The sequence below is a fragment of the Podarcis erhardii genome, assembly GCF_964252035.2.
Source record: "Podarcis erhardii genome assembly, chromosome: 10".
Lineage (NCBI taxonomy): Eukaryota > Metazoa > Chordata > Lepidosauria > Squamata > Lacertidae > Podarcis > Podarcis erhardii.
The window spans coordinates 30,239,941-30,312,029 of NC_138500.1; the positions used below are offsets into that span (position 1 = coordinate 30,239,941).

Consider the following 72,089-nt stretch of genomic DNA (forward strand, 5'->3'; position numbering starts at 1 on the left):
TCAAATTTAATGACTAAGAAAGAATTCAAAACTCCCTATTTCCACATACACACAAAAACAGCATATTAGCAAGCATGCCCCATTCTTATAAATTAACAGAAAATTATTTCTTTAGGATATCATAAGGTGTAAAGAAATAATTAAACTTACCTGTTGTCACTAATCTTTTTTTTTTTTAAAAAAAAACGTTGCTTACAATAATTGAATTTGTATGAAGTTAACCCAAGCTGAAAGCAAAAGGTTGTCGAAAATGCATCAACAAGAGATGATTCAATCTCAATACAAATGACATATTCTCAATAAATCTGCAATTGCCTGGCTAGTTTTGGTTTAAAAATGTGCATCCAGATTCAGCTGAAGAGTCTAGCAGCATTAGCTTAAAAATCACACGCTTACTATGGCTGAACCGAAATTACTAGTGCTCAATGACATTTTTGCTCTTTAACTTGTGACAATTATGCTATTTAAATTCTAATGGAGTTCACGGCTGCAGGCTTGGAAGTGTCGTTTTGAGTTTGTTGGTATTTGTGGTACTGGCTTGAACATCTGGAACTCTAAAAGAATAGAAAGTGAAGGGCCCCTGAACCAAATTGGAGATTTCTAGTTCTGCACACTATTCTTCCTTCAAGCCCAAAACGCAGGCAGCATTTCTTCAGGAGAATCACATTTCAGATGACTCTTCTGCTATCAGACCAATATCAATTATGAACCTGAAGGCCAGATCAGCTTTATTTTTAGGTGTACAAATGGTGTACATTCTCTTCCCTGCCAATCTTTTTCCTGGAACTTGGAAACAGAGCAGGAGGGAGGCTATATGTAAGATGAAACTTCCTGCCGACATGACATTATCACAGCCAGGTTGGAAGGGGAAGAGGAGAAGAAAGAAATAGGCAGATGCTTCCATCACTTTATCATTTTCTACTTTATTACTTCAAATTAACAACCACGATAAAGCTCAAAAAAGTCCAATATTTACACAGGAAAAAAGTACAAAATCCCCCCCAAAGTTCTTCAAGGTTTTTTGTTTTTGTTTTTTTTAAAAGTAATAAAAAGTTTTGTTTTTTTTACTTTAATTAAAAAAAGGAGAGAGAGAGAAAGGAAGAAAGACACAGTAAGCAGGGTAAATAAATTAGGGGGGGAAATAAAAAGAGCTGTGTGTTAAATAGAAAGAATAAAAAGAACCAAATATGCCAAGCCCCACCCCCACTTCCAATGGTTCCACACTGTCCAAAGTAAAAAATAAAATTAAGAAAGTGTGCCAAGCAAGAGGCTGCAGGGCACGGTAACGACTGCAGCGAAGCACATCCCAGGATGGATCGGTTTTCTTAAGGAAAGCCTAAAGTCTTTATTAAAAAAAAAAAAAATAGTAATGGGGGGGTGAATACAGAGGGTGGGAGACACCTTTCCGTGAGGAGAGGTTGTGTGTCTTGAGCTGGGGTTGTCCTTTGGGAAACTGGTGGTACACAAGGCTCAACCCCCTGAAGTAAAAGCAGGGACTCTCCCCCCACTGTTATTTTCACATACCTCTCCCCCTTTGTCCTCAACACCCTCCCCGGCTCCTGAGGAAGTACAAAATAATAATTAAAAAAATATAAACTAAACACACGCAAACAGTTTTGTTTCAATTTTTTTAAAAAAGAAGAGACGCCCACCCACCCCCCACTGCCTGCATATGAGGCAGGCAACAGTTCCACGTCCTTCACATTTGCTCCTGCCTTGTGCAGCACATGCCTCCACCCCATATGCACACCCTTCACACGCAACTGCCGCTGTGCCAGTACTCTTCGCCTCGTTGGTCTGCCCGCGGCATCTCCCAACATGCCCGCGAATGCACAGAGGGGCAGTGGTGTCCCCTAGGGAAAGAATGCCTGAATGCTTCTTCCACCATTGCTCCACCCCGGCCCCTGCCACCCACAAAGGCAGCGCCTGCTACAAACCGCAGTTCACATTTAAATGAATGTTAAAGCCAGCTTTTGACACCACTCTGGCCTGGAATTGTAAAAGTCTGCCGCAAACATCCTCCTCTGCCTTCTCCTCCGCCCCTGACCCTCCCCTCCCCAAAACCCCCCCACAATCCCAACGGAATTTAAAATTATGCTGGAAACAAATTTCATCTTACACGAACCGAACTTTTTAAAAATATGGAAGTCGGGGGTTTGATTTTTTGTGTTGTGTGGTGTTTTTTTTTCCTTTTTCCAATGATACAAACAGATAAAAAAAAAAGGGAACGAGAAGCTGGGGGTGGCTGGCCACAGCCTGCTGGCATGAAATGGGGCAAGGCCTATGGAGATGAAACTGCGCGACAGCAGCAGAGGTGTTTCGGCAAGGCTCCTCCTGCGTCTGTGACTTTGTCCAAGGCAAGTTGGGCTCGGGGACGCAGGCAACGATCTCAGAAAAGACATGGACGCCAGCATACAGCAGCTCCTCTCCTTGTTGCTGGCAGGGGGGGGGGGAATTGGTTTTTTTTTCTTTTTTTCTTTTTTTAAATTTGTTTTTGTTATTTTGTTTTTTAAAAGAAAAATACAGTGAAGACACTAGAAAAAGAAAAGGGGGAAAAAGAAGAGAGCATTGTTAAAAACGTTTCCCCCCATCCAACAGTGGAGACCCTACGACAAATCTTACTAATAACTACTACTAGTACTACACACAGCAGCAACTCTTGTGAAAATGTGTCAGCCGATTGTGCCACTGACCCTCTTTAGAAAGGACATTTGTGAAACAGTATACATGGTACTTCCTGTTCCTTCCCTCAGCTTCACAACGTACCTGCAACGTGGGCGTGCACTGCTTTATCCTGGAAGCAGCCCCAAAACTGAAAAGATGCTCGCTTTAGTTAATGCAGGAAGCATCCAACAAGGAGAGTTAGCCTCTTCCCACCTCCCAAAGAAAAGTCAAAATTCTACACAGCAAGAAAGGCGGGTTAAATCAGAAGGGTGTTGCGATTCCAGGGGCACACTCCACGACCCCTCTCCTTTGATCACAACACCATCAACACTCCTGCAGCTTTGAACAGGTTGGGGGCTGAACTTCTGCAATCGGCAGGCTGCTCCGCTCCAAAAGATGCTCCCGGCACAATTGAGAACCCTGATAGATCAGGGTTCTAGTTACAGGTAGGTAGCCGTGTTGGTCTGCCATAGTCAAAACAAAATAAAAAAAAAATTCCTTCCAGTAGCACCGTAGCAACCAACTAAGTTTGTTATTGGTATGAGCTTTTGTGTGCATGCACACTTCTTCAGATCAGGGTTCATAATCGCAGAGGGAGCCTACAGAAGCAGGGCAGGCTTCCTGATTCAGAAATTCAGCCCCTAAGATGTGGAGGGGAGTGATGGGAAAAGCTACAATGATGTAATTTTGGGGGGTGGGGAGGTGAGGCCAGGGAACATATCTGCACTCTCTCCCCACCACCCACACAATGGTAATTACACAGGGAAGAACACCCAAAGAGCGCTAGAGTGTTAGGACCAAGTCCAGTAAGCTACATAAAGGCCTGCTTTTAAAAACAGCAGTGGCTAATTCCTACATCAACATCTGCTTTTGGGAAGAGGACTCAAGTCACTGCTCTTCCCCCTTAATCTGCTGCCTTCCTTCACCCTCTGCAATAAAGGCAAGTAGCAACCTGCCTCATATTCCTTTCCAACCAAGTAAGGAAGTACAGAGCAAGCTGTTTTTGGAAAAGGCAGTCTAACCAAGTGATTTCAACCAAGGGGACAATAAAGCAAGCTATGGTGTGCTAAAGAATTGTGCACATTGCATCTTTCAAGAGTCTCATGTGAGAGAGACTCAAGGGTGAGGTCTACAACTGTTAGGTAGTAGCTCCTAGCAGTTGAGCTGGTAGAGTGAATGCATTCCTCAACAGTATCTTAATATATGCCGAGGGTTACATGTTTCCACAGCAATGAACTATACGGTTTGCTAACCGTGGCATGTTAGCCAAAGTTTAGCCATGCCCATTAATGTTCAAAAATGGCCTTGTGATACTGGGTGGGCCTGGAACATTTACCAACCAAGAGACACAGAGAGAATGAAGGTTTAGATCTCCGTGTCATAGGTTCTAAACAGCTGGAGCTGTTCAAACATCCCACTTGTTCACAGACTGTGCCATTTCTATAACCATGGGGCATTATGCTGGGGTTACATGCAGAAAGGAAGCATATCAACCCATGAAGATTCACTATCCATGTAGACAAAAGAGAAGGGGTTAGGCAGAGACTCACCTAAGCAAACACTGGTCCGGTGGAATCCTCTCTTCACTTCCCCAGGTGATCAAATGGCACACTTGTCTACAAACAAACAGAGAAGTGAGTAGGCTGCAGAAGAGGACTTTAGCAAGGGTGGGTAAAGAGATGTCATCCAAGTTCTTTCTCCCACCCTTGTCTCAACAAGACCCCACCCCCTCCTTCCAAGGAATACATTCAACAACCTACAAACACAGGATAATTTTCATCAAAGTACTGGTAGATGGCTTGCCACTGAATGCACTTCAACCTTATTTCCCAGTTGACTTCTTTTTCAGCAGATTCAAGAATCATTTAACTGATGATTAGTTAATAAAGCTATAACTAAATCCATAAAAAAGGAGGCAATGATGACTACTGATGGTTCCTAGATTCCAAGGAGACAGTGTCACACATACATAGCTGTCAACGTTTCCCTTTTTTTAAGGGAAATTCCCTTATTCCGAATAGGATTCCTCGCAAGAAAAGGGAAAAGTTGACAGCTATGATACATATCCTTTGGCTGATCCTGTTCCCAGCAGCCATGGGTGCTTTTCTACCAGTTCCAGCTAGTCCAAGGATTTTGTTCTTCTTTCCCTAGTTAAAATCATCCATATTGGTTGTTGACTTGAATAAATCACTGCAATGGGGCTGTGTCTTTGAAAAGAATCGGGAAGTTCAACTAGTATGGAACGCAAGAGTCTCCTATTGACATCAGCAGACAAGAATGCACACAGGCTGCACTGCAACACTGACTCCCAAGCATAATTCAATGAACTATTATTAATCTACAAAATACCCCATGGGTCTGAGCCATATGTATCTTGGCGGGAGAAAAGCAGATTAGCAGCCGTAATGTATTTTTGCTGTACATATTTGGTGGCTCGTGACTATTCTGATAGCACTTCACACAAGAATTCAGACTAAAGATTCTTTTTTTCACTTCAGCGTATGACAAGCCCTGCAACACAGCTAGCTTAGCTGTTCTGCTTCTCACGCTGGGCTGCCAGAATGTTTAAATTCTCAACAGCTGGAAGGTTGGTAATTTCTCCCCTTTCACACAAGGATGTAATTGCCATCGTTTTCAGAGGAGCGGGCCATTTTTAACGCAGTCCCACAAAGAAGCAGAATAAGGATTTGCGCCAACTGGGTAGCTACCAGATTAACATGACCTGGTGAGACTCTTAACTCTACTATTTTCTTAATTCTAGCCACAGCCCACAAGCAGATGGAAGCAGTTCTGGCCCCACTTGGCCGCTGGTAGGAACCCACCTGTGACGCTGAAATCCGTGACACCTCTTGCCGCCCTGTGAGGTCAGACGAGGAGATGTTTGCAGGGGCTCCTCGGTGTAACCTCATGCTGACCTTCCGCTCCCTGTCCACCCGTGAAATTGCCCTGGGGGACGTGTTTCCTGGCAAGGGGCAAATTACTAACTTGTAAAATTGATGCTTTTTGCAGAGCAATGTAAGAAAAAGAGGGGTGAGGAAGAGTCTGTTCCGCCTGGAGCTCAAACTCTAAATTTTGAACAGGATAAAGGCAGGGCGGAGACGGGGCAAGAGTCCCACAACCACCACTGCTGCCGCCGTTAGAGGGGGGGAGGAATGGGAAAGGCAAGAGCAAGCAGCAGTGAAGAAGGTGAGCAGCTGTAGTTACACATACGGAGGCTTTACTTTACTTAGGAACGAGCTCATGGCTGTGCAATTCATTGCTATGCAGAGAACAGGTTTGCATGTGACCTTCCCTCTACTCACCAGATTGCTGGATGCGGGAGGTGGGTGTGGAGGCCATGGGCTCGGCGACATTGCGGAGGCGGTTAGCTGTGGCTCCGGCAGGAGGTCCAGGGGGCAGTGCCCGCGTAGCGGAACCCCGGAGCTGCCCCATCCGCTCCTCTCGCTCGTGTTCTCGCCTCTCCCGATCCATGTCCTCAGGATTCCGGGCTGCTCCCTGGAATATCAAACACCCCAGAACGCATCCAGATTTTAGAAGCAGGTTAAAAAAAGGGGGGGTACAAATCACTTTATTCATATGCAAAATTAGCTGCACATGCAACGAGATAAGAGTTCAGGGGAGGGAGGGAAGGAAAACCGTCATGCTGAATCATACAGGACAGCTTCCATATGCTGGTTTATTTTGCTTTCTTTATTTCTTCTAACCATGACAGGGAGTGTGGGCGGGTGGACAGTGAACCCCCTTAGGCTCCTTCCTTGAATGTTCAGTTTTCCTTTTCTTTCTTTTTTTAAAAAGTGGAATGAGTCTCTACCCTTTTCACGCTGAAAAGAAGTAAAAGTTTAGGCAATGTTCTGCTGCTGCTGCTGCTGCTCCTCAGTAAATGGTAACCTGCCCTGCCTTCCAGTGTTCTGGACATAAGAGTGCAAAGGCGCTTAGATGAGAGACAAATGCTTGGAATTTATGCTGCAACCATAACTCATGGGGGGGGCAGTGGTGCGGCTCAGTGGAGTGACACAGCCAGCGCTGCATCCACAGACCTGATGATCATGCCAGGCAGGACAGAAGGTGGTGGTAAATGCCCGTTCGCTGTGCCAGCTCCCAGGCTGTTTGGGCAGATGCATGAGGTTGCTCCTCAGCAGAAGGGATTTCCTGCTGATGGGTGAAGCTTCCTTTGCAGGAGGCGGCCAGGCAAGGCCAAGCGCAGGTATACAACTGCCCCCTCCAACTTGCTAGATCAGGGGCTTGGTTGCTCTTATATTGTTATCTAATATCTAATCAACTTACATTTGAGGGCAGAGACTCATTTCACTTAAGAAAACAGAAAGCTGAACATTCAGGGAAGGGGAGCAAAAGGGTACACCACCCACCAGCCCACGCTCCCTCTCATGGTTAGCCAAAACTAAGAACACAACAACTAAATATTTAAGTTTTTCCATTAACTTACAGTGCCACCTCAGCATATCTTTAGGCCTCATCACAAAAATATTTGGCTATGGTCCAACAAGGAACAGTGCAGAACAAGAAGCCCCGTCGTGTGTCTTCTGAGATTGTGGTCACATCCTGATGATATGTTTAAAACACACGGCTTCCCCCAAAGAATCCTGGGAAATGTAGTTTATTAAAGGTACTGGGAATTGTAGCTTTGTGAGGGGCAAGCTACAGTTCCCAGGATTTGTTGAAAGAAGCTACGCAGTTTAAATATTATTTAAATGATTTGTGTGGGTGTGATCTTTATGCACTTGTTTCCAAGCTTATTTCTACAGCCATACAGGGTTTTGAACTTGCTTCTAATTTGAAAAACAAACAAACAGCAGTTGAGGTCAGGACACAGAACCCTGCTACTAAAAAGAATTAGTAGTATAATGTGTGAACACAAGAGTCCATCAATAAAAAAGAGACCCTCAAGCATGGCCATCCCTATTGTTCACCTCACTCGCCTCCACTTGCAGCTCACAAGCACACACAGACTCCAGGACACAACAAAAAGGCTCAGAACTGGAATTACTCACAAACTTGAGCATGTTCCAGTCGAACACGTAGTCATAGGAGAAACCCTGGCGGTGGAAGAGGTTGCGGAACAGCTGCCTCAAGTAAGAATAATCTGGTTTGTCATCGAACCGCAGCGAACGGCAGAAGTTGAGGTATGTTGAGAACTCAGCTGGGAGAAAAGCAGGGAGAGATTATTGGTTGCCATAAAGGACAGCAGTCCCCCCAATGAGGCACTGCTCTTCTCTTCTTTGCCTTCATAAAGTCTTCATGTTATAGAGGGGCCTTTTTGAAGGTGCCACTGCAGTTGTGGAATGCCTTCCCTTGAGACCCTCACCCGGCACTAAGTTGTCAACTTTTAGCACGAGGTGAAGCCTTTTTCGTTTCCTCCAGAAATTTCACCAGACTTAATATCTTTTAATGTATTTTATATCTTTAGATACATTATCTGCTGTTAATATTACTCTGTTATGGTTTGTTATTATGTTTCAGTTTTCCTGTTTGTCTTTCTATTTTATGTATGTTTTAATTTTTTCAGGATTTAAATAAACAATGATAAATTCTCCAACTTCAAAGAGCCAGAGGAGCATGAACATGTTATATGGTTGTGTTCATTTCATATTTTGGCTATTTCTCATACCAACTTTAGGCAGCAATGTTGGGAAAGGAAAACAAGCCTAGCTAGCAGTTAAGATTTTTGTTGTCTATCCTCTTGGGGTCATATTATGGACCCAAGAAAAGACCTTTTCAGCTGTGGTGCTTCTTCTGTCATCAAGCCTAAAGCCCACCTGGTGCAAAAACCCTTTTTATTTCGTCCATTTGCAGAGGTAGCTGGTACATGACTATTCCTACCCCTTCTTACTCCAGTTCATTCTCACAGAAAGCTGCCAAATACATGCCCCCAAATTTACCCCCCTTTCCCCAAAACCAGAGAGAAATAACCAACGGGCAGGCTTGCATGCCACCCCTTCCACTTTCCTCCCAGATTTTCAGTCCTTCCTCTCACAAATACAGGTCTGCCCATCGAGGCTCAGGACTTGTATATTGGGAGGGCATGCACCTCTGGTATTGATGCTGTACAGGGAGAGGCCATGCTTTAAGCAGGAAAGACAGACTGCTGTGCATCTGTTCATAGGCAGTGAAATTTGTCCATCACACTCTGCGACTTAACATACTTGAATACACACATTTAAGGCTTCCAATTCCCTCTATAAAGGGGATAGCATATGGACTTAATCCTGCTCTGTGTAAGCCCCAGAGGCCTATATTTGGAGACTCTGAAATGAGCTTGCCCAACATATACCCAGCGGACTGCTTCAGGTACAAGCAAGGCTTTAGGAACATAGGAAGCCTCCTCATACCAAGTCAGACCGCTAAGCCATCTAGTTCAGTAGAGTCTACACTGACTGGCAGCAGCTCTCCAAAGTTTCAGACAGCTCTCTCCTAATCTTAACTGGGGATTGAACCTGGGACCGTCTGTATGCAAAACTGATACTGTGCCACTCAGCTATGACCCTTCCCCAGGCTTGTCCCTTACCTCTTGAGGCAGCCCCTTTAGCTACAGTTTTTAGACTACTGGGGCAGAACTTGTTGAAAGACTCAGATTGTTCACCCAATATTTTGCAATCAGAGGAACAACGTTCACCTCGATCCTACATAGGTAGCAAGGTCACAGAGCACATGCAAAGATGGCAACTAGACAAATTTGAGTATGTTTATGGAGACACGAATCTCTGAGTGTAGGAGATGCAAGGGCACGTGCAACTTGTGCATGCAAAGGAAGAACTTACAAGGGTAGCCTTTGCAGAGCACCTCGATGGGCGTCGACATCTTCTTCTCACTGATGCGCTCATATTTCTGGCGCTTTGTAGCAGCCTTCAGGCCTTGCCAAGGCAGTGAGCCAAGGTTGAAGTACATCAGCACATAGCCCAAGCTCTCCAAGTCATCACGGCGACTTTGTTCTGGAAACAGATGCACACACATGCATGAAGCAGAGCTATTCCAGCAATAGCTTGCATTACGTCAGAAAAGTCAAGGTGATGATCTAGACAAGCTACAGAACAGAGAATTTGGCTTATCCTGCCAAGAAATGAAGATTTGTTTATATTTATATTTTAAAAAGCAGGCCCAGCGCTCATCCCCTCTGACAGAGTCCTGCAAGTATGTGGCAAGACTGAGATCCAGGCAGGGCTATGTGTTGCACAAAACCATGGAAGGGAAAAGAGGTACTGAAACTGGTACACAATTCATGATCTTTGGAGTTTCAGCTATCTTTCTTTCTTTCTTTCTTTCTTTCTTTCTTTCTTTCTTTCTTTTTGAAAAGTAGGCACTCAAGACTGCAAAGAAGAGATTCTGAGGAAACTGCTGTAGGCAAAGATTTCCTATAATCAAGGCTTCAATAGTTACCTTTCCCCATGACCAACAGAAGCCAAAGTTAATAACCCAAAGTAAATGTATAATCAGGCTTGTATTTAAGCACTTGCCTAGTAGCCATGGGTGACAAGGAATAGCATGCAGACAACGGATCAGGTTGGTGGTGCCCAGTAGAAAACAAACAGGCGGCCAGAGGAAGAAACCCATCTCCTCAACTCCCATCAAAGCAAGGCAACAGCCTGCTGGAGGAGGGGGACAGAGTCATCTCTCCTCTGCTAGCCCTTAGCAGGCCCATGTGTCTGTGTGTTTGTGGGGTGTGTGTGTGTGTGTGTAGAAGGCTTGTAACTTTTCTGGGCTTATTTACAAGGCTCTGTACTAACTGATGATACAAATCAATTCTAGATGCTTTTTAGAATTCAACCTCTCTTTTGTATATGATTTGTCCTTCCTCAGATGCTAAGAAGGATGGCACACCCACATTTAGCACTGGTTTCAGGGCGGGGGAAACTGTGTGTTATGTTAACGCATGTGGGTTTGGCCTGTCTTTTTGAAATAGCAGCCGCTGTCTAAATGCAAACTCCCTCCTGATGCAAATAGCAGCTTCAAGGAAGTGATTTTCATCAAGACCACAGTGTGTTGATAAAGGGATAACTTCTGTCTGCCTGCCCTATTTTTTATATAAATATAAATATAAATATAAATATAAATATAAATATAAATATAAATATAAATATAAATATAAATATAAATATAAATATAAATATAAATATAAATATAAATATAAATAGAGAGAGAGAAACACACATGACCAAAACGTATGTGGCACCAAGTGTCTATCCTTCTGCTTTTTCATGTTTCCTGCTCCCTAAAGTTTCAGCTGACCCTGCCTTTTTACCCTACCGTTGACAGAATAGCTGATAAATTATCAGATAGCACTAGTAATGTAAAAAACAAGAACAGAACAGAAACCGTTCATATTTCAGTGTGCAGCTGAGGAGAAGAAAAATAAAATCTAGTACAGAGGTAAGCACTCTTAAGCTCATTGATATCAAATGGGCTTAAGCATGCTTAACTGTGATGGACTGTGGCCCTGACCTTTATTACTTGGCCTCTAGCATGCATTTGGCCGAAATATCTTTCTACTGTGGCTGGATTTCTCTTCCCTGTATCTGTGCCATTTCCTTGTTTGGATCGTATCAGGAATGGGGGGGGGGGGAGGTTACTACAGAAGAAGCTCCGTCTCTGAAAGATTTGTCCATATAGAAAAGAGCTTCCTGTCCAAAAGATCTATTTAGTATACAGACTGAGCAATATTCATCACACTGTCAGTATGAAAAATGATACAGCATTCCCTTTTGCTGTTTTCTTATTGTACTAATTTCTCCAGCATTCCCTAATAACAACTCAGCTAGCTTATAAGGGTTCAAGGCAGGTTACAATGCATCTTGATCCAATTTTATCCTCAGCACCCGTGCTGCGGCTAAGTAGCAGCAACGACCCAAGTGAATTTTTAATCACTGAGAAAGGATTTCATTGTCTCAAACTGAAGTACTGTACAGCCATTCTGGTTCTAATCCACACATAGTCGCAAAGCTCACTGGGTGATTTTGGAACAGACACTCTATCAGCCAATCCTACCTCACAGGGTTACTGTGAGGACAAAATACACAGGGAGGGGAATTGTGTGCACTCCCCTGAGCTTTCTAGAAGAAAGGCAGGTTACAAATAAGTAAGTAATCAAAACCCAATATTCTAAAACAAACGCTACCATACAAAATGATATAAGCCGCCACAAATTAAACTACTAAAGTTTTACAGATACAGGGGGAAATACAGCAGGAGAAAAGCAGCTTGTAGCTTTTTCTTTTTTTAAAAAAACAGACCACACAAACCCCAGAGAAGTACCCATGTTTTGCATTTTACATCTTTTGGAACTCATTTGTGTTTCATATAAGGCAGGCATGTCTTCTCTATCACCCTTTCAGTACCCACCAAAGACCTTTCTCCCCAACTACTGGGTATTTTTAAAAATCCAATGTGTCTCCCTATTGGACTTGAAACTTGTTCTTATATTTGTTTTTATTGCTGAAGTGCTTTGGGATGCTTCATGAGAAGCAATTCACAAATGAAATGAACAAGCTAACAAACAAGTTTATCACTGTTAGCTGCCTTAAGCACTATTTTGGTGGAGAGGCAGAATAAAAAAATTATAAACAAAGAAGTGAAAAAGTTGTTAGGTGCAAAGGGAACAGAAATGTGAATCTTGAAAAGTGGGGTTGCCCCAGTCATATATAAAGCAGAAGTATGTTTGTGTGTTTCTACCTATCTATATGCATATATATCTTCTATGCACCTTCTAACATAACATAATGTTACCTGGTCAGTTTATTCACTGACTCTCACTCTGTGTGTGTTTGTACATAATATAAAGAAAAATGCAACGAACATTTAAACCATACCCCAAGAGGTAAACACAGATAGTCCAGGTTTCATAAGACTTTTTTAAAGGGCTTGGGTGAACACAAAGGCCTTTACTTGGTGCAAAAGGAGACCAGCAGGATAGTGCCTGGGAATGTTGTCCCCTTGCCAGGATGCTACTCCCCCCAAAAAGGTCCTTCTTCATTTGGCAGGGGCACCCTGAGCCTGTGCCTGCCACAGCCTCTCCCCCACTCACCCCAGCACTTTTCTTCCAGCTGAGCTCACAACTAGCACCAGAGCTCTCCTCAGAGAAAAGCAACAGACTTCAGGGAGGTGCCTCAAGGGGAAGTTTCAGCACCTGCGCACCCTTTGGGCTCCTGGGTGGAGACTTTGTGTTATCCTGTATTCTAAACACAAGCTTGCCTCCTTTGGTTTGTTTTTGCTACAGCAGAGGACCAAAGTCCTGAGGCACATTAAAGGAGGCTAATAAATCTGTTGTGGCACAACTCAAGTCATACAGCTCCTTCAGCTGAACAGACGCGTTCAACTGTCTGTGGAATCCTCTCTGTGAGAACAATGTTAAATTAACACATTAACAGGGAGGAGCAGGGTTTTGTTTTTGTTTTTAATGTAACTTCTGAAAAGTTTTATGTTTATTCACATTGACTTGGCCTCAGACACTGTAGGTGGTTTCACCATGGCAGCAGAAAAACCGTGAGAAGCAGGTGTGCATCTACTTTTTCACTGCTTCCCGCAGCACCAGAAGCTATTTTGAATCATAAATCAGAATGGAGCTTCGGAGTGCTTGGGGCCCAGGTTCATGATTAACCATTTTGCCACTTGGGGCATTAACAGGAAGTGCCGCCCTGCCCTGCCACAGCCACCTGTGCCACCCACACCCCACTGGAGAAGCACCGGCAGCATCAGGCAACATCACGCCAATTTGGGGCTTGATCCTGCCTGCTGCTAACTGGCATTAAAAATCAGAGAAATCAGTAAATTTTTATTCCCTGACCTGGAGTATGTGGATAATGCTTTACACTTTGGCATGAAAACAACTATAGATGCTAGAAGGCAGGATCAGCAGGAAGGCTCTGGGGCCCAGCTGGAGCAAGGAGAGGGGAGGAATCACCATTCGGATATTTATGCCCTTCTACTCCAGCTATTTAGACAAAGTCTGCTACAGGCCATCTCCCTGGGCACTTCTGGGTGTCTGTTTCATATATCTCGAGATATAAAGGGTGCAGGATATGCTGGAAGACATATTTTGAGCATGTGAATGTTGACTGGAATGCCCGACTCCATGCTGACTAGAGAGCTGCCTTTTCCAAATTGTTCCTTCTAGTACTATTTCCTGCTAGGTCCAGGTGAAGCGCTCGACTCAGTGTTTGAATAGATACACACCCAGCATGTCCTCTGGACACTGTAATCACTGCACTGCACATTCAAATTTAGAATACTGTAGCCAAATTAAGTTCAACAGAATGCATTTCCCCCCCCCCCTTCCTAAAAAATCAAACACAAGTATACTACAGAATTAAAAATGTACTAGGTTCATTCATTAAAATCGCTGCTAAATCTGGGCAGCCAAAATGAAGTCAACCAGCCACATTTGCCAATTCAGAAGGTGGTATTTTTAAAGCACAGAATTCTAGACTCTGAATAATGGCAAACTTGTCAAAAGTCCATTTAAAAGCTTTGCCGGCTCCAATTATAGCTCCTGCCTAGACTCCTCACAAGACTTCAGACAATCCACTAGGCCTTGCGTACAACAAGTGCCTGAAGCCCATTTTATTTACGAGGTTTCAGTAGTGCAGAGTTTATGTTAACACGGAGGGTCAGCCTGGGGGCGCGACTGTCCAGACCCAGACCGCCAGCAATCTATGACTGGCATGCTGCATTTGGTCCAGGGGCTTCCAAGTTGGTAGGCCTGCCTCAAAATAGATCACAGTACATAGTACTGCACATAATATTGTGTCATAAGCTAACATGAGATTCTGGTCACTAAACGTGTTTTTCTTTAAATGAAGAACTCTGACTGTAATTGTGCATTTAAAGTAAAACACAATTCCTGCTTAGTAAAGTGGCAATAGTGAAGGTGTTTTACACCCTGCCTTTCAGTACCACAATATCCAAACATAAAAGATAATAAAAAATAAAAGATACATTTCCAAAATCTGCATTCTCAATGTAGCTTACAGATTTACAGCTTCCCGAGTTTGGTTTCCCCCACCACAGATTTTTTTTTTTAATTTAGAGCTTCTGATTACTTAGCCTTGCAAGAAGGCTAAGTCACACTAAGTCACTTAGACAAGCCACTCATTTAAATGAAAAACAAAAAAGCAGAATTTCCAGCAGGTTACTATTTAAGGTTGAAATATCTAGATCAGTCAGGTTTATACAGTATGCCTTTCTAAGAGGAATGTCAAAACATTCATTACAATAAGCAAGTCAGACTGCTGAGTCTTAAGGTCCCTCCAATCAACATGCAAACACACACTTTAGCTGCTTATTTGCCAAGTCCAAAAGATCCATTCATGCAAACAGCAGCTGGGACTGATTTATGCATGGCTACTACATACACAGTCTAGCAGTTAGCCTTGCTGAAAGAACCTTGACTAAGGAACCCCTCAGCCATGAAAAAATTCTTACACGAAAAACACCACGCAGGAAGATGTACACAACCTGCATGACAATTGTAAACTTTTTAATCTTGCTGCATGTACACATGGCCTGCACAATAGGCGCAGATAAAGACCAACACACATTTTATCAATCCAGGCAACTTAAAACAGGCAAATCTTGCTTTGCACTAACCATAATTTTGTGGGTGCCCTTCATCCGCAGATCTCAGGGCAGTTCACAACTATGGTTCGGGCTGCTTATCTGATTTCATTTTCTGTCTATTCCACATCCCCATTTGCAGGCATAATGACCTCTGGAGGCAGATCAGAGACCTTAACTATGGTTGGCCAAGGGGGACACGGCATGCCGAAAAACAGCATGAGCCACAATTTCAAACCACGGTTTCAGATTCTAGTTTGCTGACTGATCACAAACCGTGGTCTGTCAGCTCTTTTCATAAACTACCACAGACCACAACTCAAGATTACTATTTGTATTCTGCTTTTCTACAGAAGGTACCCAAAATGGTTTACAATGAGAAGGAAAAATTCCAGTGTGCAAAGCACAGAGCATCTACACAATAAATAAGAGACAAATATATGCAAATAGCAACCATATTCTCCCAATACCCCCAATGATTTTTACAAGCATATACAGCATCCCAAACAATACTAATCTACCAACTGGTCTCTCAAATTCATGCAACTAATTGGATGACTAATTTATTAGGAAAGTTCTTTATCATATTCCTGTTTGAATCAGTAATAAGCACTAGTCCTCACAATATAGTTGTGTAAGACTTGCCATACCATTTTAAAAATAATAATTTGCTTTTTGTTTCATACTGTAAAGGTAAAGGGACCCCTGACCGGTCCAGTCATGACCGACCCTGGGGTTGTGGCGCTCGTTTTATTGGCCAAGGGAGCCGGCGTACAGCTTCCGGGTCATGTGTTTCATACTGTACTGCTATCTAAAAAAAGACCAAGCTGTCTGAAATATCAGCCTTTACAGAGCATGTACACTGCGGTAGCCAACATGGTGCCCTTCAGATGTTGCTAGACTACAACTCCCATCAGCCCCAGCCAGTATAGCCAACAGTCAGTGATGATGCAAGTTAAAGTCTTGCAACATATGAGGGCACCATGTTGGCTACCGCTGATGAAGCTCATCACTGCAAGATTCTTACAGATGCATCTTTATCAAAAGAACACAGCAACCAACCAAATGGCATGAAGACAATTGGCCATGATGACAAAAGCAAATACCTAGTCATGAGATTCCACATTTTAAGAGTCTCCATGAGCTAGAATTTCATACAAGAAGCCAAAACTAATATTTCTCTTAAGGGACCAGGGATGGGGATAATAATACTATTTTAAAGCTCTACTCCTGGGAACCCCATTGTTCCCTAGGAGCTTATTAGGATTATTTAAAGCTGAAGAATGGATTGTCCCCCATTACCAGTGGACACTGGTACTAGACACATTCTGTCCAGAATTGGGTCAGTTTTGCTCAGCTGGTAAATATGTTAACAAACACTATAAACAACAACAACCACTTATTCAAGGAAGAAACAGTGAAGCCCACTCCCCACACTTCCAATCACCCAAAAACAGACCCAACTAAGGGAAATGCAAGTAAATGTCTCTCAAAACACAAAGCATGTGAAACATTTCCCTCTTGTTGATCTCAATGTGATGCAGAACATATTTACAGTACTGGGATCCTCCAATCTTCCACTCAGCAACACTACTGCTTTGTTGTTTTTAACACAATGGGGAGGAAGATATTTTGCAGGTCAATGGATTTCCTGCAGCTATAAAAAAATATTTGCATGCCTAAAAATTATTTGCACGTTCCAAGTTCCGGGGGGGGGGGGGGGACGGGACAACAGCAGGTCTTGAGGCATGTGGTATAAGCTATCTCTCTCTCTCTCTCTTTTAGCAAGGCAGCAAAAGGAAGTCATCATGGCAGATAAATTTTAAGACTGTTTAACATTTGACATTTAATCATGCACTGACCTGGTCACTGGCCAATTGTCCAGAAGCTTAAGCTGCCAAAGGGCCCAAAAAACATGTTCTACTGTTACTTCAGTTCTGCTATGCATTCCGTTCATCTTCAGCAGCACAATTAAAGGCTAGCAGAGGATGGGAATTTCTCACAACAACTTGCCTTTCTGAGTCACGCTACAGATCCAATGTCCAGCAGGATGCCCCTTGTAAGCTTCCAAGCAGAGCATGATGTTAACAGTTATACCTTGTTGGTAGGAAATACCATTTTTAGCTTTCATAGCCGATTGCCATTCAAAGACTCCACACGTTTGTCTAATCCTCCCCCCCCCCCAAAAAAAAAGCCATCTGAGCAATCAATCCAAAGTTAATTATGCATTGCATGAAGATAATTAACCTTAGGTGGATTTTTAGCAACCTGAAGGACCTGAAATATATAAATTATCAGTACTCTGAAAGATATAAATTATCAGATTCTCTTGAAATGATTCATGATTTTATATCCTCCCGTGTCCCCTTAGCCATCCTTTCTCCCTAAACCAAAGGTGAAAAAGTTCTCCAATCCTCCAAGTCCCTGGTCATTTCAGTTGTGCTCTCCTTAAGCCTTCCCCAGCTCTCTTAATTCCATTTTTGAGACAGGGTAACCAGCATAGAACAAAATGTTCTGCCTAACCATTGGACACTGTGACTAAGTTCATAGGATGGGCTGCAAACTGTGATTAATGAGCAGAATCAACTAAAACTTAAGAGATAAAACATTTTCCCTGAATAACTGGGTGTGGCTAGTAAGACCTCTAGAACTCTTGAAGGACCAGCCTACATAGAGTACACAGATCTGCTAGTACATTTCCCCTGTGCCATTTTTGGGGGGAGGGGGAGGGGGGGAGAAAAATGACATTCTTTCCCTGGCTCTATCCAAACACAGGAAGGCATTCAAAATAGTTATTTGGCATTTCAGAAAAGACTGCCTCACATGGCGTATCAAAAAAGCGCATTAGAATTCTTTTCACTGTGTAAAATTTGAGTAATCAATTCCTTGAAATGCTGAATGGTTTACACCATTTGAAGTTTCAAACACAGACCTCATACTGGATACTAATGCCACGGGCTTCCATTGCTAAGTGTTATTAGTTATTAGGTTGCCAGTAGCATCACCAAGGAGTCTGCAAGGAGCAAAGTAAGAGAATGCCCTCGGCCTGCTGTACAAAAAAAGGTGGCCTCATGTGTCTGGCGCAGGGGTTGGCAAGGATTACCTCGCCTGGGCCGGTTCACTCCAGCGGAGATCCCCCCCGTGGGCCCGTGATTTCTGGCATCTGTGCAGATGTGATTTCCGGTGGTGTGGAAGCGAGTCCCTGCGCTGTGCTGGTTTAGAGCAGTGCGCGGAGACTCGCCAAGCGGGCAGCTTGGTTTGGGGGCAGCTCATGGGCCGGTTAAATAACCCCTGGGTCTAGGCCATGTCAGAACTTTGAAAAAGCACACAATTGCAGACCAAGAAAGCTCAGCTTAGTGTTGAGTGGTACCCTGCAGTTATTACACAAGTTTGCAAAATTATAACCACTATGAAATGGACTACTGTTTAACGTAAAGGTGGAGACCATGTGGATTCAAGGTTCTCATTATCCCTGCCCGCTGGCTACGCAGGCTGATGGGAGCCCAGCAACATATAGAAGGCCACAACAACATTTCTCCACCTAACGATGCTCTCCATAGTAACAAGACAAGCTTACCAATTCCAAGGTGAGTATTTATAGAGGCATAGCGGGCTGTGCCAGTCAGGTTTTTGTTTTCCCGATAGGGGATGTGTTGGTGAGTGCGGGCATCACGGTACTTCTTGGCCAGGCCGAAGTCAATGATGTACACAAGGTTGCCCTTTTTGCCGAGCCCCATAAGAAAGTTATCTGGCTTCACATCTCGGTGGATGAAATTCTTGGAATGAATGTATTCGATACGGCTGATCTGAAAATGGGTTGGGAAATGGTGCCAGGAAGGAGAATATACACAGAAATTTGTGAAACCAAGGCCACTAATAGCACTGCAGGCTATACAGCAAACCGCATACACACAAGAGGGTTAACCTGAAGTCTCCTCTAACTTGCAATGTTATCTCAAAGAGAAATCAAGGAACCTCAAGCTTTCTTTTAATTCCAACTTTCTGTCCTTCGGTAGCAGGAAAGTGAAAACGTGGCCCTAATCACAGGACCTCTGGAGCTTAATAAGTTTTCAAAAGGAACATTTCAAATGCATTTACTTGGGAGCCAGAAGCAGGATTTTCTTGCTGCTGCCGCCGCCAAAGAGGGTGTGGAAACATGGTACTCAGAGCACCCAGGTCTAAGTGCATCACAAACTACCAACTCTAGCAACACACACCCCCATTGCCCTCAGCATCTTCTAGCACTGGCCAATAGCATATGCGCTACACATGCCCCATCTCTCCTACATGAGGATTTATGTTTCTCCAGCTCTTGCAGAACAAGACACCCTTTGTGCACATTTTATCCATTCCCCACTCAAGCGTAATAATTTAGGATAATTAAATCTTGAACTACTGCTACAAAGAAGGGAACTGAGAAGAAAGGCACACGTGAGCATAAAGAACAGATTATAAGAACTCACCATCTGATCTGCCAAGAGCAGAACAGTCTTGAGGCTGAACTTGCGAGAGCAGAAGTTGAAGAGGTCCTCCAGGCTGGGTCCCAGAAGTTCCATCACCATCACATTATAGTCGCCCTCTGCTCCACACCACTTAATGGAAGGGATGCCCACTAAGAGGGAAGAGAAACACACACAGCCCTTATGAGAAACCAAGAAGCAGGCACCAAGGTTTAATATCCAAACCCCACTGTACCTCACAGCAACTCGTATTTCATTATTCGCTGAATTTACCTCCTCCCTGCATCATCTTGTAGAATTTGCTTTCGATGTGGAGCTGCGGGTGCTTGGTTTTCACACATTCCAACTTAATGGCTACCTCTTCCCCAGTGGCAATATTGGCACCTGCATGAAAACAAAGAGGGGGGATGACTATTTATTTAGTACATTTCTATCTCATCCATCCTGGGGAAACAGCGCCAAATGGGCGGGGTATAAATATCATCACCATCATCATTATCATCCAAGGAGCTAAGGGAGTTCTTTCCCCTCCCCTGTTTTATGCACACAACAGCCCTGTGAGGTAGATTGGGTGGGTACTATATGACTGGCCCAAGCTATGGCTGGCAAGCGATTTGAACTCCATGTCTCCTTGGTCCTATTGAACACTTCTTAATCTCACTCCACACTGGAACTCCATTGCACATGACCTGGGTGAAAACGCTTATATTATTCACAAAATAAAGGTTATGGTGCTAACCTTTTTAATATTGGGAAGCAGATCCACCTTAAGAATTTGAGGCAAATCTTGTTTTATAATTAGTCAAGCTAGGATGAGATTAAGACTCTCAAGCCAAAGCAAGCATTTGATTAAAAAAAACACATTCAAAACCTCAGGTGATGAAGAACTACTCACCGGATGGAGCCTTCTGAATGTGAAAAGTATAAACAAACAGTTGGCTTTTATTAGCTAAATGTTTGCACTTTTCAGCCTCAAATGGCATGGAAAGCACAGAGGCTGTTTGATGCTGTGAAGGTTTTAGCACATTCATCATAAGCCATGTATCAGCTGCAATAAATATACCACAGGCATAAGAAACATTTAAAGTGTTGGGATACCATCCATGTAAAGAAGCCATTCCTAAAAGGATGCATCAGAGGCCACAGGCAGAGATCTGAATACATGTAAGTGGCTCACTAGTTTGCCCACAATTACTAAAAAAAAACACAGCCCATGGTGCTAAATTTGGTCAAGCAGATAATGCATGAACCTAAATAAATAACTAGGTTACAATCTCAATTTAGCCAGGAATTCTTAGGTCGGCACTGGGCAGGGAAATTATCTAACCCTAGCTACACAGGGTAAAAAAACCTGGAACTTCACACACTGCATTTTATAAGTGTGAAAGAGACACATTCATCATGCCGGGACACTTCTCAGGAAGATGCAACTGGTTGCACACCTTACTGCTGAGTGTCTTATTGAGGGCAAACCTACACTCCCTGTCGTGCAATGTGCAAAATGGCCTTCAGGGATGAGAGCACACACCAAAAAGTGTTTTCACATCAGGAGTGTGGATCAGCATGGGCAGCAATAAGGGCCGAGGACAACATACATAAAAGAGGGAGCCAGCAACATCATGGATCAATGACTGACAAGACTGCAGACACACCATGCTGATGTACCCCAGAAATGTATGGAACACCCCCATTTTTTCCCACTGGCAGCAAAAGCACAGTAGCTTTGCAAGCACTGTAAACACCAGAATTCTCCTAGCACTGAGGTATCCTTCTGGCGGAGTAGCTCTTGTTCACACACCTTGTATCCTAGAACTCTTGCCACTGCCATCAAAACAATGTGCATATTATTATTTCTGCAGTGAAACCATTTACAAGTAAGCAAGCAATCATCTGGCTTCTTTTTGTTAAGTCCCACAATCATTTCCACCTGCTCCCTTTCTTCAGGTGCCCTCCTCTTCAACGAAGCATGCAATTATACTTTTGGAAATATTTTTTAAAATCCCATTTGGTTTATCAATTAACTCATACACTCTGAATGAAGAAAAAAGATTCACTAGCAAATTAAACCACACAGGGACTACGACACACAGGGTACCATTATATTTCTCATTTAATTAAATGTTGACACGGGTGGAGCTAAATTTAGCTGCCACCAAAACAAGAAATTGCTTAAGTGCTGCACACAACCCTATTTTCTTTTTTAAATAAATCATTTCTGTTTTGTTCTTTTGGTTGTGAGAGAAGAGGGTGGAGCATGCCATTTCCCCCCCTTATGGGAACAGAGAGGTTCCACCAGCCAAAAATTACAACAGCAAGATTTGCACTCAGCCTGCCTGCAACGATTACGCCACAATCTCCTTCCCAATCTCAGACTTGTCAAATATGTCGTTAAGAGATGGCTTTTATTTCAGGACACTCCAATTGTGTAGGTCAGAAGCTAACAAAAACGAGAGAGTGTGTGTTGTTAGGCCTCATTGTATGAGGCTCCACAGCATACCTGACTACAGTAGCCTCATATCCTTGGGGAAGTTTTGCTACCCCATTCCAAGTCCACCCATGTCTCTCTGTGTCCTGTCACCTCCCAATCACATGTAGGCATTCTGGGCAGTGTTAATTCACAAATTAGGCAAGCAAGTGGCTGTCTCCCCTGTTCAAGAGAGACCTTGGGCCACTAGTATCTAACCCTATCAACTCAAGTATTTGCTTCAACACCCTCAGGCCATCAACTCCTCCAAAAGCCACTTCCATCTTACTCTCACATAGCCCTCTCAGAGCACATCAACGTTTTTCATCCTCATTATTCCTAATCTGCTCAGCAGCCTACCCAAGTCTTAACCAAATCCAAGGGTGTGCTAAAATACCTGCTTCCATGCAAACATTCCCACAGCCTTCAATCTGCTGCTGTGGCCCTAATTTGGATAGGTGGCTAAACTGTCATCTATAAAGAACAGAACCTTACCAGTGGTCGTGTCTTCCCAATGAGGTCTACCAGACTCACTCTGACCAGGCCTTGAGGGGGCTAATCCAGACCTCAATTTTTCTTAAGAAGGCTTTTTATTCTTTTAGTTTTTAAGCACTGCTACAGAGGCACATTTTTAATCAACTGGTTGGATGGCAGGTTTTAGAATAAAGGTAACATTCAATCCTCTACACTTCTGGTGGAATTTGCAGATCTAGATGCTCTAAACACAAAGCTTTTTATTTTCTATTTCTTTCTCCCTCCAACTCTCAAAAAAATTTTTTTTTGTAATTCATCTCCCATCACTTCTTCTGCCTTTCACATTTTAATTTCACCCTATTCCTTCTCCCTGCTCTTTTTACATCCACTTTTCCCTCCTACAACAGCTTTCCTCTCTTATCCCCTGCCTCTCAATGCACTGTTTATTTTATTTAAAAAAATAATAAATATTAACCGTACCTCTTTCAAAATTCCTTCACTGGCTTTCCTAGCCCTTTTCCCTCCAGAGGCTTTTTTCCCCTCTCCCTGCCTACCCATCCTTTTCACCTACTTCCTTTCCCCACCCTGGCCTGACCACTCGGACTGTTGCCCAGTTCCTGTCTTGCCTCCTCTCCAACTCTGAAGGCTACAGCCTCTCTTGCCTTGATCTCTAACCAATTCTCCTGGCTCTCAGGCGCTCCTAGGCAGTGCTCCTGTAAGGAGCCAGGTGCAGCTGAGGGCCAGAACTGAGGCTTACTTGAATCTGGGCCGAGACTCTCTGCTGCTCTAAAAATAGTTGTTCCAGTGATTTCCCGTGTAACTCCTTACCATTTCCCATCAACAAAATGCAAAATTTGCCCGGGTGGCAGACCTCCTTTTTTTCTTGGTGCCATTTATTTTCAGTTTATATACTAAATTGTGTCCAACTATTTAACAATTAAATGTTAGGACCGTGCTAAATTTGCATTCCCAAAAGTTTGAGGCAAAAGCAGAGCTTTTAGAAGGTGAAAAACATTTTATGAACATTCAGAGGTGGAATTCTAACCCAATAAAGTGGCAAACCCCAGCCAACACATACATCCCGTTGTCTTTCCTTGTGGGCAATCCCTGAGCATAAGGCATCCAAGCTAAGAAATAATGGATGGTATTAAACAAGACTGTACTCAAGAGCAGACCCACTGAAATTAATAAAGTCCATTAATTTAAATGGGTCTAATCTGAGTAAAGCTTAGTCGAATGCTGCCCAAATCAAGCATACATATGACAAAACATCTATAGCATTTTGGAAGCTGTTGCAGTAATGGTGTGTGCATATAATCTTTTGATTACAATAAATTGATGAAAGTTAATTCTCTAAGTATTTCAGCTTCCCCCTCCCCTTAAACAAAAGGTTAAACACAAAGACCCTAAGACCAGGACATCCTTTTGGCATGTACAGTGGTACCTCGGGTAACAAACACCCCAGGTTACAAACACCTTGGGTTACAGACTCCGCTAACATGGAAGTAGTACCTCGGGTTAAGAACTTTACCTCAGGATGAGAACAGAAATCGCATGCTGGGGGTGGCGCAGCAGCAGCGGGAGGCACCATTAGCTAAAGTGGTACCTCAGGTTAAGAACGGTTTCAGGTTAAGAACGGACCTCTGGAATGAATTAAGTTCGTAACCAGAGGTACCACTGTACCAAGACCCCTCACAATCTACTTATTTGGGTGGAGGGAGCCCACCCCATAACGTAACAGGCAGGTTGGGCCTACCTAAGTCCCTGACTGAAATGCATGTATATAGTATCTTTCTTGGTACTGTTGGCAACGATTAACAGCTCTCAATTTATTCCTCTGCTGTGGTGCCACTGCAGCTGGGTGGGGTAGAGGGCTCTGCTTTCTTCTGAGTGATCCCAACCAGTTAGGAATCATGTGGGGAACATAACATCATGAGGCTATGTACCCATGTTTTGGCTCTGTGACATTGAGGGCAAAGGATAGTCAATGCTTTGCGCCCTCAGCACAGGGAGGGAACATGCCAGTTGTCATGGCAACTGCACTATACTAGTAAGGCAGAGCATTGCCCCAGTTGCTTTGGAAACAGGGATGCTTCCCACCTCGCCACACTGTGCTGTAGTGATTTCACTGCAGCATGATGCAGAATATCATCCCATTCATTTTGGCAACAGGCTCGTCATGCTCGTCAGGGAGAGCAAACAGAGAGAAGGTCCCAATGAAAGAGATTCCAAAAGGAATTGATTTGTTACCTTGTGCAAAACTAGCTCAGTTTCAGTTCATCTGTATTTAAACAAGCAAGATTCATAATTAAAATTAGCACAGGTCATGCAAAATTGTAATGAAGAAGCAGATTTCTCTAGGACAGGCTTCCTCAACCTCAGCCCTCCAGATGTTTTGAGACTACAAGTCCCAGCATCCCTGACCACTGGTCCTGCCAGCTAGGGATCATGGGAGTTGTAGACCAAAAACATCTGGAGGGCTGAGGGTGAGGAATCCTGCTCTAGGATGTGTTATTCAGAAGTCATGGGGATGCGTTCCAGCATTCTTGGAACCTCAGTATCTGCATTGTTTTAAACGTGTTTTATGTTTTAATGGTGTATGCTGTCCTGACATTGTATGATATAGTAGTATAGAAACACTTTTGTAAGATATAAACAAACATCTAACCCTGATTTACAGAGAAGCTAGGGAAGCAAGAGGAAGTGAGACTCTGGAATATGCTTTTTATGGCCAGGAAACCATTTTCACTCTGCAGTTTCCACTTTCAGTTCTCCTACCTACCACTTATAAAAATTATAATTAAATCACGTTTCTTCTCCCCTTCTGGTCCTGCTTTATTCTGTAATCAGTATTGGTTTACCTAGCTCAAGCGGTTTGGTGCCAGTTAAGCTGTTAGCCTGTCTGTGAATGCTGAGGACAGTGTTATGTCAAAGAAATCAGTTACTGCAAGATCAGAAGCACCACTTATTTTGCTTATAACAAGCTTACACAATTAGGGCTTCCGGGGTTGCAAAATCTTAACTTTATAGTCTTGCCACAAATGTGTCAGGCTTGTTACACTTAGCAACACTCAGCGACTAAAGAATGCCTATACAAAAGAAGTAGCATTCTAGAAGTTGGATATATTATGCATGTTTTGCATATCTTATTCTGCCCCAAATAAGGCAAGTGAAAGGGGAAGAAGTTCTACAGAGGTCTGAAACTTAGGCTCTCAGCCATAGGAAATTATGCACACAGAGCTTCCTAGACCCCTCTGGTGTCCTATAGCTTTTTTAAAACAAAAACAAAAACAAAACCACTCTTAGAATACTGGAATTTGCTCCATTTCCAAATCCCATGTTGGACATAGTCAAAACAAAATAAAAAAATTCCTTCCAGTAGCACCTTAATTCCTTCCAGTAGCATGTTGGACATAGTCACTGAGAATGCACAGCTCTGACTATTACAATCAAAAGTTACATTTAGATATTGCCAAAGCAAGAGGTTGTGTGACACCTTGAAGACTATACAGTGGTACCTCGGGTTAAGTATTTAATTCGTTCCGGAGGTCCGTACTTAACCTGAAACTGTTCTTAACCTGAAGCACCACTTTAGCTAATGGGGCCTCCTGCTGCTGCTGCGCCGCCGGAGCACGATTTCTGTTCTCATCCTGAAGCAAAGTTCTTAACCTGAAGCACTATTTCTGGATTAGCGGAGTCTGTAACCTGAAGCATATGTAACCCGAGGTACCACTATAACAGGTTTTATGGATTAGCGTCCACTTTAGATGCATGAAGTGTTATCAACAGTCAGCAGAGATAATTACACACAATCAATCAATTCTGGTGGGGTGGCCTGGAGCACTTTTTTTGGTAAAAGATCATTAAATGAGTTTCAGATCCTGCAGCCTGAGGACTTGGGAGAAGGTACATGGTCAGGTTTGTGCAACTACTTGCATTTTGGACCCTTGTCCCTTTTAGCTTACAAAACCTGACTGGGAGGGGGCAGCTGGCTGAGCCAGGAAGGTACCGTATTTTTGGCTCTATAAGACTCACTTTTTCCCTCCTAAAAAGTAAGGGGAAATGTGTGTGCGTCTTATGGAGTGAATGCAGGCTGCACAGCTATCCCAGAAGCCAGAACGGCAAGACGGATTGCTGCTTTCACTGCACAGCGATCCCTCTTGCTATTCTGGCTTTTGAGATTCAGAATATTTTTTTTCTTGTTTTCCTCCTTCAAAAACTAGGTGCGTCTTGTGGTCTGGTGCGTCTTATAGAGCGAAAAGGTAATTAATGCCTGGGCCACCTGAAGAAGGTGGTGGTGGACTACTCCTAAAGAAACCCCTGGGTTCAGAAGTTCAAAATAGTTTCAGAACAGCTGCAGAGGTTCCTTTCTGGGAAAGTTCCTCAAGAGAATGGTTGCCAAGCAGATCCAGGCACTCTTTGTAGAAGACTAATTTTCTACATCCATTTCAATCAGGATTCAGGCCCAGTATGGGCACAGAAATCGTCTCGTCGCTCTGGATTATGACCTGTGTCGAGGGGGAGTGGAAACAGAGGAGTGTGACCCTTTTGATGCTCTAGTCTCTCAGCGGCTTTCAATACCATCAACTATGGTATCCTTCTGGGATGACTTGCTGGGCTGGAGGCACAATGCTGCAGTGCCTCCACTCCTACTTGGATAGTTGGCTCCAGGTGGTGGTGCTTGGAGGATACAGCACGCCCCTGTGGGTTCTCCAGTGAGGGGTCCAACAGGGCTGGTTCTGTCCTCCATGCTATTTAACACATACACAAAAGCAGGAGTCATACAGAGCTCTGAAGCGTGCTGTCACTAGAAACGGCCTCATTTCTACTTTGCCTTTTCATCTTCTGCAGGTGAGGCAGTGATGTGCTGAACTGCTGCCTGGTTGCAATAATCGACTGGATGAGTGTCAATAAAGTGAAGCTGATGAGACTGAGATGCTGCTGGTGGGTGGTTCACCTGTTCAGCTGAGTGGTGTGCAGCATGCTGGAGATGGGGAGCTCTCTTTGAAACAGCAGGTTCACAGTTTTGGATCCACTGCTGTTACTTGAAGAGGTAGCTTCAGTGGTGTCAAGTTCCACCTTCCAGAAGCTTAGGCTGCTGATCAACTACAACCCTATCTGAACAGGTAACCTGGCTGCATTGTGCTTTACATGAGGGTGCTTTGGAAAACTGTTCAGAAACAGCATAGTGCAGAATGCAGATACCCAATTGCAAACAGACTTGAGACAAAATGACCATATAAAGCTGATATTGGCTCAGCTGCACTGGTTGCCTTTACATTCCAAGGCCAATTCAAGAAGTTGGTTTTGATCTTTAAAGCCTTATACGGATCTAGACCCCAGTATTTTTCAGAAATGTCCCAACATGACCCTATAGGGGCTCTTAGATCTGTATCAAGAGGCCCTTACCTGGGTGCTTCCTTGGAGAGAAATTTGAAGAGTGGTAACAAGGAAGAGGTCCTTTTTGGTTCTGGCTTCCTGTCTGTGCAAGGGGTCTCCCTAGTAAGGTCTGCCTGGCCCAGTCATTAATGTCTTTTTGGCACCAGGTAAGAACTTTTGCCCCAGGCATTTGTCTGATTCTGATTATTTTGCTTGATAAGATATTTTGCTACTGAAGTTATTTGCTGCTGCTTTACTGGGTCTATTCTACAAGTTTTTGGATTTTTAAAATTGCAATGTATTGTTGTTATGCTATTAAAACGTTGTAAGGTGCTTAGAGACTATGTAGAAAGCGAAAGGTAAGAATGCTAGGAGAAGGGAAGGCTGCAAAGTGTAAATATATATTGTTTATATTTTTATCAAATTACATATTATGCATGTTTTTATTTTATACACGTATGGGTATAAGAAAAATGATGTAAACAACGGAGCCCAAGGCCATGGAATGCTATCAGGGACATTTCTATGCAAAGCTCAAAAGTGACCTAGACCCTACACTTCACAGTCAAAAGTAGGATACTGAATGTAGTTGAAGCTTGGTACTGTTTCTTTCAAATACAAATTGGAGTGCTTAGTAAAGAATGGCCCACGCAAAAGGGAGGCTTGGCAAATCAACTGGCCATAGGATAAGAGAACAGTGAGAGCAGCAATATTTGATTTAACCTCCCTTCATGAACAGAAAGGTAAGAGGAGGTGCACTGCTTTGAACACAAATTGAGGTTTTTAGGTTTACCATAAACTGGTCAGTTGCCATTCTATATATTATAGTGTCGCTGCTTCTTGAACTTTCAAAGTCTGAGTGATCTTCTATGGGCAGAATCATGATCATGCAAGGGACATGTTGGGGCAACTTTCTGAGAAAACAAATCTAGTTTGAGGCTTCATGAGTGATCCACTTTGCCAGTTAGCCACTCACCCTAAGGTGCAGAAACTCCCACTAGACCTACTAAAAGGAGCAGAGCATAGTAAGCCTTGGGCTCCCCTCACTCCGTATGTGCAGCAGTTCCCACCATTCTTCTCCGGCCTGATCTCTGCCCTTCTACTTTGAGACAAAGCTTCATTTGCTGTTGCATTAGAACCAGAGTTTTCACCAAACTTGCAAATCAGGATTGAAAATCAGCATTTGATCCTGATTCCAGTATTGCAGGGATTTAGAGCCCATGACCTTCCAGATGCTGCTGGACTACAACTCCCATCGCCCCTGAACCTCGGGCCATGCTAGCTGGGGATCATGAGTGTTGAGTCCAACATCTGGATGGCTCCCTGTCATGCAACACAGGGTTGTAGGGAAAGAACACACTAAGTACCCAGTGGGCAAAACAAGCTATGGGAAGTGCCACACGAGAAGCAGCATGAGATTCCAAGCCTTCTTTAACTGCTCTTTCATGTCGGAACAATCCATGGTCTGGCATTATGTGTGAACCACCTCAATGTCATCTCACGACACTTACGTGCACAGGAATGGCAGCACAGAGCAGTTTGGACCAAGGAAAGCCCTTTAACTTGTGTACAGTTCTGGGAAGTTGGTACTGACAATGTAAAGCAATAAAAAGCACCTCTGTGTATGTGCAGAGTGCAATGGCAGCCTGCTCCTATGCATTTGGGAATAGGGGGCAGGATTTTCCAACAGCGTTGAACTCCATTGGCAAGTGACCTAGTAAAAGACTTCTGTCCTTATCTACGCTGCAGGAATAGCCAACAAGCACACAGTTCTGCAATTGTGGGCAAAAATGGCCAAAGCAAAAAAACCCCAGCTCCTATCTTGCTCTATGTTCATCCACAACATTCTCTCTCTAGTGGAAATGAAGAACAAGGCACAACAGACTGGGAATATAATATGTTCTGATATACCAGCCAGAGAAAGGAAGATTTCCATTTTCCACGGGAACATGTGTGTGAAGCAATCATTTGAACAGGTCGGGGGCGGGGAGAAGAGAAGCAAACATCCACAGAGACAAAAGTACTGCCACCACCAACCTGTCAGTGAACTTTGTTTGGCAAAGCAGTTGCACTCCATTTTAGTCATAGCCCTGAGGGCAAGGTGTAAATTCAGGGATGTGATCCACCAACTCAGTTCTTGAATAGGATAGTGCATGGCACTTGCATAACACATATTTCCGCTTTTAAATTCTCAGCCATTATCTTATCATCATGCCCGGCATTACTCATTAGGAAGATACGTTCCCCCTTAGGACCAGAGTTATACAACCTGCGGTGCCTGCCTCTCTCTCTCTCTCTTGCATTTCCTTCTCTGTAGGAACTCCTAGTCCTCTCCCCCCCCCCTTCCCATGGGCTTTATTCTCACTCCATCTGCTAAAATGATCAGCAAACCAAAGTTAATGCTGACATTTAAAGAGTGTTGTCACTAGGCTTTAAAGCTACAACCCCAATGAGATTAGCCGGGAGGAGGGAGGCTGTGGGCACACAGGAGCTGACATCTGAGTCACAGCTTCAGGTCTGTCGTCTGCAGACTCAGGAAAAATGGCATCCATTTATAACATCAGTGGCTACACGCAAGGTATTTTTGTAAGCTGGTCTAGAATCCTACAAGTGTTAAGGCAGTATTGAGAATGCCATGTGAGAAGTTGTATCAAGATGCCTGTCCTTTAGGCTGGAGGCCTCACACACATCTTGAAGCGGGGGGGGGGGGGGGGTACCTGGTTTTTTCCAAGCAGCTATTCAGAATAGTCCTCTACCTCGAAAGAGTCTGTAAGCAGAATGTAGAAAGCTGCTCTACCAGGCCAGCTAATTGGTCCATTTTGCCCAGCTTTGTCTGCTCTGAAATGGTAGGCAGCTCTCTAGAGACTCAGGCTGAGCTATCTTTCCAATCACCTGCTACCCAAACCTCTTTTTTTCCTCCTGGAGATACCAGTGTGAGCAACTGTATCTTTGTGCATACAAAGCATAGTGCTCTGCCCTCATGCCATGGGGGTCCTTCCCCAACACAAGTTGTATGCAAACTGCTTATTTAGCAATCCTCGCCAACATCTTACTACTACTACATAAGCTGCCTACCTTTTCCTAAAAACTGTATTTTAGGCTGTGACTCACTAATTTGATTTTTTTTTTTTAATGGCAGCAGAGCATACGGGGAGGATAATATATTTTAAAAGCCTCACAAGTCAAATCCACAACAGGAGATGGTGTCATTATCTCACTCATACATTCTACACTCATACACTCTACACTCATACATTCTACGTATCTATGGAGCATTCATTCTTTGGAGTGGTTTTCTCTCTGGACTGCTCAGTCAAGGAGCCCAGAGTAGTGTGGACAATACAAAAGGCAGCAGCAGGCATGAGCAAAGACCAAACTTTCTGCCATAGCCAAGTCCAACATCTTCCTGGTCCCATCCAGCTAATAATGACAGAAGCCCCTGCTGCCTACACCAGAGAACAAGGTAAGAAGAAGACTGAATTAAATCCAGCTCAGAGTACAAGAACTCTACCTATTTGGAGTAGTGGTTAATGTGTTGGACAAGAATCTGGGAGATCTGGGTTCAAATCCTGAACCCAGCTACGAAGTTCACTATCACACTTTCTCAGTGTAATTGTGTGTCACTTTGATCTTCCTTGCAATAAAGGTGGGATATAAATGTAATGATAAATAACCTCTTGCCTGCTAAAAGTCAGAAATGCTTTCAAAAACAAAGACTACATTAAAAATGAAAATAGCATACTTCTCCCCATTTCATACCCAGGTCTTTAACCATACTGGTGCTTATACCTAAGGCTCATTTATAAAGCTTATTTCCATTTAGGTTCCTCCTCGAGCCCCAGTTCTTCAGCCAGCCTTTTCCTGAACCCCAACGATCTTACTTTACCTGCAACTCCCTCCATTGCTCTCCTGTCTTTCCCCAGCCCATCCCATAATCCCCACCTCATTGTTCAAACACAGAAGGAAGAGCCAAGTGAACACCATACGAGACAAATCCCCAGGAAACCATATCCAATCATAATCATGCCTTTGCTATTACAAATAAGATTATGAAGCAGCCAAGACAACAAAGGGTAGTTAGAAGCAATCCCGTTCCTTTGCCTCATTCCATATAGATACAAATGCTACCAAGACCTTATGCTTCAGTGATCTGAGAAATCTGGAAATCATCAACAATCCTACGCAGCATCCACCCCCTGTCTCATTCAATCGTGTGGGCCGCGTACTTCAAAATCCATTTGTTTCAAACTGCTCAAATGTGGGGTGGGGGTGGGGGTGGCATAACGGAGAAGGTCTTACAAAAAGATTGATGCCACCAGCCTAAGTGAAAATGACAGTCTTCACGAGGGACCCTTTTGGGAAATTTAGATGCATGGACTTGTTGGGGCACATAAATACACTCAACACACCCCTATTGGCATTCAAGAGCAGAACGACATTTTGCCACCACCTTTCCTCCCTGTCCTTTTTTGTTACCGAGCGGCGAAAGGATGGGAATGGAGCAGATGGGTGAAGTCAGGCAGGGAGAGAGAGAGTTAACTAGCTAGGAAACAAAGGGAATGCACCCCCTCCCTCCGAGGGAGGGGCCTGCCATCAGGAACTGTCCAAGCAGACACCACCAGCTACCCAGCATGCCCTGCTTTGCCAAACAGCCTTCCGTGTCTGATGGAGAAAAATCTCTATTCCAACCTGTAGCAACTCCTGCAGATAAAAGTTCTGCCTCTGGATCCAGTGACAATACACCCCACCCCCAAGCGGCTACTGTGTTCAGGATCACCCACCTCTTCCCCCCCAACACACACACCACTGGTTCACCAGTGTTTCTCAGTTGAGCCTCCCAAACCAAACAGTCTTCACAACAGAAAGCAAAGTCTCCACATTCCAGACGTGTGTTTATAAAAGCCATTGAATTACAGAATCATAGAATGCAAAAGAGGCTTATAGGGTGTCTAGTCCAGAACACCCCAGTCTCTCGGCCTGATCTCCAATGCTCTTTTTTCCAATACCAGGCTTGCCAAGCAACAAGCAACCTCCCTCTGGGGTAAGTCACTCCAGTCTGATTTGCACAACTGAGCTGGCATCCTGAGAGCACAATTTCAATAAATCCACTTGGTGGTTGGCATGTGCAGAAGCAGCCAGCCAATTTTTGATTTACCTACTTCGCTTTCAGTTATTTTGTGGTGGGGTAGGAAATACAAGTGCTTGCATTTAATGAAATACACTTCACTTGGCACTTATTGGACAGAGGAATAAAAAAGGTGGAAAGACCAAGAGAAAGGATGCAAGTGGACAGAAAGAACAGTGGGGGCTGAGCAGACTGAGACGTTTTCAAATTCGCTCATGTTGACATTGAGATGAAACGATAGAATGGCTACTGGATCTTGGGAAGGATCAAATACACCAGCTCACCAGACATCAATTTTTGAAGCTTTCCAAAACTCATGGTTGGCCAGAGAACTGGTGCCCCCCATCACTTGAGCAGCTCCACAAAATTCAAAATAGGAGGAATGAAAAAACAAGCTGCCATCACTTAAGAGTCTGTTACTTAACAGAAAAACTATAATGAAATACAGTGGTGCCCCGCAAGACGAAAAGAATCCGTTCCGCAATTCTCTTCGTCTAGCGGTTTTTTCGTCTTGCGAAGCAAGCCCATTGACGGCTTAGCGCTATTAGCGGCTTTTAGCGGATAAGCGGCTTAGCGGCTTAGAAAAAGGGGGGGAGGAAAAAACCCCGCGGGAACTCGCAAGACATTTTCGTCTTGCGAAGCAAGCCCATAGGGAAATTCGTTTTGCGAAGCGCCTCCAAAACGGAAAACCCTTTCGTCTAGCGGGGTTTCCGTCTTGCGAGGCGTTTGTCTTGCGGGGCACCACTGTACTCCTAATCAAGAATAAGCAGCCTTTATCTTATACTGCAAAATTGCAAAGGCTTCAAGCCAGACATATTCCATCTTTGCCTATGCCCATACTTTCACAAGTGCAAGAAAAAGGGATGGACAGTTCTGCCATCTTTATTCCTAGAGGGCACACAGCACCTTGCTTCATCTTTACGTTCAACATGGCAGTGCCCAAAGTATACTTGATGACCACTATCTTAGAAGCAATCATGCATTTGCAGTACAACCACTATATGTGAAGTGTCAGTGACCACCATCTCTTGCTTGAAGCCTGTAAACCCTGTACCAAATGCTGAACTTAAAATACAGGCAATAAATATTGTAGCTCCCCACCTGTGCGCCAGTTCTGGAATAGCAGAAAAAGCTAAACAATATGTAGCTGCCAGTGAAGTGCTATCAAATTACCATAATCAATTGATAACTACAAATTACATATTACTGAGCACCATAGCAGCAAGTTCCTAGCTGGTGCATAACAGACCATGGAAGTACTTCGTAAGCAAGGGCTTGCAAACAAAAATATACAACCAATACAGGGCTGGGAATAAAAGGGATGGATGAACATTTCAGAGGAAATGAAGGAAATCAGCAGGCATTCAAGGTGCAAGTAGAATAGGGCCCAACAGCTCTTGCTGAAGTAGCCTGTTGGGTGGGGGTCTTCTTTCAGGTTTAAGAAAAAGCTAGTCCAGTTGGATGCAGTTGGAAAAACCTAGGGCTTGGACCAGAGGGACCTGGGTTCAAAGTTGTGTTTGTTTATTTAAACCAGTAGTGGAGAACCTGTGGCCCTCCAGATGTTGAACTTAAGTCACATCATCCAAGACCACTGGCCATGAGGCCTGGCGGGAGTTAGGAACCTGTGGCTCTCCCAACACAGATGGACTCAACACCCAATTTAAATGTTCATATCCTGCTTCATTCAAAGGTATTCTGAAAGCAAATTGCATCAATTATTAGGCACACAAACATATAGGGTGTTGTTGTTGTTGTTGTTGTTGTTGTTGTTGTTGTTGTTGTTGTTGTTGTTGTTAGATACTACTATTGTGGGGGGAACTGCTTTTAAAAGCCATGTCACTTTATGTCATCTGTTTCCAGAACCTCATTAAAAGAGTAGATCAGAAAACCCCACTGCAAGTGTGGTTCAAACCATACTCAGCAGACACAGAGAAAGCATCCTTGCTGAGCAACAAAGCTCACCAGGGCTTAGACAAAATCACTTGCAGGCTAGACTACTTCACAGGGTAAAAAGGGATAGCGTGAGAAAACTACCCTGAGACCTTGGAAGGAGAGAGAAATACAAGTTTAGTTGCTAAATAGGTATGGCAGATATCTAGTTGGAGCAGAGGGCTTTTGACAAGTGGAAACCAGAATCTTGGAAATAAATAGTCAAAGGAAAAGGTGACAAGATGGGGTACAAGTTAAGAGGCCTAAGCATAGAAGGATGGAGCCAGAGACACCATATCCACCACACCCAATACCATAACAAACTGGGTTTTAAAAATATTGTTTTTTAAACTTTTGATTTGTTTTTAAGTAAAATGAAGAGGATATAAAATTTTTAAATCAAACAAGTCCATTTCCATGGTGTCAGAGAGGAACAGGATTTTCCAGTGGGCAAAGAACACAGGCCCAGTATTATGATCGACCCACAAGAGGACTCAAAACACAGCCAGAAGGATGACAACACTGGCTAATTTGTATTGTTTTAATTTAGTTGTGTCCTTAATAACTGCATTGTCACCTGCCACTTTGAGGACTCTATTAGGTGGAAAAGCAGCTTATAAAAATCTGAGTATATATAAATATATCAATAAAATAAGCAGAAAATGGAAGGTTTACACTGGAAAACTAAGGCAGGGCAGCTCAAAAGAAAACAACCCAAAGCAACCACACTCAAGAGGAGGAATCTGGGAAACAGTGGGGCTGGCAAATCTTGTGGCAATGCCAGAGTGGAAACTGGAGATGGGAGGTTGCAATGTGACACCCTGCTAGGAACTGGGAAAGCCAGCTACACGCTACACAGAAGCTATGCATGCAGAGGCATCACCTTACAGATCACTCAGAGGGTAGCCCTTTCGGATGGAGCCCTGGGAAGGGAAGCCGCACCTAGGGCTTTTTATTTACCTCTGGGCACACCAGTAAGTGAACACACACACACAAAAAAACCCACCCCACCCTCCCACTATATATAAGGGTCTGGTGACTTCTGTTTCAGTGTATCTGAAGAAGTGTGCATGCACACGAAAGCTTATACTGTACCAAGAACAAACTTAGTTGGTCTCTAAGGTGCTACTGGACAACTTTGTAATTTTTTTATATATTTACACACACACAAAAAGGTAGGGTCATTCAGAATAAGTGATATGCAGCCTGGCAGTATAAAAATAAGCCAAAGCACTGACAAACATAATTAAGTCCACCATTCTCAAAAGTTAAATAAAGAAAAAAGGCAAGCACCCAACCCCCCCAATCAGAGAAATACAGGAGGTAAGCATTTGAATTCTTTTCTCTGGCCCTTGCACACCCTCAGTGATCAGAACTACATGAGACATATAGGAGGAGGAATCCTCAAGACCGCCATTGTCATAACCTTGCAAGCATACTCTACACCAGGGATGTGCAACACAGCAGAGTGACAAAGCACGCTTTGTCACACAAGCCAGTTTTCCCGAGAGCAGCCAGCTGCGTAGCCTAGTTGCCACAAGCTAGCAAAAAGGGCTTCCCAATTAGGGAACAAACGCACGCAACATAGCGTAACACCTACAGTCCTGAACTGGGTGCCTCCACTGTCAAAGCGGACAGGTGAGCTGAGACTAAGGGCAGGGCTTATTTTCTGCACACCCACATTTGACACTTGGCCTTCTATTTTTTAGATGTTAAGTCCCAGTAGACTCTCACAACTATTCGGCCACTAGCAGGCCCTTGATGTTTCTTGCCTGCCTGTTTTGCTGCTGCCATTTCCATTGTTGTGTGGTGTGTTTGTTAAACGATTGCTTTGGATTATAAGCTATCTTTAATACCTTGCAGTAGAAAGGTTACATGGATATAAAGGTTTTTAAAACAAGGTTACCTGAAAACCACCTGCCCATATACACAGACCTGCTAGATTTCTTTATCTGAGGATTCCTTACCAGTAGCACCATGTCTTATGGACCATCATTTGGTAGCGACAGCACTACCCTGGCACTCTTCCTTCTGCCATATGTGTTGCCTTTTCTTTTCTTTGTTTTAGACATCTTTTTAAAGACCTATTTCATTTGCCCTAGCTTTGCTAAACATGGCGCTACCAGCAAGGACTCTGATCTAAGTAATCCATCAGGTTGTTGAAAGCTGAAACCTGTACCAACTATTTTGACTTTACCATTATTATGATAATGTGGGGATTAAAGAAAACATTGTTGCTTTTATATATCATGTTTTATACACTGCTTGAATTCTTTTATATTCAGCTGGTTATAAATGTTCATAAAATAACAAACATGTACTTTATATGCAAAATCCAAAAAAGAGATACAAGATTTTATAGCACTTTTCCCCAACCAGATGCCCTCTAGATGTTGTTGGACAACCTCAATTATCCCCGATCATTGACAACTCTTACTGACTGATGGAAGTTGAAGTCCAGAACATCTGGAAAGCACCAGGTTGGGTCAGACTTGTTATACAGTGCTGAGCATATTGCAGCTTGAGAACCTCCACCACCATCTTTGTTAATGAATACAGGCGGCGACTATTTTAGGTGCGTCCAATTGGCACAATCGCCAATGCATGGTCCTTTTGGACTCAGAAGAGGGAAAAGGGAGGCATATTTATACGCGCTCCACCGACACGAATGCAGGGGCCAGGAACAGAAGCCCTGTGAGAAATGCTTGCCGCCTTTACAGTAGTACAGAAATCTTACTTTAAAATAGTATGAATTCAGGCATCAGATAAAAAGAGCATGTCCCCCCGGTCTCTGTCTAAGGGAGTTGTTTTTCCTCTGGCCCTTAGCCTCCTTAGTTAAGAGGAGAATACAAGGCTGAAGAAACACATAAGAACCAACACACACCAGCTCACTATTCCAAAATGTTCTAAGCTATTAGAAGATGCATTCCTACAGTTAGGACAAACTCACCCAAATAAATATCTCCAAAGGATCCACTACCGATTTTTCTTCCCAGCCGATACTTGTTCCCCACTCGAAGCTCCATGATTCAGTTGCTCTGGGAATAAAACAGAGGACATACAGGGTAAGATTAGAAAGATGACCTAAGTCAACACATTCAGCTACCGTATGAGGGACCCAATATTTATTCCTGGTGTGGGGAACTCCACATCAACCCTGGCCACTGGCTATGCTTGCTATACGTGATGAGAGTTCAGCAGCATCAGGAGGTTCCTACCCCTGGTTTATTCCTTCTTCAATTAAAGTTTTTGGGTCCAGTTTTGCTGCCTAAACCCTTGGGGCTCTCTCAGTGTCATAGTAAAACCTTCAATTTAGTAAACAGCAGTCTGATATTTCTTAACAGGTTTTTTTCCAGGCTGGGGGGCATTCAGAAGTAACAGTTCAACCAAACCAGTCACCTAAAGTAACCTTGACTGCAAGGCCAACTTTGGCTGCAACGTTACCTAGAAAAAAGCCTCAATGAAATCAGTGAGACAGACTTGAACATAAAACACGCTTGGAACCAGGATGCGGGTTTCTGGCTAAAACAAAATGTATAGCAGAGAACTTTATGGTGGAGAAAGTGAACCCATCTCAAGGACAAGCTAGAACCCTACACCTGGCATGCTTTCCAATGAACTGGGATTTGGGGCTCACAACATTCCTACTCTGCTTTGCTTTCCTTCTGGGCAGTAGCATGGTAGCACAGGACAAATTCCTCAATCACATGGTTCACAACCAGTTACTGGGCCCAAGGTGCACATCTGCATGCCACATTTGACACTAGGAACACCATATGTTTCCACACATCACGCTCATGAACAAGAGAGAGCTATCCAAAACCCAGCACTACCACCTTCACTTCAGCCATGCATGCCAACTTCTTCCTTTAGGCCTGTGCCAAATGTTGTTCTGGAGACTCCCAGCAATATCCTCTCCCAGAAGACCACCATCTTGTGTTTCTCCTGTCTCCTTCTGCCCGCCCCACCACTGTTCCAGTAACGTGGATCTGTTTGAAAGACTGTGGCTCTTTTTAAAGGATGCTGCTGTATGGTTAATTTATGTAATGCATATTTATTAATGTACTGTATGCAGGCTTTGCTCTCCTGGGTGGGTAGGCTGCTTGAAAGAACAGGCAAGGATTAAGCAGACAGGGGGTCCTTTCGCTTGATGGAGTCTACAGCTTCCTTTCTGCTGCACCCCAAGGTCTACAATATGCCAGAATAAAGCGGAGTTCTAGTCATATCCCAACTAATCATGTACTGCAAAAAGAGAAGTGGTGGAGCTTAAAGGCACACATTTCACTGTAAGCTTTAACAGGGCATCATGAACCCTAAATACCCAGTTCCAATTACTCAAAGCACAACAGAAGGCAAAGTCCCCTGTTAAAACATGTACCCAAGCATGCAGGATTGTTAATCTGCAAGGACTACAGAGTTATTCTCTTGTCTTAAAATTCAAGCAGAATACACAACTGAAGTACAGCCCTGGGGAACAAACAGGAATCAAGAGGTTATATTCGAGCAAGAAGATAGGATTAATCCCTTCCACTAGCCCAATTAAACTAGGAATGTAACTGCATATACATTTGGCTCATACTCTAACTTGCTCTCAATACAAGATAAGGTTTTTTTATTCCTATAAACACTGGTGACACACGAACCGGAAGGAGCCAGCAGTTTTCAGAAGTTACTCTGGAGATGCTTGATCCCTAAAGGTTAGGAGTTTCCTAGGTTTCTCTGCCAGCACTCTTCAACACATAACCCAAGAGTACAGGCAGAAGTAGGGACCGGCATATCAGCAGCTAGTAACCCATCTCACACAGGACAGCACTGGGCTCAAGCAAGCAGGGGCCCAGCTGCTCACTGTGGTTTGCAGTTAGTTGTGACCTTTTAACTTCCTGCAAGAACATTAGGGCTTAATTCGGAAGTACCTCACACAGCTTTACAGCTGACTGGCCTTCAAACTCATTTTCTAAAAAACCAGTTGTTGTTTGGGGAGGCGGAGACAAAGAATGAGATCTCCCAATTTCCCTTTTATAAAGATAATAATGAAGCATACACCTAAGTACCTCCAGTTCCATCAGACTTGCTTCCTAGTAAGCATGCATATGATTGAAACATTAATAAGGCAAGCAATGCTTTGGACAGAGGGTTCGAAGAAGGCAGCAAGACCAGTTCATGCCAAGGGCAACAACAAATCAACCAGTCACCTTAGGAATTGCTTCCAGGTGCTGGGGATAGGAACACTTACCCACCCACCCTGCTGCCACATCAGTTTCTCTCCAAACTCTCAGGCCTTCACCTCCTCCATCCAGAGAGACAGAAAGGAACTAAGCCAACTCTATGGCCTTCCTCAAACTAGAGCAACAGCCCTAGGCAGTCAAGATGCCAGCCAAGAATTCCCTCTTCATGAAACTAGAAAGACTCCCACACACTCTAATGCATATACTCTGCATGAGTGGATGCTTATACTATATTAATAGCCACTTCTATCTCTCTCCCTCTTTCTCTCTCTCTCTCTCTCTCACACACACACACATTCTAGAAAGCTGTATTTGAATCAGCACCACACACAAACCTACTCTACATTATGTAAATGCAATCATATAATAAAAATATGTGTGCAAACACACAGCAGGCCCCACACATCTAGCATTCAGCACTTTACAGTACAGCATAGGCAACCCCCCCAAGCAATTATTGTAAACAAGAGGACTTCCATACCAGCTTTACTTGATTTGCTAGAAATCAAGGATGAATTGAGGACCACAGTAGGCCACACTGTGCCAGAGCTGACCAGATATATAATGGATGCTTCTGGGTTTGAAGAATTGGGTGGGGGGTATTCCATATCAGCTTCAAAGGACTGGGGGAACAGGAGTGTGCACATAAATATAGCAATACGTTTCTAAAAAGCAATGTGCCACAACAGAGATATTTGCTTCCTTCTCTCTTTCCTCTCCATTTCCCTTCAGAGCAGTTACCAAAAAAAGAAAAGGAGCTAAAGAAGGCAGATCAACCACACACAACAAATGCAAGCATTAAAAGGAGATAAAAACTGATAAGATCATCTCATCACTCAGCCACAAGTATAACTTAAAATTAAATCACCCTCTTCCAGCGCCAGAAGCATCTTATAAAATAGGGAGGGGGGAGAATAATGCAGCGAGGAATGAGAATTAGGCAGCAGAAATAGCAGCAAAACTTCTATTTACTATACAATCCTCATTACAAATCCCTGAGCTGGTACAAAGAAGCAACATTTCAGAAAAAGATGTGGGGGTGCGTGAGATCTTGCCCCCCTCTTCACCCCCCTCCCTACAATACCGAACCTTCCCAGTGCACAAAAGGAGATAGTGATTTACAATAAGAGCCACTTCCTCCCCCCCCCCTCCACCTCACAATACCCACCCTATTTGTCAAATATAACCTTTTTAGAAATTCAACAGTGTTTACTACTGGTGTTCCCCCCCACCCCACCCCACCCCACCCCACCCCAAAAAAACCCCTCACAAACAGCCAAAGGTTGGAGCCAAGGGGGGGGGGGAGAGGAGAAATGAGAGATACCCGTTACTCACTACCAATTGTTTGTGAAGTCATACACAGATGTTAAGTATAGGAAACGAAAAGGGAGAAAGGGGGGGCCGGAGAAGCAGCAATCACCCCCTCCTCTCAAAAGCAAACACACACACACACACACACACACACACACACACACACACACTGACTTGGACATTAGGTTGAGCATAACCCCCAGCAACTAAAATTTAAATATATAGAGAAAGTCAGTGGAGCCATTTCTGCATGTAGACAGCAAGGGGGGGGAGGAACGGGGGGGGGGGAGAAGCGATACAGGAGCCCCTCAATGTGTCCTTCCGAAAGTGAAGCCGGGAAGGGGGGGGGGAGAGAAAGATGCCTGCATAATCCTTTGTCTCCGTCAAAAATTAAAACACACACACAGAGAGAAAACGAGCCTTTTGTTGTCGTCCCCCCGTTTCGGTTACAGCTTCCTCCTTCGCCTGTCACCAAATTCCACGGGGGGGCCCCCAGCCCTATGCCAGCCCAGCCTTGTGTGCGCCGTGTTGTGTAAGTGTGCGTTGTGTTGTGTATGTGCGCGTTGTGTGCTGTGTGTGAGCGAGCGAGAGCCTCTTCCCCCTCCCCCCCCCCGCCGCCTTATCCTCCTCTCTCAGCAGAAAAACAAAGGGACGGAGGGGCCGCCTTTCCCCCCGGATTTGCACCCCAAAACCTGCCCGGATCCCCACAATATTCACCCCGCCTGGAAGGAGCCTGTCTGCCGCTTCTGCTCCCGGGGCTGTCAGGGAGGAAAGGCGCCGGGGAAGGAAGGATGACGGAGGATTGGGAAAGGCGGCCGTAGCCAGCTCTGAGCGCCGCCGCCGCCGCCGCTTCCTCCTTCTCTGCGCTCTGCCTGCTCAGCTGCCTCCCTCCTTCCCCTCCAGCCTCCCTCGGTGTGTGTACAGCCGAGGCTCTCGCTCATTGAGTTTCCATTGAGTCTCAGGGCCAAACCCACTGATGTCATCCTACAAAGCCCTGGGCCCTCCCTCGGAGGTTTAAAGGGGCAGCGGCTTGTTTTTGTTGCTTCTTGCTTTGCCAGGGCTTCCTGGTCGCCCACGCTGGCAACCGCTTTTTTTGAGGCGCGGGGGGTGGGGGGAATACACGCGTGGGGGACGGGGGTTCTGAAATGACACGCTACCCATCCCAAAAAATATGTACCTGCGCAATTTTGTGCAAACTGTTAGCAGCTGCCTAGCTCACACCTGCACCGCAGTGCATCGCTATCTCGTTGCGCGGAATCCAGAAGAACGGGCGCCAAATGCCTCTCGTCGGGGTAAACGAAAAGGCGCCCATTGCTCGGATCAGGACAAGAGAGGCTACAAGCTTCTGCACATATTAAGCTGGAGGGGGAGCTGAGTTCATCCTAACTTTCTGGGTAGGCGTCCAACGCATCCAGCTCTGTTGCACAGCTCAAAGCTTTTTAGTAAATCAATAATCCACAGACAGATAAACACCTCAAGATCAGAAAAGTTATATTTTGCGCACTCTGGACAAAGGGCTGAGATGTGGGAGCTTATAGTCCTAAAGCCTGGCCCAATGTACTGAGTGCATTAACAGCCAAATATTTCACACGTTTTCTTTTTGTAAATAACATTAAGCCTTCCTACCAAGCCAAACATGCGCAGGATCCAGCTGGAAGTATCCCTCTGACAACAAAGGGCAGTGTTCAGTAGGGCAGCATCTGCACTGCATGCAGAAGGTCCCAGGATCAACCCTCTGCATCTCCAGGGGGTAGGGCTGGGAGAGAGACCCGTGTCTGAAACCCTGGTGAACTGCTGCCTGTCAGCATAGGCCATCCGTGCTGAGCTGCAAAGACCAAAGGCCTCTTTGTTGTTGTTGTTTAGTCGTTTAGTCGCGTCCAACTCTTCGTGACCCCATGGACCAGAGCACGTCAGGCACTCCTATCTTCCACTGCCTCCTGCAGCTTGGTCAGACTCATGTTTGTCGCTTCAAGAACACTATCCAACCATCTCGTCCTCTGTCGTCCCCTTCTCCTTGTGCCCTCCATCTTTCCCAACATCAGGGTCTTTTCCAGGGAGTCTTCTCTTCTCATGAGGTGGCCAAAGTATTGGAGCCTCACTTTCACGATCTGTCCTTCCAGTGAGCACTCAGGGCTGATTTCCTTAAGAATGGATACGTTTGATCTTCTTGCAGTCCATGGGACTTCTCAAGAGTCTCCTCCAGCACCATAATTCAAAAGCATCAATTCTTCGGCAATCAGCCTTCTTTATGGTCCAGCTCTCACTTCCATACATCACTACTGAGAAAACCATAGCTTTTACTTTACGGACCTTTGTTGGCAAGGTGATGTCTCTACTTTTTTTAAAGGCCTCTAACACAGTGTAAAGCAGCCTCCTGTGTTTCCTAAAATCTCAAGATTGTGGCTTGCTTTGCATAACATCCAGCCTGTATTCTGGAGAACGTGAGATGTTTCTTTCAAGTCTCCACACCAAAATATTTTTAACACTCATTACAATATTTATTTGCTTTTGTTTACTTATTGGACCCTGAACCATTTGCAAGTGCTTGTTCTCAGACATGTCTGTGCAGCCATCATGTGCTGCCTGAGGCAGTTGCTTCAATCTGCCTCATGGTGCTGGGCGGAACATCCCAAGAAACTCGCTTAGGAATGGGCTGTATGCTTGTCTTGAAAACTCAGCTTAAAGTCAAACACAAAATCCAAACCATAAACATTTCAGGCTGCATTCTGTCGTTTGCATTGCCTGTAGAATGGCTTTTCCTCTCCCCCATATCTTCCAGCCAATAGTTTTATCAAACAAAATTTACTTGATTTGAACCATCAGTCTTTGGATCATTCATATACATACCTATATATGAATGTTCTGAAATGGTTCACATTTCTCTGGATGCGTTTGATCAAAGGTCACAAGACAAGCAATGACTACCACTTCCTGAATATTGTGGATCCAATTCTGTGAAATCCCCCACCCAGCTGATATCAGACAGGCCCTCTCCCTGTTGAACTTCCGGCACTTAATTTCAGCAGGCAATTTAAGTTTTATGATTTTTGTTGTCTTTAACTGATTTTACAGTATCTTTATTGTATCTTTCATAACCTTACTGTACACCACTTGGGGATTATGGTCACATCCATACCATATATTTCCCAAAGACTCCTGGGAACTGTAGTTTGTTAAAGGTGCTGGGAGTTGTAGCTCTGTGAAGGGCAAGTTGCCCCAGGATTCTTTGGGGAAAAAACATGTACTTTAAGTGTGCTTTAAATGTATGGTGTTGATGTGACCTCTCCATTAACAAAAGTAGAGCAGATAAAAAGGTTGGTAGCATCTATCATCAAATCATTGCACAATACGGCAATTGTATGCTCTCATACAGCAATTGCCCTGGTTAGGGCCATTAGACATCCTTGTCCTGCTTAACTGGAGGTGCTGAGTAGCTTCCTAGAACACAGCCTCTCTCAGCTTGATCACTCCAATTCTAGCTTGGCCATCCTTCCAGACCAAGGAGTGTGTATGTATGCTCATGTAATTCAGCTGAGGTGCCCAACCCTTGTTCCCTTTCCCTAAGCATCTGGGAGTGGCTGCAGTCTGTGGTAGCCAGAGGAAGCCAATGTGTCAGAGTAGTGTCAGACTAGGACCTGGGATTGGGAGGGGAGCCATGTACGTCACCTTGCGCTCCCGGAGAAAAAGGTAGGATATAAATGCAATCAATCAATGGCCAAAGTAGGATTCCTACCAAAAACAAAAAAAACAAAAAACAGTGAAGACACAAAGCTTAGTCTGGATTCAGCAAGCCCTGTTGCCTGTGGCTAATAATTTGTCTGGTGACAAAACTCAACCTGGGTCTCTAATGTGTATGTGTGTTAATACAGTGAGGATTCCACAATGGTGTCCTTGTAGCCACACAAAAATGAAATTAGCAAATTTATAAAACTACACTTGAGGTTCAAAGTGGAGAGGGAAGTTCTCCCTCTGTCAAGGACCCGCTTCATGTGTTATACATGTGAAAATAGCTTCACACAATGGCTGTAAAGCCACCTGTCAACGATGCTGCTGCATCACCCTGTGTTGCGAATCCTGCACTAGACAAGAGGCTGGACTTGCTAGATAACTTCAAAGGTTAGAATCTATGATTTTTATAGCAATCATGCTTGAAAAGCTCATCTCACACAGATATGTAGTGGAAAATGGGAGCAATGTCAAAATAGCTTTGTTTGCCAGAAGGGGGAACTCCTTGGCAGTATCCAACCAAAAACTGTCCAAAGGTAGATCAACAAATCTTAGCTTGAAACCACGATTTTGTCTCAGTTCAGTTAGTTCCTCCTGCTCCTGTAAAGTCATGTCCTTGCCCCCAACTGATGCTGAGCTATAAGGGTCCCTAACCCAGTCAAGGCATTCAGTGGAGACTGAAGAGAAATAAAATGACAACTTCTCTTCGAGAGTTTTTAAATGTTTACCTATTATCTAACACAGTGCAGCAGTGTGAACACCTTGCCAATGCTTGGTGTGTGTGAACATTTCAAGATTGCCACTTTCCACGTGTTGATGCCAGAGTTGCACCTTTGAACGGAATCTATTTATTTTATCTGTACTTGTAAGCAGGTTTTCATTTCAGCCTTGCATTCGTGTGTTCAGTTCATTCAGGTGATGAAATATATCTGCCAGGTATGCCAGCCTTGCACACCACTCATCACTTGCAAGCAGCTTTGCGTAATCTGACCTCTCATTTGTCAGAAACACTTGAAGTTCCTCCCGCAGCTCATACACACGAACCAAGACCTTGCCACACGACAACCACCGGACCTCCATATGAAACAGCAAGGTTTTATGCTTCGCTCCCATCTCCTCACACAAAGCTGCAAATATGCGACTTTTCACGGGTCGTGACTTTACAAAGTTTACCATGCGCACAACATCATCCAACACATGAACTAGGTCTGCTGGTAAAGTCTTGGCTACAAGGGCCTCACGGTGTAAAAAACAATGTGTAACAATCACATCTGGATTTCTTTCCTTCACTCTGTTTACAAAGCCTTTGGTGTGCCCGACCATGGCTGCAGCTCCATCGGTGCAGACACTTGTGCAGTTTTCCCACTTAAGTCCTCCTTGTTCAAGGTATTCTGATGTGACCCGAAAAATTTCTTCTCCTGTTGTTTTTTCTGGCAATGCCTTGCAAAAAAAGAAGTTTTCTCTAATTGCATCACCATCAACAAAACGCACATTGGCCAAGAGTTGAGCATGTCCACTGATATCAGTAGACTCGTCAAGTTGCAATGCAAATTTCTCACTGATACGGATCTTTTCCAAAACCACACTTTTGATGTCTGCAAACATGTCATTAATACGTCTGGAAATTGTGTTGTCTGAGAGAGGGACTTTGGCTATTTCCTTAGCTGCTTCAGGTCCGAGCATCTCCTCTACAATGGCTTTGCAGGCGACTGGTTCCAGATGACCTCCTCACCTCACGCTGCACCTGCGGCCTGGGCTGGATCCAGATGCGGTCTCTCTGCAGTGCCGACTCCCGCCAAGTCCTGGTCTCCGTCCGTCTCCTCCTGCTCCGGTCATCCAGGTGACTCGAGTCGCGACGTCTTCTTCTCTCCGCTGCTGCGCACACTGTGCTCGGGCGGGAAGGAAGTCGGAAGATGATGTCCTACTGTGATAGGTCCAGGCTGGAGTCTGGACCAATCACAGCCCGGACATCAGAAAAGTGGAGGGTGTCCCCCTGAGGAGCACCAATCGGCGCCCCTGCTGGCCGAGGGTGGGGTCAAAAACCCCACCACCCCTCATACCCAGGACACAGTTCGGTGCCCGCCTAGTGGGCGAAAATCTGGCCTTTAAAAAAAAAAAAATCTTTCGAATTTTTCAATTTTTCCCACGGCACACCAGGCAACATCTCGCGGCACACTAGTGTGCCTCGGAACAGTGGTTGAAAAACACTGCTCTAAGAGTCCACTTGGATTTCTTTTACTCAGCTTTAAGCTTTTTAAGCAGAGAAAGAAGATTCTTGAGGAATTTGAAAATATCTACAAGCAGGATCTGTTATCAGCACCCAGAACCCCTCATTGGTTGGCTTGTATGCAAGCTAAGCTGGCCTCAGACAAAATTAATGACAGCCACACCTACAGGAAAGTAATGCTGCAACAATTTACTCTGTCACCTCCCAATGTTCCTAGGCACCTTTCGCCCATGGGAGCATAGCAGCTCACACAAACTCCAGAAACCCATCTGTTATTAATTTGTGCAACACGTTCATCTAACCAGTGGAGTCTGCGGAATTGTGTAAATGTGTCAGGATTGCTCTAGGCAAAGTTTAAGATATATTGACCAGACCACAACAAGTTCACTGACAAACGCTAGCCATTGGCATGGCTAGACGGAGAAGGCTATGCATTAGAAGATTTTGGCAGAAAGGCAAGGAAAAGTGCATTTCCCCTCACCCATAGACTTCCCCACTCTTTTTTACCATATGGTTTCATTTTACTTCAAAATTATGATTTTCAGGTGCAAGCATTAGTTTTAGGGACTCACACTGTACCACAAGATTTGTCACTGTGCTCCACTTATACAGTATTTAACACAAAGACTTGCACAGCATTGAACAAAAGAGGCAAAAAGTTAGCAGTCTTGGATTGTCCCTCTAATTGCCTGTTGTCTTGTCCTTGGCCCGGAATAAACAGATATTTTTCTTTTTTTTTTTTAATGGTAAGTTTGGACACTGTTACTTTTGTCTGCAAATTCCTTTCACAAGAAGCTAAATCTGACTCCTGCACCACTCTGTCTTAAGGTTTGTGTTCCATGCCTTTTACTTTTTAAAAACTGGGTCAATTTATTGAGGGATGTGTGGGGAAAAACACCGGGGAAAGGGATGGGATGTAGCTCAGTGGTAGTTGAACCTGTGCTTTGCATGCAGGAGATCACAGCTTCAGTGCACAGCATATCCAGGTGGGGCTGAAAGAGACCGTGTTTGAAATCCTGCACCGTCTTATGGAGCTATAAAATTATGCCTTTATTAATAGCTTTTTAAAAAAAAAATAACATTGCAGCCCTAGGCGTGTTTACTCAAGAGTAAGTGTCAATATGTTCAATGAGGCTCACTTTCTAGTAAGTGGGTTGCAGTGAACTAAGTTCTACTCAGAGTAAACCCACTGAAATTCATGGAGCCAAATGAATTGCAGCCATTAATTTTAATGGGTCTACTGTGAATATAATTCGCCCATTGTGTTTAGGGTTTCAGTCTAAGGCTACAATGTTGTGTACACTTCTCAGGGAGTAACTGTCATTGAGCTAAATGGGAATCTGCTTCTGAGTAGACATGTATAAAACTGCACAATAACAAGCCCTAACTCAGAATTATGAGAGAAGGAAGCATGAAAAAGAATTCTTGAGGGACAAAATCAACATGAAATTCAACGTGATAAAAGGGCATTTTGGTGCACCCTTAAAATCTGAAACAGAATTGCAGTCTAACATCACTGTGTAAGCCTGACTTAGTAAGCTTAGGGCTAGTTAATGCATGTAGGGGTTAAGACCAATAATTTTATTTCTAGACTTAGCTAGATCATGCCCCTCACCTGGAAGGAAGTATCTCCCATTGTTTGCTCTCCATCATCTGAGCTCACTAAGACATGACTTGTGTGAGCTTGTTCTTTACAAGCTCAGCCCCTGTGCTTAGAGCTATTTCACTATATTTTGTGTCCCAAGATTTCTGCCTGTGTATACTTGCTGCTGCATGGAATAACACATGAATCTGGTATTTGGAGTTTGTAAGTAAAGCATTTACATTTACTAAGGATGTGGTTTGTTCACTGCAATGGGGTAGAGAAGGGAAGTGCTGTAAGCAGCTAGAACAGGATATTTAAAAGGTCTAACAGCCTCCCATGCTTCACTGTGCTGTATAATTATGTGATTTTAAACTGCGGGGGGGGGGCGGTCTCTTGATGGGGAGTATGTTTAGCCTTGTGCTTTAGACCTACGGATCCAGCCAATTGTTTTATTATTTACCCCACACAGGTGATCTATATCTATTTCCACCCCATAATTCCAACACGTGGCCTGCACTTCAGGAGTGGCAGACTGGATGCTGCTAATTTATTAAGGGAATAAGGGTATAAGGTAGCATCTTTCGCACCTATAAAATTATGTCTTTATTAAGACTGTGTGTTTTTTTATAAACAAAAATAACACTGCAGTCCCAGGCATGTTTGTTGTTGTTGTTGTTTAGTCGTTTAGTCGTGTCCGACTCTTCGTGACCTCATGGACCAGAGCACTCCAGGCACTTCTGTCCTCCACTGCCTCCCGCAGTTTGATCAAACTCATGCTGGTAGCTTCGAGAACACTGTCCAACCATCTCGTCCTCTGTCGTCCCCTTCTCCTTGTGCCCTCCATCTTTCCCAACATCAGGGTCTTTTCCAGGGAGTCTTCTCTTCTCATGAGGTGGCCAAAGTATTGGAGCCTCAGCTTCACGATCTGTCCTTCCAGTGAGCACTCAGGGCTAATTTCCTTAAGAATGGATGTGTTTGATCTTCTTGCAATCCATGGGACTTCTCAAGAGTCTCCTCCAGCACCATAATTCAAAAGCATCAATTCTTCGGCGATCAGCCTTCTTTATGGTTCAGCTTTCACTTCCATACATCACTACTGGGAAAACCATAGCTTTTACTATACGGACCTTTGTTGGCAAGGTGATGTCTCTACTTTTTAAGATGCTGTCTAGTTTTGTCATTGCTTTTCTCCCAAGAAGCAGGCGTCTTTTAATTTCGTGACTGCTGTCACCATCTGCAGTGATCATGGAGCCCAAGAAAGTAAAATCTCTTACTGCCTCCATTTCTTCCCCTTCTATTTGCCAGGAGGTGATGAGACCAGTGGCCATGATCTTCGTTTACTCAAGAGTAAATGTCAATATGTTCAATGACTGCTTCTAATGACATCACTTTTTGAAAGACACCATTATATCAATGTATGTGGAACTAAATAAGAGGCTTAGAACAGCAGTCAGGGAGAGAAACTTAGAGACACAGAGGGAAGGCACAGGTTAAGGGAACAGCTACCGGGAAGTGATTCAGCACAGAAAGTATAGAAAGAGAGAGCAGGATGTTCAGAGAGAGTTAGGAGTTAAAGAAAGCTTGTTTAAATAAAGTTATTTGTTTCATAGTAGACCTTAATGATAATTAATACCACAATTCTATGATTCTACGATACAAATTTAACAAAGAAATGCTAAAAATACAATGCCTTTTCTGAAAGGTAAATTAAAAAGTGTTTTAGTGCCAGATTAGAGGGGAACAATTAACATGATGCTAAACTGGCTCATCTATCTAGTTTGTTATTGTGCACATCAAAACCCCATTTCTTCAAAAAGATGGAAAAGGAGCATCAAGGTGATCTACACCTGTAGAGATGTTGGACTAGGCTGTTTTTTTAAGATCTAAAAGATAGAAAGAATATTGGGAGAGAGGGGACACACAAGAGGACAACAATGTGATTATGATGTCATGTTGATACCCCATAAAAAGTGACTGAACAAAGGATGCCTCCAAACCCAGTATTTTGTGGAAGAGATTCAAGTGTATACCAGGAAATTTGTGCAACTGAAGCAGATTAAATCATTCTGTTGCCCTTAGAACAGTAAATTCCCTTTTAAAAAATTATAATTGACTATTCGTAGTTAGGAAAGTGATGGGCAGTGCACTGAAAAGTATGCAGAATGAACAAATAATGAAGGGCAAGTTGAATAAATGCCCCACAAGCAAATCAGAGTGACTATTCATCGTCATATAATCTCTCTGCAAATATATTGGAACAAATGCTCAGTAAAGACCAGATACAATCTGACATTCACAGAAACTTTGTGCAAGCAAATAAGGGGGAATGCTCAAGACACGGGTTGTCTGGAAGAGCACAATTCCAGTGGGGGGGGGGGGAGTTCTGCTGTAAACGTCTAGTGGGGAAGCACCCCAAGCCAGTGAGGACTGCACTAATAGTGCACTATCCTATCTGAGTTGAAATTTATTATTCTTATTCTTATTACCATCATCATTTCTATACGGCTTTTACCCTCTGCCTTGAGGGACATCTTTTGTCTTTTGTGACAGACAGATGCCCACAATGTTACTCTATACAGCTTTATATTTGTAAGGGGGGGAAATCTCAAAGCTGCTTATAACTTACATAAACGTAAAAGTTCCACCAAACATAAAAGTTAACATTCCATCTCTTTCCACACCGCCTACAGTTGGCTCATGGCCAAGCTGAGTGAGACTCAACTATCTCAGCTACCCAAGACCAATGACTTCTTGTCCTCTTAATCTTTCCATTTTTAAACCCGGCTTCTTAGATACCTTTCTCCAGCCTTTTATCTTCTGCAATGAGGGCTTGGGGTTTCAAGTGTACTCTAGGTAGTCCTCAGAGGCTAGGAGAAAGCCAAGCTGTCAAGCAACCAGCAATGGACAACATTACCTGCCCAAGTCAATATTAAGTGGTGTCATAGAGGCTGAGTTTACATCAGTAGCTTAGGCCTCACTCACCTGACAAAATGGCTCTTCATTTGTGAGGAATCGGTGAGGTGGCCTCATTTCTGAAGATCTGAGCTCTTCCATCATAACAAAGGCCAAGCCGGGACTGGAACATCCCTAGTTCCTTAGTCAGAGCAAAGTTGTCTATTCCAGACTTTTCATATCATGGAGTCTCTCTGAGATAGAGCTCACAGCCCCCCCCCTCCAGACTCCAAGTCACAATCACAATCCCTATGGCAACTGTCATACTTGGTGAATTTGTAGACATGAAGGTTAGGCAACAGTCAATAGATCTCTGCCTCATGGTTTGTATGTGAATTAATGGATTTGGCCTCCACCCCACCTTCCTCTTGTCCTAGGCCCCCGCTTGAGAAATTTACTGAATTGTTTTATAGTTCTATCCTCCAAAATGTCACTGTGGTGAATCCTAGCATTTCAGTCAGCTATGTGGACCACTGTTTATAACCTGGATCACCCCAAACAATGCTTTACCAAAGTGGAGCAACAAATAAATTGTCCTTCCAGCTGACATGGAATTCAAATATCTAGTTCCACTACTGCCATCTCCATTTTGCTTCAGATCCTAACTTCCTGGTAAGTACGTGACCAGAGGATGAAACTCTTGCTCCCTTAAGAACAAGGTCACATCAAAATCCCATAATACTGAAATCCCAGTTTCAGCATCTTTTTTTTTTTTTTAAATAAAATATTTATTAAGATTTTGCATAGCAAAACAAGTATCACAATAAAAAAAAATAGATAAGAAAGACAATCAAAAACAACATAGTCCAAAAACGAAAATGAAAAAAAATAAAGACAATCAGAAAAAACGAAAAACAGAGAAAAAATAAAAATCTAGTTTCTTGTTTACTGTCTTTATAGCCCTCTTTCCTGACTTCCTCACATCTCCCTTTTCTGTGTTCCCCTTTACACAATCAAGTTCAGCAATTCCTTACCCTCTTTCCAATCTTATTCAATATTATACATTTCAACTTATTATGCCTTTGGTTTCCTTTCCCATAATACTGAAATCCCAGTTTCAGCATCTTAACAATTCTCCTTAGGGCCTACCTGCTGGGTTTTGATGGGTCATATGATCTAGAGACCAGCACCTTTTAATTCCATAACATCCGACTTCATATGCTGAATGCTCAAGTAAACTTCCCTTTTGAGTACAGTGGTACCTCGGGTTACATACGCTTCAGGTTACAAACTCCGCTAACCCATAAATAGTACCTCGGGTTAAGAACTTTGTTTCAGGATGAGAACAGAAATCGCGTGGCGGCGCGGCAGCAGCAGGAGGCCCCATTAGCTAAAGTGGTACTTCAGGTTAAGAACAGTTTCAGGTTAAGAACAGACCTCCGGAACGAATGAAGTACTGTAGCACCCTGCTTGTGGTTAACGCTTAGCTGGAATGAAATATTCAATGCAGCAATAGAGAAATTAAAATAGTAATTTATTTGTCAGACAAATAAATGAGAGGCTCAGTGGTACATGGTTACCAAGCTCTGGCCTGGCCTCCTGCCATTCTGGCCAGCACTTATATTTCCTTAATCCAGCCCCCTTGCTCCTCCTGTGGCTGCCTCTGTCCAATCAGCCTGGTTGAAATTCCTATTGGCTGTTTGCTAGAACCAATCACAAGAGATACACCCACTTCCTTCTGTCCTTTTATGGAACACAAAGAGCTATATATTCTTATCTATAAATGACAAATAAGTAGTAATATATCTTACATATGTCTCAACAAGGAATCTTAATTACCAGCTCACCTCTTGCCCTCCTTGCCCTATTGCCTTCTAAAACAGATGGTTAATCTTAAATTTTTATCTTCAACAGATGCCAAGGATCTTGAGTTCACATCAACATTGAAAGATCTCCTTCATTTGATGGTTTCTAAACAAAAAGGCCTGACAACTATATATCAGGAGTGCTCGATGGCGTCTCCTGTCTGGCAGGAGGCTGGGCTCATTTGCCCCTCTGGTCTCCTATTGCAATATGACTCTATGAAATAAGAATCTAGCATTTCTTAAATCCTTTGCATAATTACATTTAAGCCAATATATTTAAGCTAATATATTTCATACATTATCACAGGTAGCCTTTTAAAAGGAATAAGGCCTTTGTAAAGTAAAAAAGGAACTCAGTAAAAAACAGCTTTAAAAGAAGCCTCTTCAGTTTACACCTCTCCTTTCACAGCCAGCTAGATGCTTCTCCATTGCTCTTGGCCTTTCAACCTTAGGAAGAAGATATGGCTCATTTTACTGGGAGGCAAATGGTATTATTTTACTATTTATCCACCCTTAATTTAGTACTTTGCAATATGCAAGGTCAGTGTCTGTAACTCCCTTTTTTTACGACTTTGAGAATTGTTTTCTGCTATAAATCAGGGGGCCCCTTTCCTAGGAGGAAAAACATTGCCAAGGCCTTTTAGGCAGCTGGTCTTTTGCCTGGCATGAAACATTTGAAAATCTTTAAGCTTATTTTAAAATGCAAGCCCTGATTAAACATATAGAAGCTTTGATAAAAATGCAGGCTTATGATTAGATGCCTCAGTACATAATCAGAGGTACCACTGTATGTGGAATATGTTGTCTCAGCACTGCACAGCTGTGAATCATCAGAAAAAGGGAGCATTGCAGGTCGGGCCAACTTGGAGACTCAGAGGCATCCCCAGTGACTGGGAAAATAAGGAGCAATTCACCAGTTTTCTCCCACTTAAACTTCTTATGCTGCTACCTTGAAGAAGTCCCTTTATGGAAGACCCCTTGTTCTTAAGGGAGCAAGAGTTTCATCCTCTGGTCACGTACTTACCAGGAAGTAATGATCTGAAGCAAAATGGAGATGGCAGTAGTGGAACTAGTCATAAAGTGAGCACTTTCTACCAAGTGTTTGTGGGTACCCCAGTGCTTTTCATCAGGCCATGGGGTACCAGGAGAAGTATGCTGAGGTGTGTTACAGGAAAGGACAATAATTTGGAGGCAGAGCTTCTGTCTGTATGCAGAAAGTCCCATTTTTAGTGCTTGGCATCTCTGAAACCCTAGAGCAAAGGTGGGGAACCTCCATACCTTGGGCCAATACTGGGCTCACATTTGGCCCATGAGGCTTTCTTCCCCAAACCATATCCATCCAGCCCCAGATATGTGATGTAATCACAGGCAGAGGCACAGCTGGTAGAGGCACAGCTGACAGTGCAAAATCTGGAACCTTAAAGTGTGCATTGGCAAGGTAGAGCAGGCGTCGGCTCCAGTGCCCATCACCTTTAAAACAGTGCACAAAGCTCTTTGCAAGCCAATCACCAAGTGTCAAATCACCCACATGCCAAATTTGGCCCCTCGGGCTAGGCTCTGCTAAGGATCTGACCCACAAGAGCCAAACGGTTTCCTCGGCTCTGCCATACACAATACTGAGCTGGGTGGGCCAATGATCTGTCTCAGTACAAGACAGCCTCCTATGAGGGCTGTCCAATAAAACAAAATGGCTCCTCTCGGACAAAGGAATTACAGAGGGATCCTGGAACCTGAAGCTGTTGAATTACAATTCATCAAGAGGTTCAGTTCCAATCACTTAAGGGCTGAACTGAGATAAAGTTTTTATAAATCAGTATTCACATGCTAATTAGCTGCCCAGGATGTCTATGTTATCACCAGCCACTGTTTTGTGAATTGCCATTGTTTAGCGCAATTATCATTGTTTGTACTTTCTGTGTTTCATTTCCCTTTGACCTCGCTATTTGCAATGCCACCCCACCAACCTGTGTGTGCCTATAGATAAGCTTATATGCCATAATAAATGGGTTAGTCTTTAAGGTGCCTTAAGGCTTTCTGTTGCTTTTGCTGCAACAAACTGGCATGGCAACCCCTTTGGAAAATGTTTCTCCTATTCTGAATATAAGAAGAGCCCTCTTGGATCAGACCAGTGCCTGTCTAGTCCAGTATACTGTTCTAACCAGATGCCTATGGGAAGCCTGCAAGCGAGACATCACTAGCTCTCTCTTACACTTTGTTCCCCAGCAACTAGCATTTCAGTCATATCGCCTCTGATTCTGGAGATACAGTCATCACCCCAGTAGCAGACAATATAGTGGGGCAATGGCACTTACCTGACCTCCTGACAGCTGAGTCACTGCTGCTTACCAGGAAGGGACAAGGCAAATACAAGGCAGTGGGGAGGCTGGCATGGTGTGAATGCATTGGTGGAGCCAACCTGTTGCTCCTGCTGGTGCATTTGCACTGCGCTGATCTTCCCTGCCATCTTGTTCTTCCTCACCCTGGTAAGCAGCAGCAACTCAACCGTCAGAAGGTCAGGCAAGTGCTACTGACCCAGCACACAAGTCCATGCAAGTAAGTAGTGATTGTCACAACTTCTTGTGGAATTGAGTTCCATTGTTTAACTATACATTATGTGAAAAAGTACGTCTCTCCTGAATCTCTCAACATTCAGCTTGGTTGGATGACCCCAAGTTCTAGGATTAATGGAAGAGAGAAAAACTTATCCCTATAACTTTCTTCATGCCTTGAATACTTTTATACACCTCTGTCATGTCCCCCCACTTGTTCACAGTTGATAATATGTGCATCCCTGGATTATTTGAGGGCACCTGCTCCTAGGAACATGTGAATATAATTTCTGCCATCCTCCTAAATCCTTCCTTTAAAAGAAATGCACGCAAAATTATGTAACTGGGTCATCACGTCCACTGATAAATAAGCACCTTGGCAATTTCAGAGCTATATCCCATAAAAGGGACTCTTGGGACTCTTCTAGTGAATTTTTACAATTCTACTAACTAATATCAAAAAGTTGTGTTGGGAGGGGATACATCTCATGAATCTTCACTTCTGAAATAAGGTATAGACAAAAATGGGAAGGGGAAACAGTATACACCAGCCATGATGTTAGACCCTTTAGGACTTTGAAGGGTTTTCAGTTTGATTTATTGTCTTGATTCTGTTTGGGCTTCAAGGATAAGTGCTGGCAGGATGAAGGTTGAGTGCCTGTCAGCAGTAGTACACCTGCAGGATTAATTAACTGTGCTGGCTCCTGTCTATTGGCTATCTCACCTGGCAGGTGATGTAACATCCTTCACAACATCCCAATAATGGCTTCTGGAACAGGTGTGAGGCATTTAGGATATCAGGCCAGCCAGCATGTAACCACTAAGAGTCTAATGTCTTGTTATAGATTTGGGGTAAACCCTAGAAATTAATAAATGCCAGGGTTTTCATTAATTGGGATATGGATTTAAGTGCACAAGTGTGCCAGACAGGGAATTCCAGGAATTCCTGGGCTGGTTTATGCAAACCAGCCTGGCAAAGCTAGGACCATTAAGGGAACAATAGAAGGCTGTTGAGGATCATTGCCAATGGAAGAGAAGTTACTCCTGCCCTGAGGTGTGAAGACAGGGGTTTGAAGGGTAGCCAAGGTGATGGGGTGTATTTTTGAGCAAGGGTTTCTGGGAGGAAGTAGGAGGATGAAAGAGCTGAGATCCATCTTAGAGGGGGAAGGTTGTCATGCTGTAAGAGCTGGACTTCCTACATGCAGAATGAAGGTGTAAATAGGTGAATACACCATATTTCTTAAAGCACGACAGTCTCCGCCGTGTCTTCTGTTCTCCAAAGGGACACAGACCCTGTGTGTGTCCTTGGACCTCATGGGCTCTTGCCATTGCTTGGCAGAGAAAGGGTCTGGCACCCGGCTTCTGTAACAGTATATAACTCTCCCTGATGGGGTCTCTCACATTCAAGATTTGGTGTAGGCCATGACTTCTTGGGTGCCAGCTGGAGTTTCTCCGTTGTGATTCCTAGGAGCTCCTGATAATAGAACGTGGAAGTATTTATGAAAATATAATGCCACCCTTGGAATGTCACTCATGTTACATTTCAGACTGGCCAGAATGTTATAAGCAGGAAGAAGACTCTACTGCCTTTTCAGCAGCTGGGTCCAATTAAGACAGGCATGTCCCCCCCCCCCCATGTCTTCTTAAGTAAACAAAATGAAGACTTGCTTTTAAAAATACCGTATTTTTCGCTCTATAAGACGCACCAGACCACAAGACGCACCTAGTTTTTGGAGGAGGAAAACAAGAAAAAAAATATTCTGAATCTCAGAAGCCAGAACAGCAAGAGGGATTGCTGCGCAGCGAAAGCAGTGATCCCTCTTGCTGTTCTGGCTTCTGGGATAGCTGCGCAGCCTGCATTCACTCCTTAAGACGCACACACATTTCCCCTTACTTTTTCGGAGGGAAAAAGTGAGTCTTATAGAGCAAAAAATACAGTAATTATAATGGAAGGTGAGAATTTAGGGAAGGGACTTCAAATATCTGTAAAGTCTACTAATTGTAGCATTTTTGTTGTTGTTGTTTTTTCTTGACATGGAGAGTGTTCCATAATGTCACTGTGTAGCAGCAGGACAGTAGATGAAAGACCCATTTTATTCCTACAGTCGCGATGCTGTTATGATTTAAGTGAGACAGTGGTGCAAAACTGTATGTGCTGAGAGTGTTTGTTTTGTTTTCTTTTTTTGGTCAGGTTTGGCAAATAGTTCTTATTTGTTACTCTGAGGTATCAGGAATGTTGAAATGGTCCAATTACAAAAGAATATAATGGTGGTGGGAAGGGAACAAAGGGTAAAGGGTTAAAGGGACCCCTGACCATTAGGTCCAGTCGCGGACCTCTGGGGTTGCAGCGCTCATCTCGCTTTATTGGCTGAGGGAGCCGGCATACAGCTTCCGGGTCATGTGGCCAGCATGACTAAGCCGCTTCTGGTGAACCAGAGCAGCGCATGGAAACGCTGTTTACCTTCCCGCCGGAGCGGTACCTATTTATCTACTTGCACTTTGACGTGCTTTCGAACTGCTAGGTTCTCAGGAGCAGGGACCGAGCAATGGGATTCGAAGCGCCAACCTTCTGTTTTTTTTTTTTTTTTATAATAATTTTTATTGATTTTACAACATAAACAAAAAACAAACAAACATAATGCGACTTCCCCAAACCTCCCCTTCACTGCATCCAAATTTCAAAATTTTTAGCAATTCTTCATCCCATTTTTATATTTAATTCTCTTTAAAAAGAGTTTCTACTTTATAAATTTCGATTTATAGCTGTAATTCTTTGTGTCCAATCCCCTGACATCTTAACATTCCGAAATTTTACAACAATTTTTAAGATAGATTTTAAATTTTTTCCAGTCCTCCTCCACTGTCTCTTTCCTCTGGTCACGGATTCTGCCGGTCATCTCTGCCAGTCCCATAAATTCAGTCACCTTGGTCTGCCATTCTTCCAGAGTAGGTAATTCTTTAGTCTTCCAATACTTCGCCAAAAGGATTCTTGCTGCGGTTGTTGCGTACATAAAAAAGGTCCTATCTTTCTTTGGTACCAATTGGCCGACCATGCCCAGGAGAAAAGCCTCCGGTTTCTTTACAAATGTCCACTTAAGGATTTTCTTAATTTCATTATAGATCATTTCCCAGTAGGCCTTAATCTTTGGGCAGGTCCACCAAAGGTGATAAAAGGTTCCTTCACATTCATTACACTTCCAGCAATTGTTATTGGGCAAATGATATATCTTTGCAAGCTTGACTGGGGTCATGTACCACCTATAGATCATTTTCATTATGTTCTCTTTCAGGGCACTACATGCCGTAAATTTAATACCTGTGGTCCATAACTGCTCCCAGTCAGCAAACATAATATCATGGCCAATATCTTGTGCCCACTTAATCATGGCTGATTTAACCGTTTCATCTTGTGTATTCCATTTTAGCAGCAGATTATACATTCTAGACAAATTCTTAGTATTGGGTTCTAGCAATTCTGTTTCTAACTTTGACCTCTCCTTCTGAAATCCTAGTTTTCTATCCTGCTTAAAAGTTTCATTAATCTGGTAGTAATGTAACCAATCTCGGACTTTAGGTTTCAATTTCTCAAAACTCTGTAGTTTCAACTTTTCACCATCATATTCTATAATTTCACAATATTTTGGCCAGTCTGTATCCATGTTCAATCTTTTTACCGCCTTAGCTTCCATTGGTGACAGCCACCTGGGGGTTTTACTTTCAAACAAATCTTTATATCGATTCCATACATTATACAATGCTTTCCTAATAATATGATTTTTAAAATTTCTGTGTACCTTTACCTTGTCATACCATAAATATGCATGCCAACCAAAACTATTATCATAACCTTCCAAGTCCAGAATGTCTGTATTCTCAAGAAGTAGCCATGGTTTCAGCCAGCAAAAAGCTGCTGCTTCATAATAAAGTTTTAAGTCCGGCAGGGCAAAGCCCCCTCTATCCTTTGCATCAGTCAAAATCTTGAATTTAATTCTGGGTTTTTTGCCCTGCCAGACAAATTTAGATATATCTTTCTGCCACTTCTTGAAACAGTCCATCTTATCTAAAATTTGCAATGTCTGGAACAAAAACAACAATCTCGGCAATACATTCATCTTAATTACAGCAATTCGGCCTAACAAGGAAAGTCTCAATCTTGACCATATATCGAAATCTTTCTTCACTTCAGCCCAGCATTTCTCATAGTTATCTTTAAATAAGTTCACATTCTTAGATGTTAAATTCACCCCCAGATATTTTACCTTTTTAGTAATTTCCAAACCAGTTTCTCTTTGAAAACTATCTTTTTCCCCCACCGTAAGATTTTTTTCCAACACCTTTGTCTTGTGTTTATTCAATTTAAAACCTGCTACCTGACCAAATATTTCAATAAGTTCCAGAACTCTTTTTGTACTAGTTTCTGGCTGTTGTAATGTCAAAACTAAGTCATCTGCAAATGCTCTTAGCTTATAATGTTTAGTTCCGACCTGTATACCTTTAACCAGCTGGTCTCTTCTAATCATATTAAGGAAAACCTCCAGTACCGATATAAACAATAGAGGGGAAATTGGGCATCCCTGTCGTGTCCCTTTCTCTATTGGAATTTCATCCATAACCATACCATTTACAATAAGTTTGGCCTTTTGCTCGGAATAAATTGCACTTATACCATTTTCAAAGTTCTTGCCTACCCCCATTCCTTGGAGATTCCTCTTCATAAAGCTCCAACAAATATTGTCAAAGGCTTTCTCTGCGTCCACAAAAATCAAAACAGCTTTTCTATTTATATCAGTTTCCAAAAGTTCTAGAATATCTATAATATTCCTCACATTGTCTGACAATTGCCTGCCTGGTAGAAAGCCTGTTTGGTCCCTGTGAATCTCCTCTAACAAAACTTTTTTGAATCTTTTTGCTAGAATGTCTGCAAAAATTTTATAATCCACATTCAAAAGTGATATAGGGCGGTAATTCTTAACTTGATGTTTCTCAGTTTCTGTCTTTGGTATAAGTGAGATGAATGCTTCCTTCCACGATTCGGGAGCCTTTTTCCCCTCCAAAATTTGATTGCAGACTTCTTTCAGTGGTTGTATTAACCAGTCCTTCAATACTTTATAATATCTCGCAGTTAGTCCATCTGGTCCTGGTGATTTTCCCAGCTTGATATCCTGGATGGCACTCTCTATTTCTTGATCTGTAATTTTCTCATTTAAACTCCTTCTGTTGTTTTCAGAAATTTTTGATAGTCCGTATTTTCCAATAAATTCTTCTATCTCCTGTTCATTTTTTGGCCCTTGTTTGTATAATTTCTTAAAGAAACTTTGAAAACAATTACTTATCTCATTTGGTTTATTAATAGACTTCCCGTCTACTTCGAGTGATGTCACTGTATTCAGTTTTTGTCTCTTTTTCAGTTGCCAAGACAGTAGCTTCCCACATTTATCTGCAGACTCAAAAGTCTTTTGTCTCATTTGTTTAATTTTCCATTCTATTTCCTGGTTCATCAATTCCATATATTGTGTTTGATAGAATTTTATTTCTCTTAATATCTCCTGGGATTTAGGCTTAGATCTCAGTTTCTTCTCCCCTTCTTTTATTAGATTCCAAATTTTCTCTTTCTTCTCATTCTGTTTTTTCCTCTTTATTGAATTCTGTTGTATTAGGAAGCCACGCATCACGGCTTTACTTGCGTCCCAAATGATTCTTTTTTCTGTATCTGATCTCAAATTGATCTCGAAGTAGTCTTTAAGTGTTTTTTGGGCCTTTTTGCAAATTTCCTCATCTCCAAAGAGGGTGTCATTCATTCTCCATCTAAAAGTTCCAGCTGTTGTCAGTTTCATTTCCATCTTGACAGCGTTGTGGTCAGAGCAGGTCTTTGGGCAGATTTCTGTTTTTTTAACCTTTGATGCCAGATTACTAGAAATCCATATTTGATCAATTCTAGTCCATGTCATTTTTGCTTCAGAGAAGAAGGTCCCCTCCCTTTCCAGAGGGTTCCTAGTTCTCCAAATATCAATCAGATCCATAGTGTCAGTCAGGTCAAAAAAAGTCTTTGGTAGTCTTCCATCGTTCGATATTGTTTGTCTTTGGGCCTTATCCATATTTGTAGAGACGACTCCATTCATGTCACCCATCATTATAATTTTAAAGTCCAAAAAGTCCATTAAAGTCTCATGCAACTTCTTGAAGAATTCAGCCTTCCCCTCATTTGGTGCATAAACTCCAACAATCAATATTTTTTCTCCATGAATTTGGATTTCCACTGCCAGGTATCTTCCTTGGTCATCCTTAAAGATCAATTTTGGTTCAAATTTTTCCTTGACATAAATCACAACTCCTCTTTTCTTGACTCTATCTGATGATATAAATTCTTGTCCTAATCTCTTGTTTGTTAAAAGTTTTCTATGTATCCTGGCAATGTGGGTTTCTTGTAAACAGATTACATCTAGATGTTCCTTCTTTAATAAATGAAATACTTGGCCCCTTTTTCGAGGGTGGTTCAAACCATTGCAGTTCCAACTGAAGAGTTGCAGAGACATTTTGGTTACTGGGTAGATCTTCCACCGACTGCACCAAGTTGTTGTTCCTCCTCGGTCGGTGCTCGGTTCAGTCCAAAAGATAGATTTGAGATGTCCGGTACTTCCTCCTCACTGACAGTTCCTTTCTGAAGATCCTCTTGATTTCTTTCCAAAAAGAACTCTTTATCCTGGTTTGTTTTTATTTTAATTTTCTTCCCTTTGAAGCTAAAGGACAGCCCTTGTGGAAATTCCCACCTGAATGGGATATTATTCTTCTTAAGTAGATCAACTAGTTCTTTAAATTGAGATCTGACCTCCAAAAAATATTTAGGAATATCCTTGAAGATTTGAATCTGAGAATTTTTAATGACCAAGGCCTTCTGGAAGTGTAGGTTCAATATTTTGTCTCTTTGTTCCTTTGATCCTAAGGTAATTAAACAATCTCTTGGCTTCTTCCCTTGCTTCCTGCCAATCCGAAAGGCTGAAGTTATCATAAATTCATCTTCCTCTCCATCTAGCTCATCATTCCAGAAGTCTTGAAATTTATCTGTGAGGAATTCCCCAAGCTTGTCCTCTTCCTCTTCTGGAACCAGTCTTAATTTCAGATTCTTACTTTTCCTTTCCAGTTCTAGTAGGGCTAATGCTGAATCATGTTCATGTACTTTTTTTACAATGGGCGCAAACTTTCCTTTGGTTTCTTCAGCAGTGGACCTAGCACTCTCAGCTATTCTCCTTGTTTCCGTAGATTCTTGAACCAAACGGTTTATAGAATCTGTATTAGATGAAATTGTTGTTGTATTCAGGTCTAGTCTTGTTGTCAACTCCGTCAGTTTCTTAGAGTTCTCTGTAGACTGTTTGGTAAGTTCTGCAGATTGCTTAGTGAGTACTTCTAGTGACTGATTTATTTTAAGCAGGGCCTGTGTCATTGACTCCATTGATGCTGCTGTTATTTTTTCTTGTGCAGCTGCTGCTCCTGATAAGGAGCCTCTTTTTTGAGCTTGTTTTTGAGCCTGCTTTGTTTTACTTCTTGTTGAAATCTCTTCTGGCGGGTTGCTCATAACTCAAGGTCATTCACACAGGAAAGTTGCAAGTGGAAAATCCCACTGGATACACTTTAATGTAACTGAAGCCCTCTAGAGGAGGAAATTGTAACCATCCAAAGGCACCCAGAACAAAGAAACAGAAAGTCCAAAGGCAAAAGTCCCATTAAAAGTCTTTAGTTTGTAGCACTTTACTGTTAGAATTGTAATCCACCAAAGTCCCGAGTATGTTTCAAAATAAGTCTTATTTTGTAGCCGCTGTCCTTTGACAGCTCACTTGACAGTTCCTTTTTTCAGGCGATCGCTGCTCCGGCAGCCTGGCCAGAAGTATCGGCAGCAGAGGTTTTTTATTCCTTATCCCTTTCTTTTGCAGGTTAATTTAATTCTGTTTCCTCCCCCCCTTCTCCTGCACAACAGGGGGGAGATCCTTTCGATGTCTGGTTTAATAAGAGTTAAAAGGAAAGTCCATTTAAACACAGCTTAGTCTTTTCATTGCTCCGTTAATCATGCAGTTCCGGGAGGCTGACTTCCTTAATTTTTGCCTTCCCGTTTTCAGCCAAATCTTCTAAATTTTTTAAGTCCCGTTTTACTTTTGCGATCTTACTCACGGGTATTGTTGTTGCCAATCGTTGATTTCAGAAAGGAATCGGCGCTCTCCGTTAATGGCGACGCGGCTTCACTCCGTAAGCTGGGTAGCGATCCTCAGCACCGCGCTCACCCCGATGCCGCTCCGGAGCCTTTAAAAAGGCTCTTTCACGATGCCGGGGGGGCGCAAAGGTGCCCACCGAATCTCCTTGCTCACAGGCTTCAGCGCCTGTGATTTTAGGGGTCCCCCGCTTGCCGTAGCGGGTAAGACCCGAACTTACGGAGCAGTCCTGCCTCGGAGCTCGAGGCTAGGACCGCCATCAAACGCTGGCGCCGACCGGAAGTGAAGCGCCAACCTTCTGATCGGCAAGCCAAAAGGGAATGTTAATTCACCACTGTGCATCCACAGGGTTGTCCAAAGCAGAAGAGTAAGGGGCTGTAAAATCATGAATTCCAGGGACCCAAATTACCTCCCTGCAGCACTATGCCAAGTAGACTTGTGCCACTGGGAGCACAACCACCAATAACACCTGTCTGTGCACCTTTGCTGTTCAAAAGCAGTGCACTGATGGGTCTTGGGGACAACAATTCCATTTAGTGCTGCTCTGGGGATTCAAGGCTGGCGCCAAGTCTCCTCATGAAATCCTCCTGGGGACAGGAGGGGCCTGCAAAGCCCTTGCTCAAGCACTGCAGCTGAATTCATGCTTGAATGTGGCAAAGCTGTGATATCACCCCACTCTGCTCACGCTATCAATTCCCTTGGGATTTAAATTGTGGGGTGGGAGAGCTGCTGTTACAAACCAGCCCCCTCATACAGAAAAAAACTAAGTGATTTGTCCGAAATTGTGTAAGTTAGTGGGTGGCAGTAGAAACAACAAGGGGGATGGAAGCGGGAGGGGGTTCCATCACAGCAGACATATAACGGTTTCGGTTTCTTATACTGTTAACGGAGAAATCTGAGGGCTCCCTTGGACAAAAAACAAGGGCACCAGCCAGGAATACCAAAGCAAAACAGCAGCCAGTAGGCTTGGTCTTTGTTGAAGACTGTCGTGATAGGACTCCCACCTGCCACAAGGTGGAACAAGATGGAAGCCCCAAACTTTTATTAGCTGCTAATCCCCATGTTACACCCCCCCAAACTACATCACTAATACATCACGGTTACATTATGAAAGCAGAGGTCTGGTGGCAGTAATCTGAGCATCCTGGATCCTGCCCTATAGTTCTCATTGCCCTCCACCAAACACCCATCAAGTGTAAGAAAAGAGATATTTACATTTCCCTGTTTCCCAGCCAAGTTTATCACACCCTTTTGTCTTCATCTGGGTTTGTTATTTCTGAAATGGCTACCTGTCTGGCACTCAGGTATCAGGATGCCAGGAATTATCACTCCGGCAGAGGGGCTGCTGAGTAGCTGAGCTCACATGTCTATATGAATTTCTGAAGTTTTCCCAGCCAGTCAGTACATACGGTAGATGCATTTATCAGTGAATTGTTACATTTGGTATCGTGCAGCAAAGGCCCTTTGAATAGATAGGAAGAAACTCTGATGAAGTGTTTTATGGGGACAAATCACAAAAGTCACAAAAGTGATTGTGCTGATTTTGGTAGTGGGCTGCATGTGCATATCTGCTGGAGGGGCATCCCCCCCAACCTATACATAAATTCCTGCAACAATACCACTTTAAGAGCCGTGGGGAATCCTGGAAATTGTTAAGGGTGCTAGGAATCATAACTGCGAGTCAGCTATCTGTAATGAACTACAGTTCCCATGATTCTTTTGGGAAGCCATGACTGTGAAAGTGGAACAGGAGTGATTTAAATGTACTGTGTGAGTGTGACACTGGTGTCTTTTGCATACTGGGCTGCCATTGTTTCTACCACGGCCTTCCTCTTCCTCCACCTCTCCTTTCCCTTTGCCCTCTGTGGGCAAAGATGATTAAGGCACTAACTCCGTCAGTTTAAGCCTTGATCCACCAGGCTGTGTGTGTTAGCGCCAAGACTAGAAATAGCAAGCAGCCCAGCTGTACCAATGAGCTGGGAGATTTCAAGTGTTTTTCGCATACATGGCAAATCCCTTTGGGCATAATAAGGGTGAGAGGATCAAATCTTGCCCCTCAAAGATGTGGCAAGAAGGCCCCAGTTTCTCCAGGCGTGAGGGACTGCAGTTCATCATCCCTCCCCCATATGCTGGAGGAACCCTCACCCACCCCGAGCCATTGATGCTTATTACACCAAAAGGGCATTAAACATCCATTAATCTTAATCAAAATACTTTGGCTTCAGAGGATATTGCAGATATTTTAGCTTCCTGTTTAGCAAGCTGCATTTGCAACAAAATGGTGCCATGTAAAGTCCTTCTGTTAAGGATTTATTCCCCTTCCAGGATATTCTATTCCAACCTCTTATCCCCTGCTTTCCTCCTTTGCCTCCAAGGAATCCAGGGAACTGTAGTTTATGGGTGCTGGGAATTGCAGCTGTGTGATGGGGAAAGTCAAAGCAGAGAGGCTTGTAACACCAGCTAAAGAGGCTTCTCCCTTCTGGAAGATGCAACTGCTAAGTCTGATTTTTACTGCCTTCAGGCATACCTTCCCCTTGGCCAGCCGCACTCTACAGATAGCGTGTATGTGCCAAGAATGAGATTCACTATGTTCTGATGTTATTTTGATAAGCACTTTCTTGTTAGTAGCTTCTTTCAACCAATCTCCAAACTGCTGTTTAAGAAGCAGTCTGGGGATATTTGACTAAGTACAGGCCTCGCCTCCTCACCCTCTACCCCAGGAGCGCTTTTTTATGGACAGCACATGTGCTGTGTGCCAAATGCTCAGAGTGTCAGCAGCCTTTTGGGGAATCAGCTGACAGATAAAGCATCCTGCAATCACGCCAGTGAGTCACACTTTATGTGCCTGAGGTTCACACCCAGCTTTCACGATCAAAAGGCTGGTAAATATTATTGCTAATTGTAAAGCAATTCCATTGGCATTAGTTAGCCGTGGCTGTTATTACTATGCGACTAAACGATGCCAGCAGGATTCCCACAGGTTGGCCACTGTGAGAACAGAATGCTGGACTAGGTGGGCCATTGGCCTCATCCAGCAGGCTCTCCTTACATTCTTACCGTTTCTGAAATATTTCCTTTGTGGCTTTGATATGTTTCATTACTGCTTTTGCTACTTGGACTGGGATGCTATTTGATGTAGCTGCCATTGCTGCAAGCTGTTTTTGTTGCTGCAAGCTGATTTGGGCACAGAGTGGTTGTTTTTTCCTGCCGGAAAAGTGGCATACAAATATTAAAGCAAATCGTATTGGGAGGACTGTGCATAAAGCCCAACACATTTTACTGCTTCAGTTGAAAAGCGATATGGGGGCCTCCCACACTTTTCCATACACAGAAGCTAATTCCATTGGGAACTGACTCTTAAGTCACACTGCCTGATGAACAGGACAGTGTCCTCATATGAACATAGGAAGCTGACTCATATTGAGTGAGACCATTGGTCTATCTATTATCTGCGCTGGCAGGCAATGGCTCTCCAGGGTTGCAGAAAGGGAGTCTCTCCCAGGCCTACTGAAGATGCAGGCGATTGAACTTAGGGAGTTCTGCATGCGGTGCAGATGCTCAACCTCTGAGCTCCATCTCTTATTCCCATGCTCCTGGGGCAGCAGGCTAACTTAGGGGCTACAGGGCAGACCACGTGGCACACAGCTCTACGCTTTTCATTCCTTGCTGCCACTCTCCACCCTTTGTCATCCGCCTCGGCCTAATGCTAGGGCCGTGAGCATCATGTGTCCATGTCCTGAATTCAGAGCAAGCCGCTGCAGCTTTGAAAGGAGTATGGGATGCACATGTGATTCACGTGCGCAGCACATTTGTGAAGCGGCGAGCAGGGGGGATGCACGTTTTAACAATGAGCATCTGTGCGAGAATGCGGATTTACTGACTAGCGAGCAGCAGCAGCAGCACATGTGTGCTGTGCGTGGGCGGGCAGTGATGCGCAGAGCTTCAGGGTGGTGGCTTGTTTGTTTGTTTCTCATCAGTGAGTAGGCCAGGCACTGAGCTTTAGGGGACTTCTGTGGGCATGGCTGCCCCCATGTGGATTGGATGGGGCAGCACATGCTGTTACGAAACCAGCCAGTTCAGCGAGGAGTGGGAAGAGCAGCAGCAGCGATACGCATATAGGCGAGAGGAGAGGGAGAAAGGATGGCTTTGAAATGTGCCTTCCCAGCATGCTCCAGTGGATTAGCCCAGCATCATTCTCAACCCAGCTTAGATTTAATTCTTATGCAAGGGGTTTCCGTAGAAGGGACAGCTTGTCCTGGCCAGCTAAACAAACTGGCCGGGCCGGGACGAGGCACCAATTAAACAAAGCGCCTCTCTTCACTGTAGTAGCTGATGTACGTAGGATGGGAGAAGGAAGGAAATTGCTTTCTGCAAGTAGTTCATGACGGATCATCCCCCCCCCCACCTGCCCAATCCAAAGTAAATAAGTAAATAATCATTTGGCTGCATTCAGGCTCCCCATGCTGTCCTTTGGGGTCAAGAGGACAGATCTTGGAGCCTTTCCGTTACCTCCAACCTGACAACACCTAGAAAGGGTCCAGTTTCAACCTGTGCAGAATTAAGCCCCTTTTATATACTGAGGGTGGCGCTGTGGGTTAAACCACAGAGCCTAGGACTTGCTGATCAGAAGGTTGGCGGTTTGAATCCCCATGACGGGGTGAGCTCCCATTGCTCACTCCCTGCTCCTGCCAACCTAGCAGTTCGAAAGCATGTCAAAGTGCAAGTAGATACAGATAGGTAGCCGTGTTGGTCTGCCATAGTCAAAACAAAACAAATTCCTTCCAGTGTGTATCTGAAGAAGTGTGCATGCACACGAAAGCTCATACCAAGAACTGACTTAGTTGGTCTTTAAGGTGCTACTGGAAGGAATTTGTTTTGTTTTGCAAGTAGATAAATAGGTATCACTCCGGCGGGAAGGTAACCGGCGTTTCCGTGCGCTGCTCTGGTTCGGCAGAAGCGGCTTAGTCATGCTGGCCACATGACCTGGAAGCTCCCTTGGCCAGTAAAGCGAGATAAGCGCCGCAACCCCAGAGTTGTCCGCAACTGGACCTAATGGTCAGGGGTCCCTTTACTTTACCTATATACTGAGGCTGCAATCTTAAGGCAGGGGCTACTGAAGGAAGTTTGGCTATCTTACCCCATGCGCTGCTGAGTTTTGCAGCCCTCTTATCTGTTTCCAGGCTGTGCAGAGGGTGATCTGAGTCATGGGGAGGGTGGAGAGTGTGTGTATGAATGTGGTCGTGCTCAGTTTATTTTTTTGGTTGCTGTTTCGTTAATATTGTTTTATAGGTTATAAATGCTTAATTGACTGGTTAATCATATAATATGACTTCTGCTTTAATTGTGTTGTTTTGCTTATTTTTTGTTGTTCCTTTGTTAACAGTGTTTCATAGATTGTAAAGGTAAAGGACGCAGGTGGCGCTGTGGTCTAAACCACTGAGCCTCTTGGGCTTGCTGATCAGAAGGTCGGTGGTTCAAATCCCCGCAATGGGTTGAGCTCCCATTGCTCTGTCCCAGCTCCTGCCAACCTAGCAGTTTGACTCGGAAAGCTGTCGGCGGACAAACACCTCCCTTGCCACAACCCCATAGTCACCTTTGACTGGACTTAACCTTCCAGTGGTCATTTACCTTTACTTTTTAAAAAATAGGTTGTTATCGATTCACAGAATATTTGTTAATTATTCTATACAATTTGTGCCATATTTGTGATGTTCTATCATGTTATTGTTGTTTATTGATTGTAAGCCGCTTTGGGATTTGGATGAAAAGTGGAATAGAAAAAAAATAACCAGGTTGAGGAAGTCTGGTTTAATGGGAGGGGAGCAGGAGGGGAAGTGTTAGTGGTGAGTCCTGCTGGAGAGGTCAGGAATTGATCCTGGGACATTTTGCAAGAGCTGAGTTATTGCCTACTTTATTGTATTTTTGTTTTGTAGTTTGTTTTGAATTTTCCTTAAAAATATATTTTAAAACCCCAAAAGTTTGTGACAGCCAGCTTAGCAGCTTTTGTGCTGATAGGTGAGATACAGATTTTGATTTTGATTTTTAAAAGAAATCTGCAGTAAACCAGTCTCAGCAATTCTGTCCCAGGAAGGTTTTTTTGGAACCAACAGGGCTTGTGGCATCTTGTGCAAGAAGCATGTGCAGATGCAGTACAGAGCAAGGCTGCTATACCTTTAATAGTTATGCTCTGCCTGTTGAGATTCTCTCCACACACCCCACAACAACTAAAGGTCCTGGAGCCCTGACATTGGTTGCAGCCAGTCATCCTTTATATAGAATTGTGGGCTAAAATCCCTTCTGCTTATTCGGTGTCTGCTTTTAATGTGATGGTCATCCTGCCCAAATCATCCTATCAGAACATTACTTTCCATTTCAGAACACCTTTAAAAGTACAGTTCCTCACATATCCCTTCAAAATATACAGTGGTACCTCGGGTTACATACGCTTCAGGTTACATATGCTTCAGGTTACAGACTCCGCTAACCCAGAAATATTATCTCAGGTTAAGAACATTGCTTCAGGATGAGAACAGAAATCATGTGCCGGCGGCACAGTGGCAGCTGGATGCCCCATTACCTAAAGTGGTGCTTCAGGTTAAGAACAGTTTCAGGTTAAGTACGGACCTCCGGAACGAATTAAGTACTTAACCTGAGGTACCACTGTATGGCACTAGCAGCCCCATACATGGCAATGGTTGAGAATTCTAAGAAACAACAACAACAAAAATCAGTGCAGTTTTGATTCAAAATGGCATCTAAAGATAGATGAAAACATGCCCCCTGAGGAACCATCACACAAAATTTGGTTATCTTAAGGTGTAAGATAAGACTTTTATATCTGATGCATTTGGACACCTCTTAAGATAAAACGAACAAAAAACTTCCCAAAATATATACTCTATTCTGATACCCAAATACTGACAAGGAGCATGTGTGTGTCTCATTCCTCTCTCCCTCTCATAACACTTTTCTTTCCCCATGGAAAAAAAAAATTCCAAACATTACAACAACGTTTGCCAACGTGGCGCCCTCCATATATTTTGGACTACATCTCCCATCAGCCTCATTCTGTCTGGAGCTGAAAGTGAGTCGTAATCCAATACCTATGGGGAGCACCATGTTGGCGAAGGCTGCATTACATCATCTGGCATGTGTGCTGTTAATTCTCCACTTATATGTGCAATGCCCCTGTTGGCCACTAGGTGGTGGACTTGGGACAATCAAGCAGGCCTGCTTTCCTCTTACCCATAAAACATCACTCTTAGTATTTTGTTCCTTGAGTACAAGGCAGGGAAGCAATGTCCAATTATAAGGATGATTTGCATCTCATCATCCCAGTACTTCAGGTGTTTGACCTGAGTGGGAGTGAAGGGTGGGTGGGAAAGCTGAGCAATCTTCCTGCTGTCAGCTCAAATTAAACAAACGAACTTGCCATCTACTGAGTCAGAGTCCGCC

At 43.6% G+C, this 72,089-nt stretch overlaps 1 protein-coding gene across 5 annotated transcripts; it reads right to left on the reverse strand.

The window, feature by feature from the left end:
- Window positions 1–1,355: 1,355 nt before the first annotated feature.
- Window positions 1,356–52,281, reverse strand: CSNK1E (casein kinase 1 epsilon). 5 transcript variants are annotated; one of them, XM_081879399.1, is made up of 11 exons: window positions 52,113–52,281; window positions 38,007–38,094; window positions 19,959–20,069; window positions 19,689–19,837; window positions 18,803–19,031; window positions 9,441–9,611; window positions 7,674–7,822; window positions 5,967–6,159; window positions 5,487–5,626; window positions 4,215–4,280; window positions 1,356–2,436 (listed from the first exon to the last, which is right to left on the reverse strand). In XM_081879399.1, exons 2-10 carry the CDS (start codon window positions 38,080–38,082, stop codon window positions 4,248–4,250), a joined length of 1,251 nt encoding a protein of 416 aa, XP_081735525.1. In that variant the 5' UTR covers window positions 38,083–38,094; window positions 52,113–52,281; the 3' UTR covers window positions 1,356–2,436; window positions 4,215–4,247. The 5 variants fall into 5 exon arrangements, with proteins under 5 accessions (XP_081735525.1, XP_081735521.1, XP_081735523.1 ...); XM_081879395.1 differs by having other exon boundaries at window positions 1,356–2,534; XM_081879397.1 differs by lacking the exon at window positions 52,113–52,281 and adding an exon at window positions 51,927–52,061 and having other exon boundaries at window positions 1,356–2,534.
- Between the last annotated feature and the right edge of the window lie 19,808 nt (window positions 52,282–72,089).

Excerpts from the sequence above, each read along its gene's own strand:
- CSNK1E (XM_081879399.1), bottom strand. The coding sequence starts at position 38,082 with ATGGAGCTTCGAGTGGGGAACAAGTATCGGCTGGGAAGAAAAATCGGT. Across the intron at positions 9,612-18,802 it reads AAATACTCACCTTGGAATTG|AACAAAGTCGCCGTGATGAC; the intron begins GTAAGCTTGTCT and ends ATCTGTTTCCAG. Across the intron at positions 5,627-5,966 it reads CTCCCGCATCCAGCAATCTG|GAAACACGTCCCCCAGGGCA; the intron begins GTGAGTAGAGGG and ends GCCCCTTGCCAG.